Raw genomic sequence first — 72089 nt, 5'->3', positions numbered from 1 at the left:
AAATACTAAATAATAGAAAAAAAATTGTCATAATTAACCCAAATATTTAAAATAAAAAGAAAAATCATAAGATATAGGCAAGGTTTATGTTGAAATGACTTAACCATCCATAATAATTGGATTTAAACAGGTAATATATTACATAGGTCATTATGGTCATATTCACAATTATAATATGTTGAGTTAAATGGGTCATAAACAGGTTACACGGGTTAAACCTCTCAACCCTAACCCGACATGATTAAGTAAACGGGTTAATCGTGTTGACCCTTTTATGATCCAAACCTGTTTATACCAAATCCAAACCCTTTTAACTCGTGTCGTGTTGTCGTGTCGTATCGTAATTTGCCACCCCTAGAACTTATCACTGTTTTGTTCAACCTAAACTCTTCCGAAATGAAAATTAAAACGGCGGTAATTGGCAACATATATTAATGTACTTTTTCTAAAAGTTGTTTCAATGAGTATGTTAATTAATTCATAGATGAACATGTATAATGTGTTATCTATACAATAATTGATGAAAAATCTTTTTGAATTTTATATGCAAGATTGCAAGTGCACTATACATGTTTAACATTAATATTCTATATACAATAGTTAAAGAATAATGTTTCAGTCATGTCCCATTAGGATAGATTGTGTCCTGCACACTAACGTATTTCAATAAGAGATTAACACTTTTTTTAATTTAAAAATATACAAAACATGAGCTATACCCATTTTTTAGATTTAAACCTGACAAATCTATTTTTTTCCCTCTCTTTGCCCCCATATATGTATCTCACTCACATGGTCACCCACATCTTTATTTTTCCTTAGCTTTGGTTGCCAATCATTCCAAATCCTAATATTTCTTACAAGACCTCCACTTTTTAGAATAATAAAAATTCATTTAATTCTGAAATAGTCCCAGGCAGTTTTTTAGAATCATATAAAAAAAAAAAATCTGAAATAGTTTTTGACGAGCAGAGAAGGATTTTTTTCATATATATATTGAATGAATACAACATGTAAATATAGTAGTACAGAGAACCAACTATGGAAGCTATTCTAGGCTATACACTATCTTAGGCTAAGATTATGGTTCACTCTTAAAGAAAGGAAAACTATACAATACGAATTGAGCAAGTAATCAACCCTACAATTTCTCTAATTAAATCTTAATTGACAACTCATGCCAACACTCCCCTTCAACTTGGTGCATAGATATCATTGATGCCTAACTTGTTAAATGAGTTGTTGAAGATCTTGTTAGAAACAGCCTTCGTGAGTATATCCGCCAGTGGGTCTTTAGATTTGACAAATGGGAATTGAACTATCTTGTCATCCAGGTTTTGTTTGATGAAATATCGATCTACCACAATATATTTAGTGCGGTCATGCTGGATTGGGTTATAAGAAATATCGATGGTTGTTTTATTATCACAAAATGTGATACCCCTCGGATCTGAGACACGGGTTGATCAGGCCCAGGCCCAAACCCGAGGGAATATCTAACAATTAATATTTTATAATGAACACGGAATACAAAATTAATTAAGAACTGAAATTAAAGCTGAAAGGAACTAAAAATAGAATCCGCAAAATATTATAATTATTAAAATCCTTCAAACCCAAACTCTAAAACTCCATCAGTTTACAACTCGGGAATCCATCTCTAGTGGACCCCTATTAAACATCCAAACGGAAAATAAAACAACTGTAATAAACATCCAGAAATAAACTATGGAGAGAATCCTACATCGTCGGAAGAGTGAACAGAGACCTCTGCTCAGCACGAACACGTCTAAGCCTGGAACTGTCGTGTACCTGAAAAATAGAAATGGGTCAGGCTCACGCGCAAGTTCTATACTACTACAGTCCAAACAGAAGCCTGATACGCATGTACATCCTAAACAATCCAACAATAGCTAATAGTCCGTAAATATATATATAGTCACACTAAAAGACTCTCATTGGACTAAAGGACTCTCACTGGACTACAGGCCGGTCTCAACCTGAATAGAGGTAACATGCTAAAACGCACACAAAGTGGGCATATGTACCTATAACTAAACAGGTTACACCTCTAACCATCGTATCCAGCTATGCATCCCAATGCATATACGCTCCCTAACCGTCGATCATGAGACTCAAGCTCATATCGAGGTACCATAACAATGTATTTAAAGTCCATCCCAAATCCTAGTAGTGCCGCTCAACTAGTCGTTGCCATGACACTACAATTAATAGGACTTAACTTTTAGTTAATCCAATTCTTAATCCAGAGTAGGTAAGTTTTGGTATTTTAAAACCAAACCATCCCTAGCATACCACCGTCCCATACCGGTGTATACTATCCAATCATCCAGTAGTTTATAATATCAACAATTAAAATAAACATCAGCTAAATCCATATTTCCATTACTGATACTAACAGGCATAGTGTAAGCATCAATAAAAAAAAATCAGATATATACATAAATAGATTCAGTTTTTATATCCAACACTGATACTAACAGACATAATGTAAGCATCAAGAAGTATAGTCACTGTATATACACAAACTTACTCAGTTTAGGTTGTTTCATTCAATCAGATATAATGATAAGATTATTTTAAATTATCATTCAATACTCAGCAGTTGATATTACAGACATTTAAGATAACCATTAACAAAGTCCATTCCTCCAACAGTTGATACTAATATTATTAATGCAAGCATTAAGACAGAACCACAGTAGGTACATATACCTACTTAGTTTAGGTTGTTTTACAAAATCCCATTAGTGTTAATTTAAGAATTATTATTCTTCAACACTACCATATTCTAAACAAGTGTAATTCAGATATATACTCATGATATAGAATTATACATGTTCCAATTATATCATTCGTCTCAAAAGATTTCAGAATTAAACATAGTGTATTCACATAATTTAACACTATGGAACTACTTGTTTAAAACCCTACTGTCCAAACTTTTCTACGCAAGTAGACTTAGTTAACACCACCTCTGAAGCTTTAATTTATCTGTTTACATTACTTAGACCTTCCATATTCAATTCTGCACTCAATTGAAAACACCAAAATCAACCATTGTATGCAAAACTGACTGGAAACGAAGAAAATCACAAAAACTGAGCAAGGAGACGTCTCCAAAAATTGGAGCCGCCTCCTTTAAACCTTGGAGCTGGCTCCAAGGGGAGCCGGCTCCCTCCATCTCTGCTTCATCGTTCCCTCATCCGATGAACTCTGCAGCCTCTACACCTCATTGTTATGACTTCCAAATCCTATAACCTAACCCTAGTGTGTTCCCACTCCATGTTTAAGTCCTTATACCATTATTAATCATGAACTTAAATCAAGAATTATGCACACAACTATCAAGTTTTAACAGTTTAACAACCATGCAACATATACTGGTGTGTATCAAACTTTAGCATGAACAGAGAAACTTTTTAAGTTACAATTAATCCTGGAACAGTTTAGGAATGCAAAGAACACGAAGCCTAAGGGAGAGAGTAAGGATATAATTTGCCTTTGAGATCTTTGTTCAAAATCTCTACGCCGTCTTCTAAGACCTCCGGCGAACACAGTTGTTGTAAACCTCCTCTGTTTCTCTCTCTGCTACTTCCATAGACGTGTGTTGGTTTTCTTTTCTTTGTGTTTTTTATTTGTTTGTATGTAAAACCCTTGGTAGCCTTATTACGTCTATTTATAAGGTTACACAAAACCTAAAGCTCACTGAAGCCCTAATGTGAAACCTATTCGGCCCATAACACCATCTAAGTGAATAAGCATGTCTGGTACTTACCACCAATCCTACAGTAACGTGAATTTAGAAAAAACAAGTAACTTTAATTTATTTTAATTACCAATTAACCAAAAACTAAATAAAATAATTAACAAAGAATTAAAGAACACAATCAAGCAAACAAAATTAAACTAAGTAAAACAATTAAATAATTAAAGTCAATAAACAGGTCAACCAAACTAAGTAAAACAATTAAATAATTAAAGTTAATAAACAGGTCAACCAAACAACTAATTACAATTAAACCAATTAAAACATTAAATAAAATAATTAATGAAAAGAAAACAATTAATCAAAATACCGAGACTATCCTTTTGAAAATTAGGGGTATTACATTCTTCCCCTCTAACAAAAGGAATTCCGTCCTCGGAATTCGCTTTTACCTTCTTCCAAAATTTCAGGAAATTGCAAGCGAATGACATCCTCCCGTTCCCAAGTAGACTCAGCCTCATTGTGATGACTCCACTGTACACGAACCAAACGAATAACCTTATTACGAAGAATTTGATCTCGTCAGTCGACAATACGACACGGTGGCTCTAAATAAGTTGCATCTGGCTGCAACTCAATCTCCCCAACATCGATATACTGATACCAATCCTCATCTTGCAGAAATTTCCGCAACATGGAAACATGAAACACGTTGTGGACGCGATCCAAAGTATCCGGAAGTGTCAACCGATAAGCAACAGCTCCAATGCGATCCGTAATCATGAATGGACCAACAAATCACCGTGACAACTTCCCTTTCTTCCCAAAGCGCATAACACCCTTCATAGGAGACACTTTGAGTAGAACCTGATCCCTAACCTGAAACTCTAATGCCCGAGTACGACGATCAGTATAGCTCTTCTGCCTACTTTGGGCAGTACGCATGCGATCTCGAATAAGAGCTATCTTCTCAGAAGTATCCTTGATAAACTCAGAACCCAAGAATCTGCTCTCACCAACCTCCATCCAACAAACAGGCGATCGACACGGTCGACCGTATAACGCCTCAAATGGTGCCATCCCAATAGTCTTCTGGAAACTATTGTTATAAGCAAACTCTACAAGGGGTAAGTAATCCTCCCAATAGCTTTTGAAATCAAGAACACACGATCGGAGCATATCCTCCACAATCTGATTTACCTTCTCAGTCTGTCCGTCAGTCTAAGGATAATAAGCAGTACTAAGATGTAACTCTGTACCCAAAGCCTGCTGAAAGCTCTTCCAAAATCTAGATATAAAGCTCGAATCCCTGTCCGATATAATAGACAATGGAATGCCATGTAGCTTCACAATCTCTAAAATGTATAGCCTCGCCAACTGCTCCGAAGTGTAGTCAGTGCAAATAGGCAAGAAATGAGCTGACTTGGTCAACCTATCCACAATGACCCATATGGAATTATGCCCCTTGAAAAAATTTGGCAACCCTTCCACAAAATCCATAGATATGCTCTCCCATTTCCACTCCAGAATTGGTAGTGGTTGTAGAGCTCCTGGCGGCCTTTGATGATCAATCTTGACCATCTGACAAGTACTACATCGGGAGACAAAAAGAGCAATGTCCCTTTTCATACCTGCTCACCAAAACTGCCGCTTCATATCCTGATACATCTTATCGCCTCCTGGATGAATAGAGAACTCAGAGTGGTGAGTCTCAGTCATCACATCTTCCTCAAATCATCAGCTGAAGGTACCACTAACCGTCCCTTGTACCTCAAACCTCCGTCAGCCCCAACATAATAGAATGGAACCTCTCCGAAAGCTATCTCGGTGACCTTGTCGACACACTGCTGATCGGTGAGTTGTGCTTATAAAACTTTACGAATGATGGAAGGGGTAACCACCATGGAAGCCATAAAAGCGTCTGCCAATTCATCTACATTCTTTAAAGCATTCCACTCAGTAGTGAATAGAGCAGAAAGACTACCAACAGGTCGGCGACTGAGTCCATCCGCCACTACATTCGTTTTCCCTGGATGATACTGTATAGAAAAATGATAATCTTTCACAAACTCCAACCATCTGCGCTGTCTCATATTCAGCTCCCGCTGAGTGAACAAGTATTGCAGACTCTTGTGATCACGAAATAACCTGAAGGACTCACCTAACAGATAATGTTTCCAAATGCGTAAGGCAAAGACCATAGCTGCCAATTCCAAATCATGTGTTGGATAATTAAGCTCATGAGGCTTAAGCTTCTGAGATCCATAAAAAAATTGGTCACTCCTCCTGCATCAAAACACATCCAAGACCCTGCAACGAAGCATCCGTATAGACAAGATACTCTATCCAGCTCTGTGGAGTAGCCAGAACCGGTGCAGAAGTCAAATTCCTTTTTAGCTCATCAAAAGCTCACTGACAGTGTTCATCCCACATGAACTATACACCCTTCTTGGTCAGATGAGTGAGTGGTCCTGCTATCTTGGAGAACCCCTGGATGAATCTCCTGTAATATCTCACCAGACCGAGAAAACTCCGAATTTCAGTAGGTAATGTAGGCTGTCCCCACTCAACCACCGCTGAAACCTTGGCCGGATCCACTGCTATCCCCTTTTCTGACACCACGTGACCCAGAAATTTCACCTCCCGCTGCCAAAACTCACACTTCTCGAACTTGGCATATAACTAGTGCTCACGAAGTGTTTACAAGATTATGCGAAGATGTCTAGCATGATCGTCCTCAGACCTAGAATAGATCAAGATATCATCAATAAAGACGATGACAAACTGATCCAAATAAGCCCGAAAGACTCTGTTCATTAAATCCATGAACACTGCAGGTGCATTAGTCGTCCCAAATGGCATGACACGAAACTCATAAGAACCATATCTCGTGAGAAATGCTGTCTTAGGAACATCCTGCTCCCTAACCCTTAACTGATGATATCCAGAACGTAGATCAATCTTGGAGAAGTATGTGGCTCCCCTTAACTGATCAAATAGATCATCAATCCTGGGTAAAGGATACTTGTTACGAATCGTAACCTTGTTCAACTCCCTGTAATCTATACATAGGCGAAGCGAACCATCCTTCTTCTTCACAAATAACACTGGTGCTCCCCAGGGTGAAGTACTCCTGCGAATGAAACCCTGGCTGAGTAGCTGCTAAATCTGATCCCTCAGCTCTCACATCTCCACTAGTGCCATCCTGTAGGGTGCCCTAGCAATAGGCGCAGTGCCTGGAGCTAAGTCTATCACAAAATCGATTTCGCGACTAGGTGGCAACCCTGGAATCTCCTGAAATACATCCGGGAAATCCTGTACAATCGGTATGTTATCCAGCGATACAGTAGTCCCCTCTTCCACATGGAATAAATAGGTGCTACCGCTTCCTTTAGAACGTGGCATAGCTACTACATACTTATTCTGACCCGGTATGGTAAATATAATAATCTACCAAAATAATCAACTTGGGCATGGTAGTGAGATAACCAATCCATCCCAAGTATCACATCATAAGTGTGCATGTCCAGGACCAATAGGTTGGCTAGAAATCTGAGTCTGCCAATATCTAGTGTCACAGGCCCATCACTCTCATGTATAATAGCTGTATCGCCCAATGGTGTAGAAATACTCTGAGGTCTAGTACATACCCTCGTCCGCATCCCCGATAAAAGCAACAAAAGTCCTAGCTACAAATGAGTGTGTAACACCCGTATCAAATAAAACATGTCCATGAAAACCATGTATAGGAAACTTACCCTCAACAGCCTGAGGTGCCTGCATATACTGTGGCTTAGGGTTATACACCCTGCCATAATGTAACTGTTGCGATGCCTGTCCCTGAGGCTGCGGCGGTATCGGTAAAGCCAGATGTGTCTGTCCCTGAATCCGTGGAACCTGTGAAATTGGTAAAGGCACTAGCGCCCTCTGTCCCTGCTGCACATGCTGTCCCTATCCCTGTCTCTGTCCTTGTCCCTGTCTGACTGTAGGACACTGCCTGGAAGTGTGACCATACTCCCCACAAGTATAGTAACTACCCTGGAAAGTACCGAATGGCCTCCTCTGTCGGTTAGCCTATGGCTGACCCTATCCTGCCCATGATCCCCCATTCTGCTGTCACTGAACAGGTGCCACATCCCTGGGAGCATCTTATCCACCCTTGTGCTTCTTCCAAGGCTGTTGTCCCTGGAATCTGCCCTTGTCGTTCTGTCGGTGTCCGTTCCCATTCCTTTTCTCAGCTGACTGGTTAGCAGAGTCCCTGTCACCCCGCTTCTCACCCTTGGCCTGTCTGATGTCCACGGTCAACTGATACTGCTTTAGAGCGGCGTCTACCACCTAAGCATAGGTAGTATAGGCTGGACTACCTGTAATAGCTCTCTTGATAGACCACATCAGTCCCTTGACAAAACTGTTGCGTTTCTTCTCTTCTGTATCCACCTCCTCTGGTGCAAAGAGAGATAAACGTGTGAACTGCTGCTCATACTCTGCCACTGTCATGTTCCCCTGCTGCAGATTTAGAAACTCAGTCTTCATAGCTGCCCTGACTGCATAAGGGAAATACTTTTCGTCAAAACGTGCACTGAACTGATCGTAAGTCAATGCCATCCTCTTTTCTACGGTGGTAACTGACTCCCACCACTGTAATGCATCCCCAACTAGCTTGAATGTAGCAAGCATCTGCTTCTGAACCTCCGTGCACTGAACTAAGCGAAGATGTCTCTCGATGTCCTGTTTCCACTGGTGAGCTGCTCTCGCATCGGTGGAGCCTGTGAACTCAGGTGGACTCCCCTTTGTGAAAGAGCTCCTAGCCTTTTCCCAAGAATCCGTCTGAACAACCGGTGCTGGTAGTGGTGCGGCTGTACCTGAGGCTAATTCCGAAGTGCAGCTGTTACCCCTGCCTCTATAGCCCGAGCAATAAGGTCATTGAGGTGAGGAGGAATTTTTGGATCCCTGACCTGGTCCAGAGTTTGCTGAACATTCTCCCGTCCCTCCTGAAACTGACCCATGTCATCCTAAAACCCAATTCTTTGCTGCTCTTCCTCCATTTGCTGACGCCGTAGAAGATATTGTTGCCTACGTGCCGCTCTCCTTTCCTTCCTAATTCATTGCATGTTCTGCCCGTTTCTAGCGTTAACCATCTGTTAACACGAAAAGATAGACATCAATACCATTTCTATACGAACCGTAAGGAATACAATGAATCCTAACTTAAGCTCTAATTAAGAGAACGCTATGCAGAAGACTTAATATGAAACATCCTAAAGACACTTGAACTTGGAGTGCTCTGATACCAACTGTGATACCCCTCGGATCTGAGACACGGGTTGATCAGGCCCAGGCCCAAACCCGAGGGAATATCTAACAATTAATATTTTATAATGAACACGGAATACAAAATGAATTAAGAACTGAAATTAAAGCTGAAAGGAACTAAAAATAGAATCCGTAAAATATTATAATTATTAAAATCCTTCAAACCCAAACTCTAAAACTCCATCAGTTTACAACTCGGGAATCCATCTCTAGTGGACCCCTATTAAACATCCAAACGGAAAATAAAACAACTGTAATAAACATCCAGAAATAAACTATAGAGAGAATCCTACATCGTCGGAAGAGTGAATAGAGACCTCTGCTCAGCACGATCACGTCTATGCCTGGAACTGTCGTGTACCTGAAAAATAGAAGTGGGTCAGGTCCACGCGCAAGTTCTATACTACTACAGTCCAAATAGAAGCCCGATACACATGTACATCCTAAACATTTCAACAATAGCTAATAGTCCGTAAATATATATATAGTCACACTAAAGGACTCTCACTGGACTACAGGCCGGTCTCAACCTGAATAGAGATAACATGCTAAAACGCACACAAAGTGGGCATATATACCTATAACTAAACAGGGTACACCTCTAACCATCGTATCCAGCTATGCATCCCAATGCATATACGCTCCCTAACCGTCGATCCTGAGACTCAAGCTCATATCGAGGTATATTTAAAGTCCATCCCGAATCCTAGTAGTGCCGCTCAACTAGTCGTTGCCATGACACTACAATTAATAGGACTTAACTTTTAGTTAATCCAATTCTTAATCTAGAGTAGGTAGGTTTTGGTATTTTAAAACCAAACCATCCCTAGCATACCACCGTCCCATACCAGTGTATACTATCCAATCATCCAGCAGTTGATAATATTAACAATTAAAGTAAACATCAGCTAAATCCATATTTCCATTACTGATACTAACAGGCATAGTGTAAGCATCAATAAAAAAAAATTAGATATATACATAAACAGATTCAGTTTTTATATCCAACACTGATACTAACAGACATAATGTAAGCATCAAGAAGTATAGTCACTGTATATACACAAACTTAATTAGTTTAGGTTGTTTCATTCAATCAGATATAATGATAAGATTATTTTAAATTATCATTCAATACTCCACAGTTGATATTACAGACATTTAAGATAACCATTAACAAAGTCAATTCCTCCAACAGTTGATACTAATAGTATTAATGCAAGCATCAAGACAGAACCACAGTAGGTACATATACCTACTTAGTTTAGGTTGTTTTACAAAATCCCATTAGTGTTAATTTAAGAATTATTATTCTTCAACACTACTATATTCTAATCAAGTGTAATTCAGATACATACTCATGATATAAAATTATACATGTTCCAATTATATCATTCGTCTCAAAAGATTTCAGAATTAAACATAGTGTATTCACATTATTTAACACTATAGAACTAGTTTAAAACCCTACTATCCAAACTTTTCTACGCAAGTAGACTTAGTTAACACCACCTCTGAAGCTTTAATTTATCTGTTTACATTACTTAGACCTTCCATATTCAATTCTGCACTCAATTGAAAACCCCAAAATCAACCATTGCATGCAAAACTGACTGGAAACGAAGAAAATCACAAAACTGAGCAAGGAGACGTCTCCAAAAATTGGAGCCGCCTCCTTTAAACCTTGGAGCCGGCTCTAAGGGGAGCCGGCTCCCTTCCTCTCTGCTTCGTCGTTCCCTCCTCCGATGAACTCTGCAGCCTTTACACCTCACTGTTATGACTTCCAAATCCTGTAACCTAACCCTAGTGTGTTCCCAGTCCATGTTTAAGTCCTTATACCATTATTAATCATGAACTTAAATCAAGAATTATGCACACAACTATCAAGTTTTAACAGTTTAACAACCATGCAACATATACTGGTGTGTATCAAACTTTAGCACGAACAGAGAAACTTTTTAAGTTACAATTAATCCTGGAACAGTTTAGGAATGCAAAGAACACGAAGCCTAAGGGAGAGAGTAAGGATATAACTTGCCTTTGAGATCTTTGTTCAAAATCTCTACGCCGTCTTCTAAGACCTCCGGCGAACACAGTTGTTGTAAACCTCCTCTGTTTCTCTCTATGTTACTTCCATAGACGTGTGTTGGTTTTCTTTTCTTTGTGTTTTTTATTTATTTGTATGTAAAACCCTAGGTAGCCTTATTACGTCTATTTATAAGGTTACACAAAACATAAAGCTCATTGAAGCCCTAATGTGAAACCTATTCGGCCCATAACACCATCTAAATGAATAAGCATGTTTGGTACTTACCACCAATCCTACAGTAACGTGAATTTAGAAAAAACAAGTAACTTTAATTTATTTTAATTACCAATTAACCAAAAACTAAATAAAACAATTAACAAAGAATTAAAGAACACAATCAAGCAAACAAAATTAAACTAAGGAAAACAATTAAATAATTAAAGTCAATAAACAGGTCAACCAAACTAAGTAAAACAATTAAATAATTAAAGTCAATAAACAGGTCAACCAAACTAAGTAAAACAATTAAATAATTAAAGTCAATAAACAGGTCAACCAAACAACTAATTACAATTAAACCAATTAAAACATTAAATAAAACAATTAATGAAAAGAAAATAATTAATCAAAATACCGAGACTATCCTTTTAAAAATTAGGGGTATTACACAAAATAGGTTCATTTCGGATTTGGGAGCAAAGCCAATCTCCGTCAGCAACCTCTTAAGACAAAAAAGTTCACAAAGTCCTTTGGTTATTCCTCTGAACTCGACTTCAGCACTGGATAATGCCATTACCTTTTACTTCTTGCTCTTCCACGTAACAAGGTTGCCTCTTACAAAGGTGAAGTAACTTGATGTAGACTTCCTATCAAAAACACTCCCCGCCCAGTCTGCATCTGTATAACCATCAATATTAAGATGATTATTCTTGGAGAACAAAAGTTTTTTCCCTATAACGGACTTCAAGTAACGAAGAATTCGAACTACCACATCCATATGATCTTCACTAGGTAAGTGCATAAATTTACTGTCTATGCTTATAGCATAAGCAATATTTGGACGAATATGGGATAAATAGATTAGCTTACCCACTAATCTTTAATACCTCTCTTTGTTAATTGGCATCTGATCTGGGTATTCTCCAAGCTTATGATTCTGAACAATCGGAGTATAGGTTGGCTTGCAGTCTAGTAATCCCACTTCAGACAATAAATCTAGCACATATTTCCTTTGAGAAAAAAATATACCTTTTCTTGATCTGGCTACTTCAATCCATAAGAAATATTTGAGAACCACAAGATTCGCGGGGTAATTGTTTTAGACCGTACAATGAACATTGCAATTTACAGACAACCCCTGTTTTTGAGGTAACAGTGTACCCTGGTGGAATAATCATATAAATCTCCTCTTCAAGATCGCCGTGAATAAAAACGTTCTTTATCTCAAACTAGTGCAATGGCCAGTCTAAATTTGCAGTAAGAGACAACAAGACCCTGATAATATTCAGTTTCGCCATTGGTGAAAAAGTCTCTTGATAGTCTATGCCATATGTTTGTGCATATCCCTTTGCCACAAGTCTCGCCTTATATATCTCAATGGATCCATCTGCCTTATGTTTAATGGAGAAAACCCACTTGCACTCAATTATTTTTTCTTTCTTCTGGCAGTAGAACAAAATTCCATTTTTATTTTTCTGTAGCGCCTCTATTTCTTCTTTTATCACTTAGGTCCACTTCGGATTTGTTAAAGCTTCTTATATTCCGTTGGGAATATGGTATGAAGACAAGTTATGTACAAACGCCTTGAGAGGTTCTGATAATCTTTGAGTTGATACGTAGTTGGCAATTAGGTATTTTGATATTCTTTCCTCAAAATCTGATGAGTTATAACTGATAGAGGTATCCAAGTCATTAAGAGAAGAAGGTGTGGTAGGAGAGCTTACCTCAGGGATATTCTCAAGAGACGGGTCATTGGGTATTCAAAAGTGAGGGGTTATTATGATATCAGTTTCCAATCCAAGTTCAGCTTCCAGTGTACGGTCTTCATTGCCAATCTCTTCTATTTTACCAGTTCTATTCTCCTCACTCCCTACCGCTTCATTTTTTTCACTCACTTGGCTCCTAAGTTATCCAGTTTTGGTTTGTATTAGAGTGTTTTCAGATACAATACAATCCCACCAATTCTGCTCTTCATATCGTATCTCCTTCTGAAGGGAAGAATTAGATACTGGTGAAGAGAAAAAACTTTTGGACTCTACAAAGTAACATCCATGGTGATGTAGGGACGCCTGGTAGTTGGATTGTAACATCGATATCCTTTTTTCTGCGTGCCATACCCTAAAAAATACAACGAACTGTACAAGGGTCAAGTTTAGCACGTTGATTTTTAAAAAGATGAATGTAAGTAACACATCCAAAGACTCGAGGAGGACTCAACAAAACAGAGGGTAGAGAAATATGGTTGGAAAGAACCTATAACGAATTAGTCTTGAAATTCAATACATTTAAAGACATACAGTTCAATAGATGTACTGTTGTGATCACAACATTATTCCAGTACCTATTCGGCACATGTGATCCAATCAATAATGCCCGAGCAGTTTCTAAGATATGTCTATTTTTTCGTTTGGCAACTCCATTATGTTGTGGTGTTAGTACAAGAGGTTTCATAAAGAAGACCATGATTCTGGAAGTAAGCTTGAAATTCCTTATTATCATACTCTCCACCATTGTCAGAACGAAGAATATGAGCTTTAGCTGAAAATTAAGTTTGAATCATAGCATTAAAAGATCGAAACACGCCCAACACATCATTTTTGTGTTTCAGCAAGTACATCCAATTCATTTGAGCACAATCATCAATAAATATCACAAACCAATGAATTCTAAAAACAGTAGTAATTGGAAAAGGTCCCCAAATGTCAGAATGAATTAAGGCATAGGGAATATCACTTTTATTCAAGTTTATTATGAAAGGTACACGATGACTTTTAGCTAAAATGCATGTTTCACATTTAAAATCTGAATCATGTAAATCTGAAAATAAATTTGGAAACAAGTACTTCATATAACTGAATGATAGATGTCCCAAACGACGATGCCATAGCCAAATCTATCTTTCCTTGACACTAGTTAAGTGTTGCATATTATGTGTTTTACCAGGACTAAAATCATCCATGTAGTACAACCTCTCTCTCTTAGTACCAAGCCCAATGATCTCCTTTGTGAGAATATCCTGAAGAAGACAAAAAGTAGGATAGATTAGAGCAACACAATTTAGTTCTTCAGTGGCTTGGCCTACAGACATCAACTTATTTGAGAAGGATGGTGTAATGACCCTAAAATGATACTAATTAAAATAAAAAAAAAATTCGGTATAACCTCTCCTAAAAAGGGTCACACAACAACCTGCTTAAATACATAAAAATGCATAGGGTCTCTCTTGGACCTTCAAAATTTACCTAACCTATCCCAAGACAATGCAAATATAATACCCCTAATTTTAAAGGACAGTTCTGGATTTATTTTAATTATTTATGTGCATTTTTGATATATTTATTTGCTTGTTTTAATTAATTAATTAATTATTTGCTTATTTGATTTACTTTATTTTAATTCAATTAAACTGTGTTTTCTTTAATTAATTGCTTAATTTGTATTTTTTGGTTTGTTACATTAATTTAAATGTATTTCTCAAAGTATAATTAATTACGTGCTTAGGTTTTCACTGTTTTGGTAATTAGGGTTTTATGTTTTTACATCGTGTCTAGGATTAGAGCCGACATATAGTTGGTTTAGGATTTAATCTAGGGTTTCACGTAAAACCTATAAATATAAGCATACGTTTGCCAAGGGTTTGTTAATTCACGTAACAGAGTCATACAGAGAGTTATGAGGGCAGAGAAACAGAGAGGGAGCTTGAGTAATTTACAGAGAGAACCTTAGGATATTAAGAGAGGGATTCAAGGAGGAGTTCTGGATTTAACTAGGAGCGGCAGAGGTTGATAACAACAAGTTGACGTTGCCGGAGTTTATAGAGACGACAGTTAGAGTTTTTAATTCAAACTCTTAAAGGCAAGTCTCTGTTCTTCTTTCTCCCGTTAATTCGTGTTTTGTGCATGCCTAGTTAAGACTCTAGGGATTAATCAAAGATTAAAAATAGATGAAACGAATGTTATGATTCATCTAATATGCATGTTTAAATCAGTTTTTAGTTCCATTGAATTAATCTGTTTTAGTGTTGCTTAAAAGTTTTAACTGAAATCTTGTTGCGGATTGTTTTAAATCTTGTGTCAAATTCTTGTTGTGAATATATGTTTATGCTTGAGGATTAGTCTGAGACATTAAACGAACCCTTGAATAAGTAATTAACACAGTATTTAATTTCACCAAATTAATCTGTTGTGGGTTGCTTAAAGTTTTAGACTAAGGTTCTGTGATCGTTGCTTCTAAACCTATGTTCCATGCATGTTATCATTGAATATCAGTGGTTTAATATGTACCTAGGACTAAGATTGAACCTAGAATAAAAATTAAAACATGTTACAAAGGCTCTGGTAATCACCGGAATTAGAGAAGACGAAGCTGGAACGGACAACGGCTGCTAAGGGAGGGAGAGTAGGCTCCCAAAACCCTTAGAGCCGGCTCCTAAAGAGTTGGAGCTGGCTCTAAGTGATTTAGAGCAGGCTCTAAATGTTTTAGAACAAGCTCCAAATGGTTTTGAGCAGGCTCAAAGTTTTTAAAGAGCCTGCTCCATCTTAAAACGCACAAAATTGAGTTTTAAGGACTTTTTGGCTGAAATTGGATTTTCTAAAATTATTTAAAGGCTACTGGATGTTGTAATTTAATGTTTAAGACTTATAAAAATGTTGGGAAGCATGATTACAAGTAGGAATTGGGAACGGAATTAATCTAAGATTAAACAGTGAACCCGTGGGTGGATGATTTGAAAATTAATTTCTATTGTCTACTATTTTTTGAATTTTATTTCTCTGCAAAATCTTAAATTGTGAGACATGTTTTTAGCTGTGATATAGGCATATAGTAGTTAAATATGCGTATGCTTAGTTGGAATTAACTACTGATGTTTAAAATCTGTCATACAATGCATCAGTTATGGTACTATATGGAGAAGTAAATTGTATAATTTTAATTTATCAATTTAAAGGACTGGAATTTAGATTCTAAATTTTTTATTGAATGCATAATTTAGTTACACACATGTTAAACTGTATTTATGCAAATTTTGGAGTATGGTTGATTAGTATCAAATATTGTTTTCGTCAACTATGTTAACTGGAGGAGCTAAATGTACAGTCTTTTCATTTATATAAAGAACTGTAATGAGATGTCTAAATGTTATATTGGATGCATAAATTGGTTGTATACATGCTAAACTATATTGATGCTTATTCTGGGATGTGGTTAATAAATAATTATACTGTATTATTAACTACGTAAATTGGAGGATGGTATGCACCGGTATGGGATGGTGTTATACTAGGTATGGATTAGTTCAGACATTAAGCCCTACCTAAGTTTGGATTAAGGTATGGATTAATCATAAAGGTTAAGTCCATCACCTACTTGTGTCATATCAATTGAGAATTGAACGACCTACTATGGTTTCAGGATAGATTTGTTATACATATATCAGACCACTACACAGATGGATGGTATTTTGTATTAGGAGGAGTACAGACTTTATATATATATATTATATGGTGCCACGGTATGAGCTTGAGTCTCATGACCATGGTTAGGGCGCGTATATTGCCTAGGATGGATAACTGGACATAGGTGTTATTCTCTGGTAGGTCTAGGTACTCATGCCCACCTTAAGGTGCGTATTTGCATGTTGCCTTCTATTCAGGCTGAGACAGACCTATTGGACTAGCGAACGTCCTATAGTGTGTACTATATACATATATGGACTACTCTAGCTATTGTTGAGTCTTCTTAGGATGTATCTGCGTATCGGATTACTGTTGGATTGTAGTAGATCAGGACTTGCATGTGGGCTTGACCCACTCCTTTATTTTTCAGGCGTTCGTCAGTTCCAGGGTTAGAGCTTAGACATGCAGAGCAGATACAGATATTCATTCCTTCGATTATGTAGGACTCTTCTCTATGATAGTTTTGATTCAGTTTTGGTTTGAGAATTTTAATAAGGGGTCCAATGGATGGATTCCCGAGTTGTAAACTTATGGAGTTTTGGATTATCGGATTTGATTAATTATAATTCGAGGATTTCCTTTTAGTTTCTTTCAGCTCTTAAATTTTAATTCTTGTTTCATTTAGTAATTTGTGTTCATTATAACATATTAATTGTTTGATATCCCTCGGGTTTGGGTCTGGACCTAATCAACCCGTGTCTCGGATCTGAGGGGTATCACAATTGGAATCAGAGCACTCCAGGTTCAAGTGTCTCTATCGGATCTGAGATGTTTCGTATCAAGTCTTCCGTGTAACGTTTTCTCTTGATTAGAGCTTAAGGTTAGGATTCATTGTATTCCTTTACGGTCCGTTTAGAAATCATACTGATGTCTGTCTTTCCATGTTAACAGATGGTTAACGATAGGAGAGGAGGACAGAACAGCAGGCAAAGGAGAGCGGCACGTAGGCAACAATAGTTTCTCCTATGGCGTCAGCAGATTGTGGAACAGCAGTAAATACTTGCATTTCAGAATGGTGATGGTCAGTTGCATATCGACCAGGAGAATGTACAACTGACTCAAAAGTCTCAGGATCGGGGCTACAATCAAGATAGGAAACCAGAGTTTTCTCCTCAGTTAGTTTACATCATTGTTCAAGCTGTAGCAGAGGGCATAACAACTACACTTCAGAATTAGCTACACGTTCAGCAAACACTAGAAGCGGTACCAGTGGTGCAGAATGTGTTTAAAGGACATTGTTATGCCTGCGGAGATTATGGGCATACAGCCAGACAATGTCCTAGGTTCGCTCAGCGACAGCATAACGAGGGACCACAGGCAGGATGGGATTAGTCAAAGGCTAACCAGCAGAGTAGACCGTTTGGTACTTTTAGGGGTACTTGCTATACTTGTGGGGAGATTGGCCACACTTTCAAACAGTGCCCTAAACAAGGAGATACCGGGCCGACCAAGCAGGAGGGTACCGAATCTTAAGGAGGATGGTTCTTTTAGGAGTAATTTTAATTACTAGTAGTAAAAGAGGTATTAATAAAAGTATTGTATGGATTTAATCACGTACACTGAGTATTTTGTTAAAGAATATCTTACGATTATTCGTTTGACAGTTTATGGTTTGGAAAAGTACTTAATAAAGTGAACTAGCGGTTTTGGCTATCTTTATTGTGTTTTGTGATAACATTTTGTGATTTATACACATTTGGTTTATTTAAACTATGTTGGATTGTGTATGATGTGATGATAAAGGAATATCACAGTAGAGTGATTTGTATTTGGGTAAGCACACAAAGCTTTGCTTATAGGTTCGTTGTGTTAAAACGGAACGATTACCAAGGAGTTTATAAAAGAATTTGTGTAATCAATATGGTAGGTTTGGTTTCAAAGGCGAAATTTCTAGGATAGAACAATAATCTAAAAGTGGGTAGATTTTGGGGTATTTTGTATGCTTCCCGTGTATTGCTCTACGAAAATTTTTAGCATTTTGATTTGGGTAGTTTAGTTGGTGACACTAGATATTTGCAGGCTCAGATTCTTAGCCAATCTAGTAGTTTTGGACATGTACGCTTGTATAGTGATACTTGGGATGGATGGGTTATCGGACTACCATGCCTAAGTTAATGGTTGTGATAAGTTTGTTGTTTTCACCATACCTGGTCAGGATATGTACGTCGTTGCTATGCCACGTTTTAACGGGGTCATTAGCACTTAATTGAATCATACGGAGGAAGAAACGGAGTAAGGGATTACTATATCTTTGGATCGTATGCCAATCGTACTTTTCAGATGTATTTCAGGAGATTCCAGGGTTGTTACCTAGTCGCGAGATCGATTTTGTAATTGACATAGCTCCGGGCACTACGCTTATTGCTAGGGTACCCTGTAGGATGGCACAAGTGGAGATGAGAGAGCTGAGGGATCAGATTCTGCAGTTACTCAGCCAGGGTTTTATTTGTAGGAGTACATCACCTTGGGGAGCACCGGTTCTATTTGTGAAGAAGAAGGATGGTTCGCTTCGCCTGCGTATAGATTACAGGGAGTTGAACAAGGTTACTATTCATAATAAATACCCTCTACCCAGGATCGATGATTTGTTTGATCAGTTACGGGGAGCCACATACTTCTCCAAGATTGATCTGCGTTCTGGGTATCATCAACTGAGGGTTAGGGAGCAGGATGTTCCTAAGACAGCGTTTCTCACAAGATATGGTTCTTATGAGTTTCGTGTCATGCCATTTGGGACAACTAATGCACCTTCTGTGTTTATAGATTTAATGAACAGAGTCTTTCGGGCTTATTTGGATCAGTTTGTCATTGTCTTTATTGATGATATCTTGATCTATTCTAGGTCTGAGGACAACCATGCTAGACATCTTCGCATAGTCTTGCAGATGCTTCGTGAGCACTACTTATATGCCAAGTTCGAGAAGTGTGAATTTTGGCAGCGGGAAGTGAAATTTCTGGGTCACGTGGTGTTAGAAAGGGGGATAGCGGTTGATCCAACCAAGGTTTCAGCTGTGGTAGAGTGGGGACAACCTACTTCACCTACCGAGATTGGGAGTTTTCTCGGTTTGGCAGGATATTATCGTCGGTTCATCCAGGGGTTCTCCAAGATAGCAGGACCACTCACTCATCTGACCAAGAAGGATGTACAGTTCGTGTGGGATGAGCACTGTCGGCGAGCTTTTAATGAGCTGAAAAGGAAGTTGACTTTTGCACCAATTCTGGCTACTCCACAAAGCGGGATAGAGTATCTTGTCTACACGGATGCTTCGTTGCAGGGTCTTGGATGTGTTTTGATGCAGGAGGAGTGACCGATTTCTTATGGATCTTGGAAGCTTAAGCCTCATGAGCTTAATTATCCAACGTATGATTTGGAGTTGGCAGCTGTGGTCTTTGCTTTACGTATTTGGAAGCATTATCTGTTGGGTGAGTCCTTTAGGTTATTTAGTGATCACAAGAGTCTGCAGTACTTGTTCACTTAGTAGGAGCTGAATATGAGACAGTGCTGGTGGTTGGAGTTTGTGAAAGATTATTATTTTTCTATACAGTACCATCCAGGGAAAGCGAATGTGGTGGCGGATGCATTCAGTCGCTGACTTGTTGGTAGTCTTTCTGCCTTATTCACCACTGGGTGGAATACTTTGAAGAATGTAAATGAGTTGTCAGATGCTTTTATGGCTTGCATAGTGGTTACACTTTCCATCATTCGCAAGGTTTTACAAACACAACTCATCGATTAGCAGTGTATCGACAAAGTTGCAGAGATAGCTTCTGGGGAGGTTCCATTTTATCATGTTGGGACTGACGGAGGTTTGAGGTACAAGGGACGTTGGGTGGTACCTTCTACTGATGATTTGAGGAAGGATGTGATGATTGAGACTCACCACTTTGAGTTCTCTGTTCATCCAGGCGGAGATAAGATGTATCAGGATATGAAGCGGCAGTTTTGGTAGGCAGGTATGAAGAGGGACATTGCTCTATTTGTTTCTCAGTGCAGTACTTGTCAGATGGTTAAAATTGATCATCAGAAGCCGCCAAGAACTCTACAACCACTACCGATACCGGAGTGGAAATGGGAGAGCATTTTTATGGACTTTGTGGAGGGATTGCCTACTTCTTTCAAGGGTCACAATTCTATTTGGGTCATTGTGGATAGGTTGACCAAATCAGGTTATTTCCTACCTATTCGCACTGACTTCACTTCGGAGCAGTTGGCAAGGCTTTACATTGCAGAGATTGTAAAGCTACATGGTATTCCGTTGTCTATTATATCAGACAGGGATTCGAGCTTTGTGTCAGGATTCTGGAAGAGTTTTCAGCAGGCTTTGGGTACAGAGTTGCATCTTAGCACTGCTTATCATCCTCAGACTGATGGACAGACTGAACGGGTGAATCAGATTATGGAGGATATGATTCGGTCGTGTGTTCTTGATTTCAAGGGCCACTAGGAGGATTACTGTGATACCCCTCGGATCCGAGACACGGGTTGATCAGGCCCAGGCCCCAAACTCGAGGGAATATCTAACAATTAATATTTTATAATGAACACGGAATACAAAATGAATTAAGAAATGAAATTAAAGCTGAAAAGAACTAAAAATAGAATCCGCAAAATATTATAATTATTAAAATCCATCAAACCCAAATTCCAAAACTCCATCAGTTTACAACTCGGGAATCCATCTCTAGTGGACCCCTAATAAAAATCTCACATTGAATGAAAGTAAAATGGAAGATAAAATCCAAATCCAAGATCTGGAAAGAAATCCTACATCGTCGGTAGAATGGAAGATCGTCTCTGCTCAGCACGAACAAGCTCAAGCCTGGAACTGACGTACACCTGAAAAATAGGAGTGGGTCAGGCCCACGAACAAGTTTTATCCTACTACAATCCAAGCAGAGACTCGATACGCATATACATTCTAACCAACTCATCAATAGCTAATAGTCCGTATGTATACATAATCACACTAAAGGACTCTCACTGGACTACAGGCCGGTCTCAACCTGAATAGAGGCAACATGCAAAACGCGCACAAAGTGGGCATGTATACCTAAGCCTAATAGGGTACACCTCCAACCATCATAGCCAGCTATGCATCCCAATGCATATACGCTCCCTAACCGTCGATCCTGAGACTTAAGCCCATATCGAGGTACCATAAAAATATATTTAAAATCCATCCAGAATCTATAGTAGTGCCGCTCAACTATATGTTGCCTTGACACTACAAATCCATAGGATTTAACCTTTAGTCAATCCATTTCCTTAATCCCAGAATATGTAAGACTTAGCGGTTTTTGAGCTAATCCCCCTTGTATGCCACCGTCCCATACCGGTGCATACATTTCATCCATCCAGTAGTTGATAACACAGACCATGCATGTAAATATCAACTGATCCATAAGTCCAACAATTTAAAATAAAAATATTAAACTAGACATTCAATTGTTCCATAAAGAGCATACAAAAATTATGTAATTTAATATGCTGCTTTTAAACTACGTAACCATAATCCAGCAATTGGCAATACAACAGTATATGTAATTATCAATTTATCCCAGAATCCATATAATTGAGAAAACATGAATAAATGTCTACCTCAATTAATTCCATAGCAAGTATAATAAACATTGACAAATTATCATACTTATATCACCAGTCCAACAATTGATGCGATAAATGTTGAAATTTAAACATCAATTACTCCTTAACAAGTATAGTAAAAATACATAGATTTTAACAATGCTTATTTTATACCATTAATACATGATTAGAATTTGATAATCATTTACAGAAAGTTTCTACAACAAATTAAGCAACTTAAACCACTTGCATTCCCTAACAGTTTACAACTTTGTTTAGAATTGATTATTGTTCAACCTATAAACCCCAAGTGGTTTATTAACCATTCCCACACCCTCTGGAGCTTTAATATAACCTTAAAACTCATTAAGGTTCCCATGTACAGTCCTTGAATGTTCTAAACAGATCAAAAACTCAGCCCAGAAGCAAAATTCGGCAAAAATTGCATCAAAGGGGGAAGGAGCCGCCTCCCCTACATGGGGAGCCGCCTCCCCCTTGTGTGGAGCCGGCTCCACTCCATGTGGAGCCGCCTCCACGCACCCTAGAGCCGGCTCCACCTTGTGTAGAGCCGCCTCTTCCTCCTGTTCCCTTCTCTGCTTGCGAACCTTCTTCAGTTTCATCTCTGGCGACCCCTAGTTTGATCTGTCCTTAACTCTAAAGGTTTCTCTTGACTAAAACTAGGTTTCCAATGCTCCAGATAATTTAAAACTCCTTAATCTTCAATCCACTTGAATCAGAACAGGAATAAGCAAAGATGAGTTATAACAAGAAATTTTAAAACATGTAAACACATGCAGTTCCAAATGAACCTACCATACAAACCAGATCTTTGTTATTACTTCCCAGTGTGTTACAGACTAACTCAACTCTGTTCACATTAATTTACATGAATTAATTCAGGAGTTACGCAAGAAAGAATCCGAAACAACCAATACGTAACATGTAACCACGACCAGTTTTGTTTTTTCATTCAGACAAGCCATCTGGTTTAATATTAATCTTTATTAGTCCTGGAGTTGCATTAAACATGTAAAGAACACAAGTCCAAGGGAGAGAGTTAGGAATAGAACTTGCCTTTTGCCTTTAGCCTTGCACAGTCGTCTTCCTACGTTCTCCGGCAACGTCCTACTGAAATCCTCCTCCGTTCTCTCTCTGCCTCCATTGTCGTGAATAGTTTTTTTTCTAAAACCCTAAGCAGACTTAATACTTATATTTATAGGTTTATGCAGAACCTAAAAGCAAGCCAAACCCTACAATGAATCCTAACCGTCCTATAGAGAATTCTAATTAAAATCTACGTCGGCTACCAAGACTTAACTTTTAAAACAAAACCCTAAATTAAACCAATTAAGCATTTAAAAGAATTAAAATACCAAAAATACAATTAACTAAACAATTAAATAAACGAACATACAATTAACTAAATAACAAGCAAATAAATTAATAATTTCAAATAAATTCAAACATTCAAATACACAAGCAAAATAAACAATTCGATCAGGTAATTAAATCAAATAATACAATTTAAAGAAAATTAAAGCCAAATGGAGAATTAAAACAATTAACTCAAATAATCACAATTAATGTAAATAAACCAAATATTTAATTCAAATAAGTCAAGTAAGTCAAACAATTAAAAAGTCAATTAAAACATAAATTAAATACCAGGACTATCCTTTTGAAATTAGGGGTATTACAATTACTTACCGCTTGTGGAGTTTGCTTATAACAATAGTTTCTAAAAGACTATTGGGATGGCACAATTTGAGGCGTTATACGGCCGACCGTGTTGATCGCCTATTTGTTGAATGGAGGTTGGCGAGAGCCGATTCTTGGGTCCTGAGTTCATCAAGGAAACTTCTGAGAAGATAGCTATTATTAAGGATCGCATGCGTACTGCTCAGAGTAGGCAGAAGAGTTATGCTGATCGGCGTACTCGTGCTTTGGAGTTTAAGGTTGGAGATCAGGTTCTACTCAAAGTGTCACCTATGAAAGGTGTCGTGCGCTTTGGCAAGAAAGGCAAATTGTCACCGCGGTTTGTCGACCCATTCATGATTACGGATCATGTTGGAGCTATTGCTTATCGGTTGACACTTCTGGATAACTTGGATCGTGTCCATAATGTGTTCCATGTTTCCATATTGCAGAAATTTTTGCGAGATGAGGATCAGTATCAGCAAATCGACGTTGGGGAGATTGAGTTACAGCTGGATGCAACTTATTTGGAGTTACCATATCGTATTGTAGACCGACGGGATCAGATTCTTCGTAACAAGGTTATTTCTTTGGTATGTGTTCAGTGGAGTCATCACAATGAGGCTGAGTCCACTTGGGAACGGGAGGATGTCATTCGTTCGCAGTTTCCTGAATTATGGGATGAAGGTAAGAGCGAATTCCGAGGACGGAATTCCTTTTGTTAGGGGGGAAGAATATAATACCCCTAATTTTAAAGGACAGTTCTGGATTTATTTTAATTATTTATGTGCATTTTTGATATATTTATTTGCTTGTTTTAATTAATTAATTAATTATTTGCTTATTTGATTTACTTTATTTTAATTCAATTAAACTGTGTTTTCTTTAATTAATTGCTTAATTTGTATTTTTTGGTTTGTTACATTAATTTAAATGTATTTCTCAAAGTATAATTAATTACGTGCTTAGGTTTTCACTGTTTTGGTAATTAGGGTTTTATGTTTTTACATCGTGTCTAGGATTAGAGCCGACATATAGTTGGTTTAGGATTTAATCTAGGGTTTCACGTAAAACCTATAAATATAAGCATACGTTTGCCAAGGGTTTGTTAATTCACGTAACAGAGTCATACAGAGAGTTATGAGGGCAGAGAAACAGAGAGGGAGCTTGAGTAATTTACAGAGAGAACCTTAGGATATTAAGAGAGGGATTCAAGGAGGAGTTCTGGATTTAACTAGGAGCGGCAGAGGTTGATAACAACAAGTTGACGTTGCCGGAGTTTATAGAGACGACAGTTAGAGTTTTTAATTCAAACTCTTAAAGGCAAGTCTCTGTTCTTCTTTCTCCCGTTAATTCGTGTTCTGTGCATGCCTAGTTAAGACTCTAGGGATTAATCAAAGATTAAAAATAGATGAAACGAATGTTATGATTCATCTAATATGCATGTTTAAATCAGTTTTTAGTTCCATTGAATTAATCTGTTTTAGTGTTGCTTAAAAGTTTTAACTGAAATCTTGTTGCGGATTGTTTTAAATCTTGTGTCAAATTCTTGTTGTGAATATATGTTTATGCTTGAGGATTAGTCTGAGACATTAAACGAACCCTTGAATAAGTAATTAACACAGTATTTAATTTCACCAAATTAATCTGTTGTGGGTTGCTTAAAGTTTTAGACTAAGGTTCTGTGATCGTTGCTTCTAAACCTATGTTCCATGCATGTTATCATTGAATATCAGTGGTTTAATATGTACCTAGGACTAAGATTGAACCTAGAATAAAAATTAAAACATGTTACAAAGGCTCTGGTAATCACCGGAATTAGAGAAGACGAAGCTGGAACGGACAACGGCTGCTAAGGGAGGGAGAGTAGGCTCCCAAAACCCTTAGAGCCGGCTCCTAAAGAGTTGGAGCTGGCTCTAAGTGATTTAGAGCAGGCTCTAAATGTTTTAGAACAAGCTCCAAATGGTTTTGAGCAGGCTCAAAGTTTTTAAAGAGCCTGCTCCATCTTAAAACGCACAAAATTGAGTTTTAAGGACTTTTTGGCTGAAATTGGATTTTCTAAAATTATTTAAAGGCTACTGGATGTTGTAATTTAATGTTTAAGACTTATAAAAATGTTGGGAAGCATGATTACAAGTAGGAATTGGGAACGGAATTAATCTAAGATTAAACAGTGAACCCGTGGGTGGATGATTTGAAAATTAATTTCTATTGTCTACTATTTTTTGAATTTTATTTCTCTGCAAAATCTTAAATTGCGAGACATGTTTTTAGCTGTGATATAGGCATATAGTAGTTAAATATGCGTATGCTTAGTTGGAATTAACTACTGATGTTTAAAATCTGTCATACAATGCATCAGTTATGGTACTATATGGAGAAGTAAATTGTATAATTTTAATTTATCAATTTAAAGGACTGGAATTTAGATTCTAAATTTTTTATTGAATGCATAATTTAGTTACACACATGTTAAACTGTATTTATGCAAATTTTGGAGTATGGTTGATTAGTATCAAATATTGTTTTCGTCAACTATGTTAACTGGAGGAGCTAAATGTACAGTCTTTTCATTTATATAAAGAATTGTAATGAGATGTCTAAATGTTATATTGGATGCATAAATTGGTTGTATACATGCTAAACTATATTGATGCTTATTCTGGGATGTGGTTAATAAATAATTATACTGTATTATTAACTACGTAAATTGGAGGATGGTATGCACCGGTATGGGATGGTGTTATACTAGGTATGGATTAGTTCAGACATTAAGCCCTACCTAAGTTTGGATTAAGGTATGGATTAATCATAAAGGTTAAGTCCATCACCTACTTGTGTCATATCAATTGAGAATTGAACGACCTACTATGGTTTCAGGATAGATTTGTTATACATATATCAGACCACTACACAGATGGATGGTATTTTGTATTAGGAGGAGTACAGACTTTATATATATATTATATGGTGTCGTGGTATGAGCTTGAGTCTCATGACCATGGTTAGGGCGCGTATATTGCCTAGGATGGATAACTGGACATATGTGTTGTTCCTTGGTAGGTTTAGGTACTCATGCCCACCTTAGGGTGCGTATTTGCATGTTGCCTTCTATTCCGACTAAGACAGACCTACTGGACTAGCGAGCGTCCTATAGTGTGTACTATATACATATATGGACTACTCTAGCTATTGTTGAGTCTTCTTAGGATGTATTTGCTTATCAGATTACTATTGGATTGTAGTAGATCAGGACTTGCATGTGGGCCTGGCCCACTCCTTTATTTTTCAGGTGTTCGTTAGTTCCAGGGTTAGAGCTTGGACGTGCAGAGCAGATACAGATATTAATTCCTCCGATTGTGTAGGAATCTTCTCTATGATAGTTTTGATTCAGTTTTGGTTTGAGAATTTTAATAAGGGGTCCAATGGATGGATTCCCGAGTTATAAACTTATGGAGTTTTGGATTATCGGATTTGATTAATTATGATTCAAGGATTTCCTTTTAGTTTATTTCAGCTCTTAAATTTTAATTCTTATTTCATTTAGTAATTTGTGTTCGTTATAACATATTAATTATTCGATATCCCTCGGGTTTGGGTCTGGACCTGATCAACCCGTGTCTCGGATCTGAAGGGTTTCACAACAAATAATACATTTCAACATTTCTTTCATCCATTCATTATGTCTCAACATAGTTCAGTTTATGGTGGAATAACTACGAGCTATTTAATCCAAATATCATAATTACAGTCCCAAAAATATAATTGAGATCAAAAGTCCATGTCTTACAACGTTTAGACAACTTATAATAAAATTACAGCCCATAAATATAACTACACTTGCAAGAGTCCATAAGTCTCAGTACAGAATACAATATGCTAAGTTTTACGAAAATAGTGGGACTTAGATACGAAAATAGCAAAATGATCATCTAATCCATGTTAGGCCTGTAGTGGAATGTCATCCGCCACTTCATTCCCATTTTCTGAAAAATGTTAAAATGAAGGGGTGAACATAAGCTCAATAGGAAGTGCCTAAGGTACACCTCTTGAGACCCTGTGAATCCACATAATGAATAGGAATAAGGAAATTGAGATCATACCATGCCGGAAAAAAATATAACCCCAATACCACATCATTAATCCGATACACAAATGAATATGCCATGCCATGCAATGTTACTCCCCATTTTTTAAAACCATTTCCATCATCATTTTCAAATCGTTAGTGAACCCATCCCATTGCAATTCCATGGCGGCACGAGAGGAAGATTGACCACTGTCCCTAACCTATGGCAACTCCATGGCGTCATTTTGGGCCCAGGTAACTAAACCACACTAGGGCGATCTCCCTAATCCCCTCTAGGCCTCACTAACGCCGCGGTTCCTAAGTAACTCCTAGGCGGCCAGGTTTTTCACAAAATCCTTTTTTAAAATTCTTTGCCAAAAATACACACACACACACACACACACACACACATATATATATATATATATATATTTTTTTTTTTTTTTCCTTTCAAAACAACATTCCCCATTTCTTCCCAATGAAGTGCATGTATGTTTCATATTTTCATGCCATGCCAATATTTATCAACACATGTAATTTCAAATTCATGCCATTTTACATGCTTTACAAGAATTTCAAAAGAAATTATCACATTACTTACATTCAATAATAAGCTAGCAGAATTAAGTATGTAAGACATGAATTCTATATCATTCAAGCATGCTATTACACATAATGTCAATTAAAACACAGTCATGTATTTCATTTAGAACAATTTAGTCATTTACAAAAAAATCAACATAAAATAGCATGCTAAGTAGCAAAATCAATAAGGAAATTCACTAAGGTGCAATAAATTATACATCAAAAACCCCAACCTCAAAGGAGGAGAAAACCCCCAAATTTATGTCCTAGATTTCAAATTTCCTATAGTGCACCAACCAAGGAATTGCTTCTATCAACTTGTAGACCTCGTCGTGAGTTTCAATTTGCTGCAAACAGTATTCAAATATACCACGTATTGAAGGAGGAATCAAGGATTGAAGCCTTGAAGTGAAAAAAAGAAAAAAAAAAAAAAAAAAAAAAAGAAAGTTGAGAGGAAGAGAGAAACAGACCAGCGGGGGAGAGAAAAATTGAGGAAACAGAGACCAAAATGTGATCTTATAACCACTTAAAAAAAAATTTAGTGGGTCCCACAGCTAAAATTAAAAAAAAAAAACCTGTTAACTCATGAAAAATTACTCAACTTTGAATCTATCTTTTTTTGATTATGTTTCTCGAGAACAACTCATGAAAAATTGTCTTTCCTACATTTTTCTGTTATTTTTAATTTTCTTAAGATGGAAAACTATCCTTAAAAAAACTGAACTAACCATTTCTATTTCTCCTTCTTCAAAATCTACCTCGACTATTTTTTATGCATGCTATATATGAAAGTTATTCTTTTATTTTTTTCACTAAATTCTACGGTGTAATGATTGGTGGTCGGAGCTAATGGGAGCAAAGAAGGAAAAAAAAAATAGATCTGTCGGGTTTAACTCTAAAAAATGGGTATAGCCTATGCTTTGTATCTTTTTAAGTTTAAAAGAAGTGTCATGCAATCTTTTATTCGGACACTTTAGTATGTTAGGCACAATTTGTCCGGATAAGGCTGGACTGAAGTATTGTCCATACTTAAATATAACAAAATAAAAAAGTGTTATGTTCACATGAAATGAATTTTTTTTTTTTTACATTGTTTTACCATTAATTATTATATTCCGAAATTATTCTGAAAAATCGCTTTCACATTAACTTGGTCCTTCACCAATAGATCCAGTCCCTCTCGTTCCAGCAACTGAGCTGATAGACATGCCAAAAAAATAGAGAGATTTCAAATTAAATTAATCCTAGATAGGATTATACATATATATATATATATATAGTTTACGTCCGACGTTGAGAATCACTCCCCAAAGGCCGTCCACTTCCACATCTCTTTGTTATTATCTCAACTCACACAAAAAGGGCAACGGCCATTTTGGCGGGTAGGTATAGCGTGTGCCGGGTACCACCTCAATAATATGCCCCCTCAATAAAAACTTAACAAATTAGTTTGGGAAGAGCTGTTTTTTCGAATGGTAAGACTAATTTCATTTGTATAATAATTTTTCACTCTCCATTTTACGCACTTGGCGTTCATTAGTGGATTGTTTATCAAAAAGAGTATTAGCTCCCTCAACTCTCACTCTCTCTCTTCTACAAATCCATATTTCTATATATATATATACATACATACCTACAGAAAGAAATGTAGAGAGAGAAAACGGGTTATGGAGAGAGAAAGAAGGAGAAGTTTCTCGTGTGTTTGAGAATCGCAACACGTAATACTATATCATGCAGTAGGAGAGATGAAAACCTCCCAAACAAAACTACTCGTAACCAAATGCCTTCTCTTCTCTCTCCTCCTCTCTGCAACTTTCTTCTTGCTTTTCTCTCTCCAAACAACAGCCGGCCCACCACCCTCCGCCGGAGCTGATCTCCGAATCCGGCCCGGCTACTCCTCCTACGAAGCCTACATACAGAAACAGCTCAACAAAACTTTAAACCCGAAGCTCCGCAAGGTATGGACCACCCGAGACTGGGACCGGAAGATCCAAGTCTTCGCTAACTTCTTCGACGGATTGAAACAGAAACAGCTATTGTTCAACGATTCGAAGGCGCTCTGTATCGGGGCCCGAGTCGGGCAGGAGGTGGAAGCGCTGAGACGGGTCGGAGTGTCGGACTCGGTGGGTATTGATCTTGTGCCGTACCCACCGCTTGTTCTGAAGGGGGACTTCCATCACCAGCCGTTCGATAACGAGACTTTTGATTTCGAGTTCTCGAACGTGTTCGACCATGCGCTGTATCCGAACCATTTCGTCGGGGAGATCGAACGGACGTTGAAGCCCAGCGGGGTGTGTGTATTACACGTGGCGTTGTCTAGACGGGGTGATAAGTATTCGGCTAATGATTTGTATAGTGTTACGCCGTTGAAGGCGTTGTTTAGCCGGTCGGAGTTGGTTCATGTCCGGACTGTGGATGGATTCGGTTTGGACACCGAAGTAGTTTTCCGGAAACGAATTTGATCCAACGGTCTTGATTGTTCTTCTTTGAAAATTCCTTCTGTTTGTAATTGTTGTGATGGTTAGGTGTAAATACTTACATACTTGTGTTGGGTAGAAAATTTATATCCACCGCGTATACAGTGTAATGTTAAATTGACCCATGTCTTTACATTTAAAATAATAAAAAATAAATAATTTGATAATTGGCACATTGTTAAACTGACTTAGTCCCTACATTTAAAATAATAAAAAATAAATAATTTGATAGTTGGCGCAATGTTAAGCTAACATGTGTCTTTACATTTAAACTAATAAAAAATAAATAATTGGATATCTATCCAAGATAAATCCGAATCAAATTCTAATTCTCTCTCCTCTCCTATAGCCTATTTTACATATACAAAACTAAATAAAAAGCATACTTTTGCTAAATAGATGTACAAAACTAAATAAAAAGTAATTTTACAATACTAAACTGAGTTAGAATTGATTCGAATTCATTTGGGTTTACCTAAATAACTTAAATTTTTTTTTTTTTATATTATTTTAAATGTAAGGACACTTGTCAATTTTGATGAGTATAAATTTTCTATTCACCGATAAATAGACAAATATTATCCGCTGCAATTTTTACTGCTCATACGTAAATAAAAAGTCAATTACATATTTTAGTAGGTGGGTTGCAGAATGATACAACTCTCATCTTGTTTGTTCCTGTTTGGTGTATTTGCTTCAAGGTGGCATTTCCAAGTTTCCAATGATACGGTTCTTATCTAATATATATATATATATATATATATATATATATATATATTAAATCATCTTTTGTCCTTGCAAATACAAAGACAAATGTATATAAATGTATAAATGGTCATGGATCATGTAATTCAATCTAATAAAAAAATTTAAATTGAGATAAAAAAGAAACTCCCAAAAAAAAATCTTTTAGTTTAAAATTTGATTAAACTGACCATGAGGAGCATTTAATAAATTTTAATATTAGTATAGTGTATATATATTAGGATCAATCCGTGAATCATGACACAGTCAGCTGCAATCGGCAAGTTGTTGGAAGATTGGGCCGTTGGAATAACGAGCTAGCGTCAGCATCGCCTTCCATCAGTGTGAAGCACCTAACAAATATTCCAAGATCAAATATTAAATATTATACCATAACTTATTAAATCATCATACTGCAATAAAATTGTTAACTAGTAGTTCAGGTAATTTAATTTTATAATTGGCACGACTTATTATAACAAATTGTAACACCACGTGATTTCGACCTTAATTTTTTAAAAAAATTTGGATGCACAAGGCCTACTATATTTTTGGTATGACCACCCCAATAATGTATAATTTTTTTTTTTCTTTTTTTCCTATCCAATCTTTGTTGAGTAAGAACAAGTCTATCATGAAAACAATCTTCCTCTATTTATGGAACAGTTTGGTATGATATGCTAAAGTTTTTCAATGCAACAACTATTAAGAGATTTAATTTATATCAAAGGTGGTGATGCCATCAATTTAGTAAAGAGATTGACATACATGAAGAATAAAAGGAATATAGGATACCCAAACAGACAAGTAAAAGACATTAGCTTTCTTTTGGAGACCAAAAGCAGATCTTATGATACACAATTAAATTATGATTAATCCCACTATATATGTATGTTCCATCAAGATTGCAAAATAAGCAACCGTTCTATCCTTGGGTCAAAAAGTCACCATGTAATTAGATTGACTTTTAAAATGCATAGAAATAAATTCAATAATTTAATATTAGTATGCAACCATATAGGGTGGAGTTGGGAGTTGTATGTTTTGGGGGGAGGGGGGACTAAAAAATTTAACTATTGATTATATTCATACAAAATTTTATCTATCCAAAATTTTACCATTTTTTTTTTAAAAAAAAAAAAAAAAAATTAGTAATTTAAAGAAGTTTTTTATAAAACTTCTCGCAAATTAAGCAAAAATTAGAACTCTCAATTAAATAAACAATTTTGAAGGCCTTATATGCTATGGCTCAAGCAAATTTTCAGAAAATAACCTTTCAAAATAAAATTTTCAAAAAATATTAGGATCTCAAAAATCTATTGGCAAGGGAAAAAAAAAAAAAAAAAAAAAGAATTTGAAGAAATCAAACATGATTTTAGCTATAAATAAGTCTTAAAAAAAAAGTAAAATGACTTAGAATTGATGAAAATGAAGAACCCACAAAAATTGAAGTAAGATATATTTTTAAGATATCTCAACAGATTTACATCTGAAATTCAAATAAAAAAAACAAACAATATAATTAAGGGTTAATTTCACTGACACCCTCTTAGATTTGACCAAATATCATATTGAAATATCTTTCGAAAATTATTATCACTCCTTTTACAAAAATTTGTTTCGTTTTTCACTCACACTCCAAAAGTTACTTTTTCGGTTGTGTCAAATCACTTTTTGCATGTAAAAAGACATTGTTAACCTTTTGATTTTGGGTTAATTTATTAAAAAATTATTTAATGTATAAAATGACCAAAATATCCATTGCCACCTGTCATACTTATACAGACACTCATCAACACGATCACCGCCAATAGGTTAGGCTAATTTTCTTACAAATAAAAAAAAAATTACTTTTAAACCAACTCATAGAAGGAAAGGGATGATACCAAATAAAGGAACAACTAAACTTCACGATCAGATTAAACTCGCTCTCACCAATTCAAGCGTCATTATATTTGCAAAATTACAGAGCTCCAAAGTTGGTTCAGGAGCAACTCATTAACGGCAACGAGGGTGGGCAATAAAACATGACTCGACTTTACTAATAAACCCATTTTAGTATGTACCTATAGATAAAAATTGTATAGGATGTAATGCCAAGGGAATCTGTTCAATGAGTGCATTAAAAAGATGAAACATATAGATAAAGAATTGAAAAAGTTCTCTAAAAAAAACTTCACCCAAAAAAAAAAAAAAAAAAAAAAAAAAAAAAACTACTGTAATCTAATCAAATTTAAGAGGAACTTTAATTTGCCATCATTGATAAATGCAGTTTCTTAGGCAGAGGACTATTCCGGCAAGTTCAAGTCGAAATCCTGGTGGCTATGAGTGGAGTCCTCGCTCTCAAACGACGACATGGCGCTGCCGGATCCGGCGTTCCCGCTGCAACAAAGTGATAGAATCGAACAAAAAAACCAAGTTTGGATGCGAACAGAAAAACCAAAGCAGAGGTGTGATTCGAATAGAAAACGAAGAAAAACCGCGATATAATTTTGTCTATTGTTCTGATGTTGCGACACCAAGCGATGAATAGAGAGGTCAATCGATACCAACAGAGAAACAAAATGATGTTGCGAAGACAAATTGGTTTTGCGATCCAATCCAGACCCGAGCTCCGAATTGAGCTTCTCATACCCACCTTCCCAACCATGCCCAGATCCATATTCCGCTCTGGGTTCGTCCAACTCACTTTTTCGTCCACACCAAGAGCCATATTCTGAGGTGGGTACATTCGACTCCGGCCTCCGACGTATCGATCTTTTCGAGAACGCAAAAAAATCAATCGATTTCTTGAATGTATATGTATATGTGTGTGTATGTATATATATATATATATTTGTCCCGCTAGCAACCATCCCCAGTTTCTTCCCAGCTTCGGCAACTGTTTCGTCATCGATTACCTGAACATCACTTTGTTCCGATCGTAAAATTGAGCGGCTCTCCCATCCAGTGAGTGACAGACTATGAGAGAGGAGTGGATAGGTGAGATAATTAATAAGGGCAAAATAGTCTTTTAAATTATTGATATTTTAGAATAAAAAATATTAAAAGAACTAGGGGGGAAATTGTCTTTTCATACTTTTCTATTAGTGTTAGTGACGGAAAAATAAAATTCAACCTAAGTGATAATAATTTTCAAAAAGTGTTTCAATATAATATTTGATCAAATCTCAAGGATATTAGTAAAATTAACCTATGATTAAAATTGCAAAAGGAAGATCCAAGAGCTTAAATTTTCTCTCTTTAAACTCTCTTTATCCACTCACCTTAATTAGTGTAAAAATCAAAGCAAAATGAGGGAAGAAAAGGAAGTGGGAAACTTATAGATATATATATATATATATTTTTTTTTTGAACATTCCGAAAAACAGAAGAAGTGGGAACCATGCTTTAGAAAAAATCAAAGACAAACAAGAAAAAGTGGAGCACAAAAAAAAAATGAAGGAAGAAATTTTTTTTTTAAGAAAGGGAGAGAGGGCCTCAAAAGGAGAGAGAGAGAATATATATATATATATATATAATAAACGAGAGAAAGTATTGGAGTAATAGATGGATAGATACATATATATAGATAGATACGTAGTATATTATATATATATTTTTGTTAAAGGCCCATTAAAGAAAATTTTATAACGGGGCCACTAAGTATAAACTTACCTTAGTTACTTACATACTATTTTTTTTTTTTTTTTTTTTTTTGAAGAATATAATAAATAAAATAAAAAATTTGGGGGGGGAGGGGGCCATGGCCACCCCCAGCCCCCCTCTCCCTCCGCCCACATTATGCTATAAAAAAATAATAAATAAATAAATAAAAAGAAGACATCAATCCATGCTTTCAAATACAACATAAGTGTCTTCACTTAATGCATTAAAGGACCGTAATGTATTGGGACTTTGTTAGGAATATGCTTTAAAATGAGACCATTTAATTAGGTATGCATGTTACATGTTTAATTAACTTTGTATTTCGGCTAATAGCACACATCATTTTGTTTCGAGTAAAAGAACACAAATATACCTTGGTGAGCCTTCTCCAAACTTTCTACATAAACCAGATGCATTAGGTTGGATATCTCCAAACTTTCTCTGAATTAACTTCAATCCTATAGCAATTTAGTTGCAACCCTTTTGATTTCATGAACCATACAAATAATCTCAATTACAGAAATAGTTTTATAAATAGGCTTTTTATTGGCACATATTATAGCCCTTCTTCTTCTTCTTCTTCTTCTTCCTCCGAGCATTCTGGTCTTATAACTCGATTTCTTATAAAGTACCCATACTCGAAATTTTGTACAGGACGGGAAAAATAGAAGTGCTAATATCATACAAGTCAATTTCATCAAGCACACAACCTATGAGGCTCTATCATGATGTACCAAATTCCAAAATTTCGAATTTCCAACAGTACTGCTTGGAAACAGTTGTGTTACTTGTAGATGCTCATTGATATTTAAATTATCCAAATAAAGCAAGAACAACACATTAATACAGCATTATAACAAAGCCAAATAACCATCAACGAGTTCTTATTAAATATAGAATCAGCAGCATTGCTGAATTGACCGTCAACCAAACTGCTTATCCTAGTCCGCGTCCCTAACTAGCTGATTGAACAGAGTACTTACCATTCCTTCTTCCTGGCATCCTTGCGTTGTCCCCTTTTTCGAATTCAAGACAGGATTGTAGACGCCACGCATCAATGACTACTTCTGGCAATTTGTATGCCAAACTCCAGATAATAGAATGGGTCCAGAAGGGAGTGCAGCGAGGTTCGTGGCCTATCCAGCGCACAGCTGCCTGTGCATAACCATTTGCTGATGGAACAAAAAATGAAGATCTCCTGATTGATGTCATCTTTGTAGCCACATATAACGGCACCTGCACCCAGCAACCCATTTAATTTAAAATGGACATTCCAACTTGCACAGCTTTCCTACTAGACATTTCTAAATGCTATTTAGAAATACAGGATTGGCATATACTGTAATAATTCAAAGATCAGAATTATATGGTACGAGAATTTATAATTCAATGGAAAGGGCCACCGGTTAGTTTTTGGGTATTTCTTGTTCGGCTATTATGTAAAATTGTAGTCTCTATTTTCTTCGGGTAGGCAAATGTGAAACCGTAGACGCTTAAGTGGGAATAAAGATCAGCAACAAGGACAGGGTGTTTCATAGTGTATCAGTTAGTTAAGCAAATGAAGCTGATGAGTAAAGCTCAAACCTGATCAAGCCTCGCCCCAACAATTTGGGACTGGTTACATGAATTGCACTACTTTATTTCATACCAGATCATTTGCTAAATCATAATTTAGCAGGATTTTTCACTATTTTAACTTTTGCAGTATCATTTTGGGCCTTTTGGGCATCCTTTGTACTTATAGAACCTTCGATTTTGACCGGTGCTGCCAATGGTTGTCCTTGGTAAACCACTAAGCCATCTCAACCAACTCTTTCTCATCTTGTCACCCACTGAAGCTATCTCAAAATTCATGTTTATGTATTCATTTTTGTATGCATGAATGACACAATTTGAAAATCCATTAATTTATCCTTATAATTAAGGCATTAATTAACATACAAGAAGGCACAAAATATCTGAATTATATGCAGAATACCTGACACTGCACATCGATCCCACTCTTCTTGTATTCAACATAGAGGCTTTTAGAGAATTGATCAATATACCTGAAAGAAAACAAAACACTTATCAGCTCTAACAAGAAATCTATAGTCGGAGCATCGAACAGGCGTCTTATAACTAGATTGGAATTGGAGAAAAATTAGTCGAAACTTTGAACTAAATCTTTTTCAATTCCAATTTCAAGTGCTCCCAAACATACCAATTCTGAATTCTTACGCTTTTGTGCCCGCATAAACTGCGTAAAGAGGATCAGACGGAATGATTATGGCGCCACCAGAACCAATGTTGATGATTGCACCTTTATTTCTCTTGAGCATTCCAGGCAACACAGCTTGTGTAACCTTTGTAGTGCCTTCAACATTCACTTGTATCAAATTCTTCAGCAATTCATCATCAACTTGGTGAAAGAACTTGGGATAAGGGTATGAAACCCCTACATTGTTGATCAGAATTCCAACATCCAATCCGTCAATCGCTTCACAGATCTTCTTAATACCCTGGCCTAAATCACCACTGAAATCAACAACAACGTTCTTGATCTGGGTCTCTCTGTGTTTAAATTGAATCTCAGTTGAAACATCGTGTAGCTTGTTAGGGTTCCGACCCACCAAGATCAGATGAAGCCCTTGTCGGGCCAATTCGACGGCGAAAGCCTTTCCAATACCGTCAGTGGATCCAGTGACAAGCGCCCAAGAGCCGTAATTCTTTAGATTCTTTGAAGGTCTAAGAAAATAGACGTAGACCCATTTGAGAAAAGCCATGGGAAATTTCAGAAAGGATACACAACCCAATACCAAGATCAAAACAACCCATAATGGTTGAGTTTCGAAAGTGTTCAAGTAGCAGAGCAACATTGTTTGCAGAGTGGGTTAATTTCTTCCGAAATGGGTCGAAAGAGTTGGATTTGAGAAAGAAGCAATTGTACCAAAGAAGAGGGTAGGCAATGAAGGTTCATGAAGCTGTTGAAATGCCTGTAGGATTGGGCAGTTAGGTGATTGGTGTGACCTTCTGAAGGTTCAATGCTCAAAAAGCATATGGACATGGAGGGAACGAGGACTCACATTTAGGTGGGTCCCAATTTGGACCGCAATGCACCTTCGGGCCAAATTCATGTAAGTGCCAATCTTGCCATGTTTAAGTCTGATCAAATCCGATAAATAAAATAAATAAATAAATAAAAAGAAAATTAAATCACCCCCAAAAATAAATAAATATGTTATGTTAATTTACTTTTACAAAACGAAGGCATGTCAATGTATAGATGAGAGTGGATAACAGTAGGGTGATTTTGTTACTTTTCCAACACTTTCTCATCACTTGTTGGAAGGTTTGGGAAGGTTTACTGTTCAAATTATGAGAAAGAGTGAACAACTCTTTAACCTTGTTGGAATAGATGAGATTGAATAAAGTAGGGTGATTTTCTAATTATTTTTTTTGAAAAATATAAATGATTTAAAATATATTATGAATTAATTAAAAAATAACATGAATTTAAGAAAATAAAAATAACAGTAACTTTAAATTTCATGTTCTTGATTTATTTATAATTATATGAATAAAATGGCAAAATATTATATTATTTATATATAAATAATATATTATACTATTATTTTTTAACGTATCCATATCATACTCGTATACATTTTCGTATCGTAACTGTTTCCTAGCCAAACTCACATGCACTAAGAATATTCTTGAAGGAATTATTTTTATTTTTTTTTGAAAAAATATATTAAAATTTTACAAAAATAATTCATTTATTAATTTTTGATAAATTATTTTATACGTCTCACCCGACGGCTTAGAACTTTGCCAAATACAGAAAAGTACAAATAAAAAAACATTTTACCCAAAAAATAAAAATATTTTTTGAAAAAAATTATTTTACCAGCCTTAAACATAAAGTAAAGTTGGTAAATTGGTGTTGGCGCAATAATTGACATATTCGTACTCAGGTTCTCACCCTTAATAGTTCAAACTTTTAACATCACAACAAAAAATGATGTTAATCTTTTTACTGTAAGCAGCTAACTGGGAAAGGCATGGAACACTGTTACATGCTTAATATACACACAATTTTCTATTAAGCACAATGTCAGCACTATGAAATTAGATCAATTCACCAACACAACAACTAATTCTTCCCAGTATGATTGATTAATGGCATTAAACCATCACCTGAATTAAAACAAGTGGTCAAATATGGCTACCATTTCAACAACTCTGAATAGGAGAGAGACCAATTTAGATGTCCTCTATGAACTATTTTAACTATAAACATACATTATATATAGGTCTAAACAGCAATTCAGAAAAATAAAGTAGTAAAATGAAGCACTATTAGGACTTCTTACCCTCATAAAAAGGAATTTAGTACTAAACATAGAAAAAGATGGCTTCATTTGAACCTAAGAAATACAACAATCATACAAATGTGAGTTTGGAGAACACCAAGTCATTGTTTCTTCTGCTGCTTCACCTTAGTGTTCATGGAATCCTTTTGCAGCCCTCTCTTTCGCATCCCGAGAAAGTAACGAAAGAGACACCAGTCCAATAATGCATCTGGCAGTGCCTGCATCAAGCTCCACTGCAAAGAATGTGGCCAGTATGGCATACAAAGATGCTGATCGCTACCAATTACGTGTAAGCTTGCTTTACTGTATGTCTCCGGTGATGGAATGAAGAAGGAAGATCTTTTAATGGACGCCATCTTTGTTGCTACAAGTAATGGGATCTGAAGCAAAAATTATGTCGATCAGTTTAACACAGTTTGGCGAAATCTGCTAGCATATGCAGATGCAATATTCGCCTGCTCCATCAAGAGTAGGGTTATTTTCCAAGTTGATTTGGTTTATTTACTGTCTTCAGTGACAACATTAACAATCTCAATGTGACATCCTATAATAGGAACCAAGAACAAGCACCAAGTTGCACATCGTTCTCTACAAAATGTCTTCCCAGTTAAAACATTAATATAACTGTCCAACCTCATCCGTTGAATGAGTTGGGTCTTACTGTGGGAGGCACATGAGGTCCTATCATTTGAGATTCAATGTTGGACAACTGCAACTGTGCCAAATCATTTTTCTGAAGTAAAATGTTAGTATATATGTCATGTTATTTTGCAAGGTACATACTTAGTTTGCATTTTTGTTGTTAGTGTCACTCCATCTACACACTTGATGGACAAAAATTTATAATGAAACAAACATATAATGGTGTACTGACACAAGGTTGTGGTCATATGTACTGCAAATGCACATTCATGGTAAATAATGACCGTTATGTCTCTCATTAAAATTAATGTAGCACCCTAAAATCAATCGTGCATGTATTTGTCCCTGTCAATGTGGATTTTGGTAGAAGAATATCGAACCTGGCACTGTATATCAATTCCATGTTTCTTGTACTCCAAGCTGATGCATTTTGAGAACATTGCAACATACCTGTGATAGGAGGTAGAAATATTAATTTCACAGCCTGTGATAACTTCCATACCTAGGCCTCAAGCAAAAGTGTTCCAACTTCCAACTAATATAACAATAACAAATTAAGTGCAAATCAATCAATGGGAAATTAAGACCAAGGGCCGTAGTCTAGTAGTTCAAGTCCGCACATGGGCATTTTTACATACAGGTGGGCTGTGGTTAAGGCCATTGGCAAACCAACTCATCTTGAGTCAGATTCACCTAAAAATATTAAGCCCCCAACTGTAAAGAATTGAATTGATAGGCATTACCTCCCCCTTCGTGTTTTTACACAGCCGGTCTATGTTTAGTAGCTTGGCAGCCAACTTAAAACTTTGTCATGAACAATATGAACATGAATTCTATGAATATATGAGTAAGTTGACCGAGACTGTCGCCTTAAATAAAGCGGAATGAAAAGATAAGATAAAGCATGTAATGCGATGTAAGATTGAGAGAAACTAACGCTTTGGTGGCGGCGTACACGGTGTAAAGAGGGTAGGACGATACAGCAACAGAGGAACCAGAACCAATGTTGACAATTGCACCTCTTTTCTTCTTGAGCATACATGGAAGCACAGCTCTGGTGACCCAAGTGGTCCCTTCTATGTTCACCCTTATAACACTCTCAATCATCTCCAAATCAACTTCATGAAAAAACCTTGCATAAGGGTATGCCAAACCCACATTATTAATCAATATTCCCAAATCTAACCCTTCTATACCTTCTTGTATACTCCTAGCTACCTCCTCACCCCTCAATTTAGCAAAATCTATGACTATGGTTTTGATTGAAATTTGGGTACCATATTTTTCTATTATCTCATTGGATGTGGTTTCGAGTTTGGAGGGGTTTCGACCTACCAAGACCAAATTGAGACCCTTTGAAGCTAACTCGAAAGAGACGGATTTGCCAATTCCATCAGTAGAGCCAGTGACCAGAGCCCAAGATCCATATTGCTTGAGATTCTTTGGTGGTCTCAAGAAAATGACCCATACCCAAATGAAAATGTTGACGATTGATTTGCAGAGAGAGATTAAACCCAGTGTAGCTGTTGCTAACAGGATGAGATAGTGGAACTCCATTGTCACGTACTAAAAAAAAGGCTCTCTGTGTCGTTTATTTGTGTATTTTAAAGGAAAAGTTTTTCTGTGTTGATGTTGAAGCTGGCATGTTGTAGCATTAAAAGCATTGCTGGATTTTTTTGGTAGCGCCACACGGTTGGATTACTCCCTTTGTCTGTTTCATATTCAAAGACATAATGAAGTTATTTAATTAGGTTAATGTGGTGGTTGTGGAACGACATGGTAAACATACAGATGGTCAAATTTGTCATTTTGTCTGCTTAAATTTTTTTTTTTTCAAATTGGAATATATTGGTCCTTCAGGGTAAGCATGCACATTAATTAAATATTGATTAATAATGTGGGCATTTTTTTTTTTCAATAGAGCCAAAAAAATTATGTTTAATAAGAGAAATGATTTCCTCTTTGACTAAATCTATAGGTTCACTTACTAACGTAGTATATTTTAGGTTCATTTCTATTAATTGATTGATTTGATCGATATACACTTATATTCGACTGGATCTGATATACCGCGATCATAAATTACAACTTGAAAATACAGAATTTACATCATAAAAAAACACCCAATTAAAATCTCAATAGCCATCTAATACACTTCACTTCTTTCAAGTTTCATGCATTGGTTTATAGTGGTTTTTAAATTCCAAACTTTGCCGTCCTCTTCTTCTTCGGATTTTCTTCTCCTTCATTTAAAAATAAGATTATTTAATTAGGATTAATGTGCCTGTTGTAGTCAAATTTGTCATTTTGTCTGCTTAAAAAATATTATTTCAATTTGAAATATATTGGTCCTTCAGGTAAGCGTGCACATTAATTAAATATTGATTAATAATGTGGGTTTTTTTTTTCAATAGAGGCAGAAGATTTATGTTTCATAAGAGAAATGATTTTCTTTAAATTATATATATATATACACATGTGATGTGAAGTTCTGTGTTACCAAGCTGCATGTATATATATATATATGCAGCTTTCATTTATTTTTATTTTTATACGATACGGGAACCATGAGCTGCATGGTTCTTTCAACAAACACAACCCTTCACTTCTTTCAAGTTTATAGAGGTTTTTAAATTCCAAAAATTGCCTTCCTCTTCTTCATTTAAAATAAATAAATAAATAAACGAATACTGTGTGGGCGATCCCCACATGCAGCTGCTTAGGTTCGGTGGACAAATTACCTGATAAAGTATCAGATACAGTATTTGCCAAGCTCATTATTTCTGTTGGGAACAAAATGATACAAATATATTGAACGTTCTACATTAACATGAAGCCTTCCATTCTCTGAAACCCTAAAATGCGATTTCAGAGATACAAAATAGGGTTTAATGACATGAACATAAAGATAGCAGATACATTCAGAAAATGAAAAGAAAAGAATGGATAAGATGACTTTATCTATGATACAATTGCAAACAAAAAATGAAGTTGGTGTGGTTTAGAGAGAATGAACAAAAGGCTCGTTACAAAATGGTGCCCAGTAGCCACATATGCAAGAGGAGCCAATAGGCAATAAGGCCTAGCCTTGCGACCGGACGACTCATCAGAGCTCGACCACCAGAAACCCTGAACAGATTCAGAAAAAAGAAGTGTCAAATCAGTACATGTACCCTAGTCCACCGATCTTAACTCATTCAACTTGTAAATATTCATTAAATTAAGGTCTTAATGTGGAAAAGAAATTCAATATACCATTTAAGTCAATAATTGCAAGTGGAAACCAATTAAAAGAATTCCTCTTAGGCTTTCTAATTTTAAAATTTATCAGTTCCAATCTTCCCAGAATATGTTTCCTGGGAGTTTTTTCAAAAGAAGCTAAAATGCAGGAGCAGAGTTAAAATAACCGGTTAAAGCAGTATTCTATAGCTCTTTACCAGATTCCATCAATTCGATCTGCAACCATCTTCCCTTGTCTTGGAATTAGACCCGATGTATTAAGAGATTTGAATACATGACCTGCAAGATGAGAGTTAATTATCAGTTGAAATGAACCTTACTGTGCAGGAAATCAGCAGTCCTCAGAAACCATACCTTTATCTTCATCAGTTTCCTCACTGTTGATCAAGCGGTCAGATTCTGAATCGATATTAAGTGCAAGGTGGTCACTAGATCCCTTTCGCAAAGTCCGTACATGGGCGGCAGACGCGGCAGGGGAAATTGCTTTTTTTCCAATCGGTCCCTGCAAAAGCATTAGAATGGAACAACTTTATGCATGCACCCTTTATCTTTTGCATTGTAAAGGAAAATTGGGTTCCGCTCCCCTTGAGCGCTTTTATATGATTCTACTTTTTCAAAAAAAAAAAAAGGAAAATTGTGAATCAGTTGAGTGCAAATTTTGGAATGCAAGATATACAGAAATATGCAAGAACGATGTATTCAAAATCGTCATGATAATGCACATAGCACGACTCCTAAACTGATAAAACAAATGGGTGTGTGAGTTTTTTGCCAAGGAAAAAAAAAGAAAAACTCAGTTTCAAAACTTCGGCCATAAACATGGGAACGAGTAATAGATATCACATCAACGAAGGCAATGAAATGGAGAAAAAAGAAAAGAAGAAGAAGATTACTTACCACATCTTCAATTTCAGATATCTCCGACCGAGGAGGCAACGAAGGTGCTTCGAAGATGCTTCTTTCCTGGAGAGTCTCTGGTGAAACAAACCTACCTTGACTAGAGTCTTCAAGTAATTTAACCTTGGTCGAAAGGTCATCTACCACCTTTTGGTTCCCGAGCAACTTCGCACCAAGTTCCTGAGCTTTGGATTTTGAATTTTCAGATTCCAGAACAATGGCCGTAACCAACTTTTCTAATACTGGCAAGAGTTCTCTCGCACCAGCAGATTTCTGGTCTACAACTAACTCATTACCTCCCAACTTCTGAATAATATTCTCCAAACCTAATGCCAGTTCAAACAACTCACTTTTCATCATCTTGTAGTCTTCATCATTTTTATTCTGTTCTTCGCATTTCTCCTTCAAATGTTCAATTTCAAGAATCTGCTTTGCAAGGTCTGACTGCAGCTCTTCTTTATCATGAGATAATACGTTCACCTTCTTATGCAATGGAGCAATAGTATCAATTATGTAAAAGAGTTTTTTTACATTGGCAGAATCACAGGGCTCAGGGTCGCTTCTGAATTCTGCAAAAGGGATTTCAATCCCACTTATCTTATCAAAGAGAGATTTCACTTGGGATGCTGATAGAACAGGACCTTCAGCTTCTGAAATAACAAGTATGAACAAAAAAATTAGCATATGGCTAAGAGTAAATAATAACTGATCTTATCACGCTCAACATTGGAAAAGTTACCTTGTTCTTTCATCAATGAAGAATTGTATAATGATGAAAGTTCTGCTTCTCTTTCCTTCAACTTATCCTCTATTGCCTCATAGCTTTCAAGCTTGAGTCTCATCTCACTGCATGAGTTTTGTAATGCTTCTACATCATTCTCCAACTCGGAAACCCGATTTTGAATTACAGCCCTTTCATCTATGGCATTTTCCAAAGTTTTTCTGGTCTCTTTCAAATTATTCTGTAAGTCTTCAGTTGCATTGGCCGATACATTCCTTGTGTTCTCAAACTGTTTAATAATAGCTCGAACTTTTGTAGCACTGAATAACAGCTTCTCTGCAGTCTGGACATACTTGCTTCTGTTAGGACTCTGCTGATGCTCTGCTACTGCATCTCCAACAACTTTTCTCACTTCTGTGATCGAACACTGATTCAACTTTTCCAGCTCGGAGGCAGAGCTAAGCTCCAGTGGGTGGTTCTGAGTTTCATTCTCCAGATCTTGAGTGGCATTGGAACAAGCAGATAGTAAAATGGTAATATCATTTTCCAGCATGGCTATTGTATTCTCCTGTTCGTGTCTATCCAATTCCATATTTTTCACTTTTTCGTTCAAAGATTTCATGTGCTTGAACGTATTTATTACTTTATCTCTTGTTGCCTGTAATTTTGTCAAAAGAGCTACAATAAGTTCATCCAAGGTAGTAGAGAAACCTTCAACTTTATCAGCAAGAATCCTATTTCTCAAATGAAACCCATCCACTGCCTTCCTAAAATATGATGGGATGTCATCACCATCTGCTGCATCCACTACGCCATTGTCCATTTCAAATTTCCCAATATCATCAAGGCCAGCTGAGATGAGCTTTGACACAAAGGAATCTTCCTAGAGAGATGCACAGACAGATAGAGAGAGGAGGAGGGAAGGGAGGGGGGGTGTAAAGAGCTGATCAGTTAAAAAATACGATAATATTTAAAACCTGAAAAGCATAGACAATAATAGGGCAGATTTGACATAATATGGAATACCAATAGTATCATTTTCTTAATGGTTAGCAAGAAAATGGAAAAAACGATGTAGATACAAAAAAGATTTGTTATATATGTTTGTGCTTGTGATATGTCACACAACTGATATATGTGTGCTTGTGTCATGGAATAAAGTCATTCTTTATTAATCTATCATAAGGAAAATGGGGGGTTATGTTGCATGGATGTTTGACCGGGTCCAAGTTTGACACAATTGCCATTAATATGTCTCACTGGTCCAAGTGTGATAACCCTTGTTATATTTTTTCTTACAATTATAGTTTAATGCTGCACTAAAAATGCTGCATTTCAATGTTCAAGGCATCCCATGCTCGAGTCCAAGAGTATCGGAAGTATAAGATATGCTTTCACAATTAAAACATTATTTAATACATATAAAATTTCTGCACACATATCTAACAGTGTGTGAGGTGACCAGGTCCGTGAGGAGCATGCGTATCAAATATGGACTTGACTACTCTCTAAATTAGCTACTTAGATCTGTCTTTTTGACACAAAACATGTTCCAGAAAATATTCACCTTTTTTGCTGCCGCTTGTAAAATATTTACCTTTTTTTTTTAATAGAATGAAAGTAATAGCTCAACTCAACAAAGCCTTTTCCCCAACTACTTGGGATTGGCTGCATGAATCCTATTTTTTCATTTTTGCCAAAATAATTTTTATAATATACCAAGCCTAAAACTGACTTACGGGGTTTTTTCCCATGTCATTTTCCAAATATACAATTGGAACTCACATGCACCTACATAGATTATATACGAGTACATAGAAGTGCATGCATGTAGACACTTGCATACATATTTTCATATGTCCTTCCTTGTACACATGCCTATATAGCAACTTACAGATATGCTAATATATTATGCCTATATTCTCCTTCATACACATTGTTTAGATAAGTGTCTATCATACATTTCTAATTGCTAAGTAATTTTCAATGTTTCAACAAAACACTGAAAATTAATAAATAATTTCACATAAATATTTTCGAGAGAAAAATATTTTACGCCAAAAAAATTGGAGCATCGGTTCAGAATTGAAATCAATTTTCTTACTATATAGTGTGTACATATATATATATATGTATGTATCATACATAAAGCACACATCCACAAGAAATGCGAAAGGTGAGAAGGTGAGGGATTTGTAACAAATAAGGACAATTAAAAAGTTGAAACCAGTAGTGGTTAATAGAAATAAACGCTTGATAAATATTTTCCAATTGCAAAATGTGCTCCAAATTTAAGAGCCACCATTCATGATCCAATCAGAAACAAGCCTATAATGCTGCCAACAAAACTCGTGAAGATCTTGGGCTACTTATGGAACGATTCGTCGAATATGCTTGTCATTCAAAAAATTCCCCAGCAAAAGAAGAAAAACAAGACATCAATCCTAAAAAAAAGGAGTCGGAATCTAAATTGAAAGACATGCTTATCAGAATCTAAATGCAAATACATGCATATCACATGAAATTTCCTGGAAAAACAGTTACATGACCATGCATTCGACAGAATAGTTTAAACGATACCTCATGATTTGGCAGCACTTCCAAACCCATCTCAACAAAATGATCCTTTAAGTCTTTAAGAAGGAGGTCCATATTTTTCAGGCTTGCAGAAGTTCTTTCAAAGCTTTGTCTCAGTAAGATCAACAGGGTATCATCTTTTAAGAACAATTGAAGGCTGTTAACATGACCAGAGAGCTCCAGAGACCTACTCTCTACACTGCCACGGGTTCCAGTCAACTCTTCAATACATGCATCTAATCTGGACTCTAGTGTTGATATTTCCTGCTCAGCATTTTTCTTTTCACGAACAAGTTCAGAAATATTAATCTCTGCCTTCAACAGTGCATCTTCCAGTGACTTATTAGTTGAGTAGGCATCTGCAAGCTTGCTGGCCTGGGAATCAGCTTCTTCTCTCAGCTTCTTTATTTCAATCTCCAAAATATTTCTACCAACTTGTACATTATTATTTTCTTCAGCAAGCAAAGAAACATTTGTCTCCACCTGAGACAGTGCATCTTCAAGTGATTTTATAGTTCTGTAGGCCTCCGCAAGTTTGCTAGTTTTAAAAGAAACTTCCTCCTTCACTTTCTCTAGCTCCTTTTCTGAACCAGCTCTACTAATTTGCGCATCTTCTTTCTCATTGATAAGCACAGAGATGTTATTTTCTGCAAGCGATAATGCATCTTCAAGTGACTGTCTAGTTGCAGAAACAGCAGCAAACTTGGCAGCTTGGGAAGAAGCTTCCTCCATTGCTTTCTGCAACTCCTGTTGTGCAGCTTCGAGTGATTTTATAGTTCCATAGGCCTCCGCAAGTTCACTAGTTTTAAATGAAACTTCCTCCTTCATTTTCTCTAGCTCCTTTTCTGAAGCAGCTCTACTAATCTGCGCTTCTTCTTTCTCATTGATAAGCACTGAGATGTTATTTTCTGCAAGCGATAATGCATCTTCAAGTGACTTTCTAGTTGCAGAAACATCAGCAAACTTGACAGCTTGAGAAGAAGCTTCCTCCATTGTTTTCTGCAACTCCTGTTGTGCAGATGCCTTTCCTGCTTCTAGTTCCTTCTTTTCAATAGCAAGCTGAGAAATATTATTTTCTGCAACCGACAATGCATCTTCCAGTGATTTCATAGTTGTGTAGGCTCCAGTTAATTTGTCGGCCAGAGAATTAGTTTCCAGTTCTATTTTCCCCAACTCCTGCTCTGCACGTGTCTTTGCAACCTCACATTCAATCAGATACTGTGCAATCCATTGCACCTTCTCTACAGGCTCTTCAAAAATTGAATCAACAGGGAGAACAATACCCTCAATGGACTCAATCACTCTCTGCAACATGTTATTGCTCTCCACTAGGAACTGCTCAAGTTGATCCCTTTGCTCTTTCATAGCAACAATATCAGATTCCAACCTTGGTATGCATTCAACATCAGAAGACAATTTATCAAGCTGATCCCGGCAATCACCAAATGCAGATCCTTGCTGCTGTAACTCAAGCTTTAACTTCTCAATTTCAGCATTCTTGCCATCCAGAAGTTGTTTCATGTTTTCCCTCTCTTGAACCAATCCCTTGCCTTTCTTAACAGCCAGAGATAATTTGTCTCTCAGTAGAGCAGATTTATCCTCAGCTCGCACAAAATCTTTCTGCAGAGAGTCTTTCTCAACTTTTAGTGCTTGAAGCTCTTCAGACACCACTCTTAACTCATTCGATAGATTGTTGACCTCTGATCTATCCATCATTTCTTCTAATATTAACTCATATAGTATCAAATCCTGATCCCTTACATACAAGAGAGATTGAATTCTTTCAAATATTTCTGCCTCAACAGAAGATGATGATTCAACAGAGACATGGCTTTGTTCTTTTACCTTCGCTAAGCATCTGTCTATAAGAATGGCCATGTCAGAGGGAGGCTGATAGACCTCGTCTTGACTGTCCATTGTAATTCCAGATGCCTCCAGCAACATATTAACCATATGGTCCTTCTCCAGTGAAACTTTACGCCCCTTTTCAATAATTTCTTCATACTTGTGCTTTAGACCTTCCAACTCCTCTTGTAGGTAACACTTTTCCTGAATTTCTGCCAAAAGCGAAGTGGTTAAGCGGTCAACATCCTCATGTGCAGCTTCAATTGTTACAGTAAATTCATCTTGCAACTTATTAGCTTCAACTTGGGTCCGGGAAAATGATTCCACAAGCCAAACAATTCTAGATTCCAGGTTGGAAGATGAAACATTTTCCTGTGAATCAATCAAAGATAACACATCCTTCAGTTTGTTGAATTCCACAGAGACACCCTTCAGTACATTACTCTCATCCACAAGCCATCTAATTCTCTCTATAATATTTACTGACTGAAGCTCCTCGGGGACACCAATCTCAGACAATATTTCTTCACATTTCTCAATAACAGCATCCCTTTGTGAGAGTGTTTCCTGCAATGAAGTGGCCAAATTTTCACTATTGACCATACTTAGTTCAGCAGCCTGTAGGGCACTTGACTTCTCATGCAATTCGATCAAACATTTCTCAACTTCACTTGTTTTCTCAGTAAGAGAATACTTCAAAGCGTCACGCTGCTGAACCAATGCCTTCCCTTTTGTCACAGCCATGCTGAGCTTTTCTTTGGTGTTGGCACACCTTGTCTTCTCCTGTTCAAGTTCCACTTTGAGTTTTCCAATTTCTGCATTTGCCATTTCTTTGTATTTGTCAATTTGTTTCACTAGTTTCATATTTTCAGCCTCTAAATGGCTTATTTTCTGTGCCAAGTCTACTTCTTTTCGTTTAAACCCAAGCAACTCATCACGTGCAGCAACAAAAATTAACTGAAATTCGTCTTGCAGACTAAGATCTGACCTTTCCTGAGTCAAACATTGCCTAAGTAGTTCAATTTCAGAAAGGAACAGATTATACTTCTCAATTAAGAGGGAGGAGCTTTTCTCAACATGAGATATTTTTGCTATAACAGATCCATCCAACAATTCTTCTTGATGAACAGCTGTGGCAAGAGAAGCTAACAACCTGCTTGCAATAGCCTCAATATACTGGTCCTCCCCATGCTGAGCTTTGGAAAATTCTGAAAGTTCAGAAATCTTTGCATGAAGATATCCAATTTCTTCATCCTTCGAAAAGAGATTTGATTGGAGTTCTCTGAAAGTGGCCTCAGTCTGTAACCGTTCTTTCACGAATGCCTCTCTTTCTTCCTGCAAGTGACAATTGATGAGCAAGATACACAGTGGGGAAAATTTATTCACAGAATAGAAAATACTAACAAAGATAGACACTCGACCTCATGCTCCCTTGATAAGCTCTCTTTCTCAGAGACAGTTTTCTCAAGCGTAGCCCGCAAGTGCTCCAGCTCTTCCATCAAGTCATCAACTTGGCCTCGACTGTCCGATTCAAGAAAATGAGTCTCCTGCTTATCATCCTTTTCTTCCATCCTCGGTTGGGTTTCAGGAATTACCGCTGGTTCCCTATTATCAGAATTTCTCCCATCATATCCAACTAACTCATCAGGGCAATCCACAAACATGTCGTCTCTAATTCCATCCTCTGGTATCGAATCAGCCCTAGTCACCAAAACCCCATCACGCTGGTTGACATGCTCCACCTGCAGAGAGCTGGGCTCCTGCAGTTGGCATTACTTAGAAACATGATATATGTATAGTGGCAAAATCAGAATTAAGGAACTATTCAGTATCCAGATAACATGGAGCTTGAGATTTTTCCAGGGAACAATATTAACGAAATAAAAATTGTATAAAATACAAAATGAAACATAAGTAAGAAACAAAATAAACATAATTGAAGTGGAAAAAAAAATAGATGAATCCACATTCTGCAACTATATGGAATATTGGTACTGCTTCACAAATGGCTTAGCAATTTTTCAAAAAACCCGTTATTCAATAAGATCTACTAGATAAATTTGGCTACTCGCAAGTTCAGTTACTATTGATATGACAATTGCTCATTATTTTAAAAATCAAATTGAGTTATTGTTCGTTGCATACCTGAATAACTGAATCAGGCATGTCAGCTACATCAGCTGGAACTGTAAAAACTGAAACTTCTTCCTCATTGGAACTTCCAGCTGCACCGAGTGGTCGGGAGGGATCGACGGAGGAATCCACATAGACAAACCCATTCGAAAACCCTTCACCTTCATTTTCCTGAGCTCCAGAACCTCCTAAGACCTGCTCTTGATTATGATTATCCGACATTCCAATCCAGAATTATTTGCCAACTGCGAAATGCAGCTGCAATCCCTTATTCAACAATATACAGATCTGAAAAAACAAAAAAGAGTTCAATTCACACCCACTCTAAAATCACAAACTCGTTCAAATTTGTCCAACCGCATTTCAATCAGTTTAGTACAGCATCATAATTTTTCTATGAATAAAATCTAATTCAATACAGCATCGCTGTGTGTGAGTGCACATATATGTATATGTGTGTGTGTATATATATATATATCAAAAAGGAAAAAATAAATGATAAACCGAAAACAAAGAAAAAGAAACCCTAGAATCGACTTGGAATGACGGGGAGACATAGATGTCACTAAAAATCGTACCTGAATGTGAAATATTGTTGTGTGTTTGAGACTATATACAGTGTTGATCGTCCTTCGAATTGGCATAAGCTTCGATTTGTCGGGTTGAAGAAGACGACCTTTTACAAGATGGATCTACAATTGCAGTACGGAATGCCCCCAATGTTTTAACGTCATGACTTATGCATGAGTCCAGTACAGAATGCGAACGATGTCGTTGCATCAATGAACGATGTTGTAGTCCTCACGTGATTGCTTGACGTGTCGCACGTTAAAAATTATTAAATGCTCTCTGACGAAATGTAACGCCGCGACCATCACCACTATTAATTCCGATAAATGAATTCTGAAATCCACCAAAAAAAAAAATCCAAAACTACCAAAAGCAACTGTGAGAACCGTGGGAGAGGAATCGACTAATAGAGAAATAGATGCTTCTGCTCTGCCAGATCGTTATCGACACAGGGGACAACTCCAATGACCTGCAAGAGATCCGATTCCGGCCAAATAAAGAACCAACAGCGTGCTTCAGTCCGGCGAAGCTACAAGCGTCGTCGACGAAACCCAGTTCAAAATGGTCGTGGACTCACCGGAGCTCTGTACAAGAATCAGGCGGGCCAGCCCTGACCCAAGGCGACCAAGGCGGTCGACTAGGGCCTCAGAATTGATGAATTTATTGGCCCATCGATGATGGGCCAACAGAAAGAAGAAAAAAAAAAAATTTAGGGCAAATCATTTCAGCCTCCCCAATCGCCTCCATCTCTATTCTCGCTCTGAACTTGCCTTCTCTGTGTCTCTCCAACTGTAAACTACAAAATCTACAAGAATCAGAAGTTCAAAACGCATATACTTCAGTTTATCTGTCTGCAGTTCAAAACCTATTACCTATATCAAAACCCATATCGACATATTATTTCAGATTGTTCAAAAAATCAAAACCCATATCTTTCTGTTTCCGTCGACCGCTGTTCCAGTTCGGGTTCGCCGTTCGCAAGCTTCAGCCGCTGGCCCGCTGTCTCTCAACTCTCAAGCGTGTCTCTCAACTCTCAAAATTGTATGCATGGGTTTTGTTTTAATTTTTTTTTTTTTTTTTTCTAAATCAATTAATCAAGGTCTTGTAATTCTTGTTTTGCAAACTAAATCGTATTTGTTGAAAATTTTTATGATCTTTTTTATATAATTTTTTTAATTATTTTATGAATTTTAGTTATAAATATTTGTGAAGATAATGACTGAAACTGGATCTTCCTTTGCAGGTTTTGAAAGACTAATTGGTAAATTTGGGTTGAACTTGATTCTTGAACAAGCTGAAGGCCTACTGTCCTATCATCTTTTAGAGTGCTTTTATCAGTGGTAAGTCATTTCTTTAATTATTCAATATATATATTTTTTTTATCCGAATTTTTTTCCTGTTAATAATAAATTGGAAGGCCTACGGTCCTATCATCTTTTAGAGTGCTTTTATCACGTCTGATAAGTCATTTCTTCAATTATTCCATATATATATATTTTTTTATCCCAATTTTTTCCCTGCTAATAATAAATTGGAGGCATAAAGCATAAATATGTCAATTAATATGGGCACCCAATTGTATATGAACTAAAGTACAATATAAAGTAACAATTTATTAATATATAAATAACAAAATTTTCATTTTTTTGTTGACTTTGTGCTCTGAGCAACTTGGAGTAGCTCGATTTGAGTGTTAGTGTGAAAGAACTGATTACAGTAAAAGGTATTATAGTGTCATATTCATTACATTGCATTGCATTTAGAGGTAATCTATATTTTATTTCAACAAAACAAATATATATATATATATATATATATATATATATTAATTCTATAACTTCTATTTTTTCTTTTTTCTTTTTTCATTTATGTCTACAAGAAAATTTAAATCTAGGTGTAAAAAAAAAAAAAGACACAAACAGAGAGTTTAGTTGAAGATTTGGTGAATGAAGAAAATCTTAATGAACATGGAGAGGTCCTCCAGGAGATGCTAAATTTGAAAATTTTGACATGGGAATGGAATGAAATAAAGTGGAATGGAATGCTTTAATTTCATTCTTTTGTTTAGAAAGTAATTTTAAAGATGGAATTTCTATTCTCTACCTTTCTAAGAGAATGGTCATTCCATTAAGATAATTCTACTTTCTAACAAGAGAATGGACATTCCATTCCTCACTTAAAAAAAATACTGAGTAAAAATAATATTAAAAATCACTTTACTAAAATCATTCCACTTTTCAACAAGAGAAATGGGCATTCCATTCCCCACTTAAAAAACAAGTGAGTAAAAATAATATTAAAAATCACTTTACTTGAACGATGTGAACACACTTTCCTCCAACCATGCGATCCAATAAAAGTCAACTTTTTCTTGATATTTCCTCCTCAATTTTTAAATATATATGGAAAATATATATATATATATATATATATATATATATATATATATATATATATATATTTGGTTTATTATCCTTTTAAGCCATGCATAACCAAATGAGAGAATGAGAATGGTCATTTCATTATCTGGTTCATTCCATTCCTACTTTATTTCATTCCTCCATACCAAACTAGCCTTTTATGTATAAAGGGCCTCACTAGATTTTTTCAATCTCAGGACTACTCAAGTGGAGTGACTTTCTCACCCTTTTCACTCTATTTTATTTATAATGTTTTTTGAGAGCTTTTTTCAACCTCAGGGCTGGGCCGGCCCTGCGTGCTTCATCACTAGGTTGGTTTAAGGATGAAGTGTAACTTAATTAGTTAAGATTGGACGATCTGAGCAATTTTTTTACGCTTGGGCAGAAGAAAAAGAGGGGAAATAAAGAAATTAAAACAAACAAACAAAATCCTTAAGTGGAGTGACTTTCAAGAATTTCAGAAGTTATAAATGTTCGTACTCAAAAAAAAATAAAAAAATGGTTTCTGATACTTTCATCGCGGATCGCCCAACTAAGCCAACATAAATAAATCGTATCCGAATTAATTTATTAAAATAATTAAGGTGGTATGTCTATGAAATGCAGATATTTCCACGGGTGAACCAATTTTCAGTTTTGAAAACAAACTCAAAATTACAAAAAAATGTGAAGACAGACAAGGGTTAAGCTTGCAAGTACTGTTTACTAGACACAGGGAAATACTTGACAAGATATATATACATATATATGGAGATTGACATGCAACCAACCCGGCCCAGATTGTGCAATCTAGCCGGCCGGCGATCATGTATGTGTTTGGTGGCGTATATTATATTATATTATATTATATTATATTATATATATCCCATGCATGCATATATCAATATATATATATAGACATGAGATTTTGAGTAGTGTTGAACTGACCTTTGTGAGCCGATATCGTCTGCCATCTTCTTAATTGCTGCTAATTGTATGCTTCATAAAACTAGCTAGAAGAGAAAATTCGGAATCAGAAGAGACTTCTAGCACTGGTTGATTGAACAGTGCTACCTTCTCATCTTACTCAGTTGATTTATATTGCAAAAATAAAATTAATAATAATAGTTATCGATATTTTATCGACCATTCAGGGATATTGACGAAACTTCATATGGTATATCTGACTTTTGTATTCCTACTTATGAAAAAGAAAGGGTACATTTCTAGACAAGTCCCTTGTCCTGTATTTAAAAACTTCCATTATAAACTTTCAAAATTTTATTGATACTGAGATATATGGTAGTTATTACCATCAGAATTTTAAATTTTTTATTAATACTGAGATATATAGTAGTTATTACCACCAAAATTTATAAATTTTTATTACTACTGAAATATTTTAAAATCTTATATCTTGATTTATGACCATTCAAGGGATATTGAGGAAACCTCATATGGTCAAGATATCTGACTTTTGTATTCCCATTTGTGAAAAAAGAAAGGGTACATTTCTAAACAAGTCCCTTGTCCCTGCATTTAAAAACTTCCATTATAAACTTTCAAATTTTTATTAATACTGAGATATTGGTAGTTATTATCATCAAAAAATTTAAATTTTTATTAATATTGAGATATAAAATACTAAGATATAAAATTTTAAAATATCTCAGTAAAATATCTCAGTATTAATACTGAGATATAAGATTTTAAAATATCTCAATATTAATACTGAGATATCTTGAGATATAAAATACTGAGATAGCTCAGTAGTAATAAAAAATTTAAAATTTCTCCATATTTATTAATAGATATCTCATTCTAATATTGAGATATAAAATACTAAGATATAAATTTAAAATTTCTCCATATTTATTAATAGATATCTCATTCTAATATAAAATACTAAGATATAAAATTTTAAAATATCTAAGTATTTATTAATACTGAGATATCTCAGTATTTTATATCTCAGTATTAATAAAAATTTTGGTGTAATAACTACCATATATCAAAAAGATTCAAAATTAGCATAGCTGAGCATGTATGTCCTAAGTCACACAGAGCGAGAGCGTCAAAGCATCAAAGTCTAAAAATTTTGAGAGCGGGAGTAGCATCAAAGTCTAAATTTTTTGAGAGCGGGAGTGTCTTGAAAGCGTCTGTATATTAGGTTTAAATAAAATTATATCATGATATATATATTTTTATTTATTTAAATCCATATGCAAATATATTCATGATTATTTATTTTATTAACGATATATATAATAAATAAGCTAATTCTCAATACGTGATTTATTTGTAATATTCTCTAATTGGTAAGTTTTTTAATAGTATATTTTCAAACATGTATAATTAACATATATATATATATATATATATATATATATATATATATATATATATAAAGGGATAATTTCATTAAAATGGGATTTTTGGTATTAAAGGACAAAAGAATGGAGTCAAAATCAAATTTTCCAAATTAATGTAATTTTGTGAAAGTCAAACGTGGACGCAAAAAATGAGTGTACATCATTTTTTTTATTTCCAAAATAACATTTTATTGTTGTTATGAAATTATGTTACTAACCCTCTCATATCTAGACAGAGAAACTTATCTACAGCAACCCTTCTTCCCAAACGAACGACCCATTAACAAATTATAGATTGGATGGATATCCGCAATCACAAAGTTCTCTTTCAAAGATTGGATGCCAGGAGTGGCGTCCGGATGCGGGAGCTCCAGGAGTTTGCGTCCGGACATATTTTTTGCTTTTTGTGGAAGCTGTGGCTCTTTTTTTTTTTTGATAGATAATGGAAGCTATGGCTTTTATTTTTACTTTTTGGACACTGTTCACTTTTTGTCCTTTTCCCTATTTTGTCTTTCCCCCGTTTGTCACTTTGTTGACATAACCTTACAGAGTTGCATCTTAGCACTGTTTATCATACTCACACTGATGGACAGACCGAGAGGGTTAATCAGATCATGGAGGATATGCTTCATTCTTGATGACACATGATTCTAATCATTATGTGAGTGTAAAGGAACAAGGATAAAAATATAACAATTTTAAGAAAGAATTAGTTCCTTTATCTTAAACATATAAAATGTGGCTGAGTATGTTGAACGGGTTCTGAAAAGGTTCAATATGAATAATGCTAAGGCGGTCAGTACTTGCAAACTTGGTAAACATCGTCAGGCTATTTTTAAGTCTTATTTTGATAAAAGTTTACATTAAAACACCTTTTGGGACGTCAAAGGGAACTCGAATAAGTTTAACTCAAAACTCTCATTTTCTTTCACAGATTCATTCTTTATATAATAAAAAGGTCTAGCCCATGGGTAACCTTCCTATATGCGCACTAGACTTGTAAAGTGACAATCTCCGTACTAGAACCATGTCCTAGCATTGCTAAGGATTAACAATATTTAAGTTTGGGGTGTGATAAGTGTTGAAAAGTGCGCATTTAAACCCTTAATTTTGAGTATACTAGGACCTACAATCCCATCTGACATCTCTCTTTCACCCACCTAACCAGCAAACCAATTTAAAAAAAAAATAGCAAACCTTTGTTCTCTCCCTCTCACGTTCCCTCCAAAACATCTTTTCCTCCAAACCAAACTTAGGGTTTGGTTGGACTTGGCGACGTCGACGAGGGCTTGGGCACTCTAGACTTTATCAGGAAAATGGCAAAAAAAGGACGAAAAAGATAAAGAAGAAAGAGCCATTATCCATCACAAACTGAGTCCTACCCATCGGCCACGGCAGTGAGTGCAGAAGTTGTGAAAGTTGGTTTAGGAAATTAACAGATAAATCAAATTTATCTACGTGAAACCACGTTTTAGAATGAAACTGTTCGACTAATTTCGAAGAAATTAAATCTTAAAAATATGAAAAATATAGTTATTCTATATATATTGGAATTGTAGTACTAAAAAAAAGATTTGGGAATCAGGATTCCGGCTCAATTTGTTTCGACGGATAATATTTTTTCCTGAAAGAATTTATTTATTTTTAAAGTAAAATATTTTAGTACTACAATTATTTAGGATTTCAGTTTGGCCCTAACTACAGTCATCTTGAACCCCACCCAGTTCAGGCAATCCCAAATGTCCGATTGCTAACTGTAAAGTGGTACATGCAATGCAGGCGAGGGCTTGGGCGTAGCTTCCGCCAGTGCTGTCGGCCATCTTGGCTCCGTCGTGTCATTTCCCGGGGAATTTGACGATGTGTTTCGGGAGTTTGAGGAAAGAGGAGCTGCCGGAGAAGGAGAGTTTGAGAGGATTGATATAGATGTGTTTCTCTTCAATCTCTAAATATGAGAGGGGTAATAGCATAATTTCATAACAATAATAGAAGGGTATTTTGGGAATAAAAAGATGATGTACAATAATTTTTCATGTTCAGACTTTCATAAAATTTCATTAATTTGAAAAACTTGATTTTGACTTCATTCTTTTGTCCTTTGACCTCCCAAAACCCCATTTTTATGGAATTATCCCTATATATGTATATGGTAGTATAACAACGCCATAAAGTTGGGACATATTGAAATTTAAGTAATTAATGTATATATATTTTTTTGATAAATAAGTAATTACTGTATATATTGAGTAATTAATGTATATATTGAGTAATAATGTAAGTAATAAATGCATATATGGTAATATAGGTGTTCCATATCACTGGAACTCTAACAAATTTAGCTATATAAAGTAAATTCGTATGAAAATCGAAAATTAGGAAAACAAATTCACGAAATTGCAAAAATTAAATTCGCCAAATTTTGTGTGAATTAGCTCCCATCTCAAAGAGCTTAAGAGCGGGCCTCTTTGAACGAATTATATGACTTGGTTTATGTCAATGATATGAAAATCAGGACTCTTTTATCTATTACTGTTATATGTACTGATACTAAGAGCTTCAGGATAATGCTTGCTTGTAATTCTAGACTTCTATGCAGCAAAGGAAGCAAATGACTCGAAGTATAATCATTTGGGGGAAGGGAAGGAAGAGTAAACAGAGATAACCACCAAATTTCAAATCAATCCGAATTTGTTTAGACCTCCAATAAAAAAATTTTAAAATCTAAAAAAATAAGGAAGCAATAATTTTTGGGGCAAAAATAAAAAATAAAAATTAGGGGCCTTCCTATTGGTTAGAAAATTTAGATAGTCGAATATGAAGACATAATAATTTCAGGGGCCTAACTTCCGGGGAAAAAAATTAGGAACGATTACTTGGAGTCTAATAAAAAAAAAAATCTAAAAAATTAGGAATGATTTATATTGCAAAAATAAATAATAATATAAAAATTTTAAAATATCTCAATATTTATTAATACTGAGATATAAAATACTGAGATATCTAGTATTAATAAAAAATTTAATTTTTTATTTATTTATTAGTACATATATATTGATGACATTTAATATTTTGAAACAATTCTCACTCTTAATCTCTCTTTTTCTTTGGCTGTGCTAGTGAAGGACCGCAAATATTTCCCTCCAATACTGCATACCTCTTGCATTTCTAATTATAATATTGTGTATCACAATCGAGAGCATGTATCAGGGAATGAAGAAATCGCCATTTGAGACACATCATGTTGAAGCAGTGACTTTCATTGTCGTTGTCTCTCTCTATGCTTTAACATTGGTGGTTGAAATTATAATGAGAGATCGTACTACAAATTGTACAGCAATTTTCAACCACTTGAGTCTCGTATTTGGATCACTTGCCACATTCTTGCTCTGGTTAATCGTCATCCCAGTTGTCGGGTGGATTGCTTTTTTCATATGGTGCATTCTTTTAACAACGGTGGCATGAAAGATTTATCAAAAGCATTATCAGTTGCTTAAAGGACGCAACTCTCCATATCAAAAACATATTTAATAAACCAATGAATTGCAATACCTACGACCTACAATCTGAACCTCCGGTGTAGAGAAGTACGTATTTAGATAATAGGGGGACTTACCAAAATTGCCATTTCTTTGGGAAATCAGTATTATTTGTTTGATAAATTACACACTATATACATCATTAGTAAGTCAAAGATAAATTTTAAGTAGGAAAACAAAATGAGAACTTTGAAAGGAAAAAAAAAATTAGACTTTGATTGAAGAAGAAAATTTAAACTTTTTTTTTAAGGAAATCAAAGAAATTTTAAGAGCAAAAGAGAAAAGAAAGAAAGTTTCTGGAGATAATTTTAGAAATTAAAATTTTAGGAGAGCATTATATAGAAATTTTCTTATAAATATACCAATAAAATTATAAATAAAAAAAAAAAACCAAATTTTATACTTTGCAGCGCCCCCTGGACACACACTGGCTCTGTCTTGCCCTAATATGATTAGAAAAATAATACTGAAGTCCATGAGTTTGACCTAAAATATTGACCAAAGTATTCCATCCGTCCCAATTTAAGTGTGGCTTAGTAGTAATTTTTAAGGGGACATGTATTGTTTATCTGGAAAGTTACTAAATTGCCCTTTTAAGTTTTGAATATTATTTAAAACTCAAATAATATATATGGAAAGATGTGAAATATATTATTTGAAAAGGAAAATGAACAATTATTTTGGAACATGAGTTTGACCTAAAATATTGACCAAAGTACTTCATCCGTCCCAATTTAAGTGTCGCTTTTGGGAAGTAGTAATTTTTAAGGAACATGTATTGTTTATCTGGAAAGTTACTAAATTGCCCTTTTAAGTTTTGAATATTCAAATTTGAAATTTAAAACTCAAATAACATATATGGGAAGATGTGAAATATATTGTTTAAAAAAGGAAATTGAACAATTATTTTGGAACGGACAAAAAAGAAAAGTATGATACTTATTTTGGGAAGGAGGGAATATTATTTATTTTAGATATCTTTCAACTGAACTATGTTTCAAATAGACCCATATTTATTCGAAATAAATGTCACTTACTTTGAGTTGGTAACAAACCCGAACCATAAACAGATGGGTAAACTAAATCCAGCCCCATTTCGTCAAACAACATTTAATAATTTGGGTAAAGTAAAGGCAACACCCCTTCAAGCTTGCCAAAAGGACACACAGGTGAAACTTATCTATTTTTTGGACAAATACACCTCTTAAAAGTTCAAAAATGGATAAAGACACCCCTGACATGACAAATTGACCAAATTACCCTTTGATAATAAATTGGATCAATCTACCCTCATGAACAATTTATGCATAAAAAAAATAAAAAATAAAAAACAGTCTTTTCTCTGCCACCGCCACCACCCATCTTTCCCTCCACCGCCACCGCACAAAGCCACACATACATATTTATATATCTATATATATACATGTACAAATACAGAAGGATTTAAATTACACACATATACCCACAAATTTTTGTTTAGCAAAATCCAACAACTCAAAATCCAAACAATATGAAATTGGGTCTTTTGATTAGGTGCTCAATTGGATACCCCTGCAATTTCTGACAACCACCCACCCAGCTCTGTCACCCAACCGTGAATACAAATTCATCATTGAGTTATGTATAAAAATATCATCACAAAATCCAAATTCAACAACATGGGCATGAATGTTTTCACCTATAACACCATTAAGCCTCCCCACGTGGAAAGTAAGGATTTGAACAGCGGTAAAATCAACAAGTAAGGACAGTCAAAATAGAACGGTAAACACAGACTCTAAGACTGAAATTGTCGACGAGGACCAAGCTTCGATGACGATGCGGCCACGGACTGAACAGTGAGGCGAGGTTTAGAAGGTTCAGATGAGCATAGTCCGCACGAGTGTCACCTGCAAGGCCGAGGAGGCTGAAGTGGCCGTAGCCTCTGCTGTCCGAAGAGCGGCGATGACGACGGCAAACTGCTTCTCCTCCACCTTCAGTGTCATCATCATCATCCGCCTCTACATCTGCAGCCCACCTTCGATTCCATTGGCCCATAAAGCCCCAGATCCGTTTTCACTGTAAAAAACAGTAAACTTGCCACCGCCCCTCCAACGAGATCGTCTGCGCTCTCGAACACCTCCATACCGTGGGCATTGTCTACCGTGACCTCAAACCCAAGAACGACAGCTCGCCGCCGCCCATCGCCGCCTTTTGTGTGTGTGTGTGCGCGCGCATATATAAAAAAGAAAAAATGGAAGGATGAAGGAGGAGAGAAGGGTGCTGAGGGTAATTGGTCATTTAAATATTTTGATATTTTATAATTAAATTTAATAAAATAGTGAAGGGTAAAATGAACTTTTCACACGTTTTAAGACTTTGTTTGGATGACAAATTTCACAAAGGATGTGATTGTTCAAAAATAGACAAATTTTCACCTGTGTCCTTTTAGCGAACAAAGGGTGTCTCTGTACTTTATCTAATAATTTTTAACGTGCCACACGTCGCGATTGCATTAAAGAAACGTCACGTGAGGACAACAATATCATTCATTGACGCAAACGACATCGTTCGCACTCTGCACTGGACTCATGCATAAGTCATGAGTCCATGACGTTAAAACATTGGGGGAATTTTTTACTCTGTTTCGCGTACTGCAGTTGTAGATTCATCTTGTAAAAGGTCGTCTTCTTCAACCCAACAAATCGAAGCTTCTGCCAATTCAAAGAACGATCAACACTGTATATAGTCTCAAACACAAAACAATATTTCACATTCAGGTACGATTTTTAGTGTCATCTATGTCTCCCAGTCATTCCAAGTCGATTCTAGGGTTTCTTTTTATTTGTTTTAGGTTTATCATTTATTTTTTCCTTTTTGATATATATATATATATATATATATATATATATATGTGCACTCACACACAGCTATGCTGTATTGAATTAGATTTTATTCATAGAAAAATTATGATGCTGTACTAAACTGATTGGAATGCGGTTGGACAAATTTGAACGAGTTTGTGATTTTAGAGTGAGTGTGAATTGAACCCTTTTTTGTTTTTTCAGATCTGTATATTGTTGAATAAGGGATTGCAGCTGCATTTCGCAGTTAGCAAATAATTCTGGATTGGAATGTCGTATAATCATAATCAAGAGCAGGTCTTGGGAGGTTCTGGAGCTCAGGAAAATTAAGGTGAAGGGTTTTCGAATGGGTTTGTCTATGTGGATTCCTCCGTCGATACCTCCCGACCACTCTGTGCTGCTGGAAGTTCCAATGAAGAAGAAGTTTCAGTTTTTACAGTTCCAGCTGATGTAGCTGACATGCCTGATTCAGTAATTCAGGTATGCAACGAACAATAACTCAATTTGATTTTTAAAATAATGGGCAATTGTCATATCAATAGTAACCGAACTTGCGAGTGGCCAAATTTATCTAGTAGATCTTATTGAGTAACGGGTTTTTTGAAAAATTGCTAAGCCATTTGTGAAGCAGTACCAATATTCCAAATAGTTGCAGAATGTGGATTCATCTATTTTTCTTTTTTTTCCACTTCAATTATGTTTATTTTGTTTCTTACTTATGTTTCATTTAGTATTTTATACAATTTTTATTTCGTTAATATTGTTCCCTGGAAAAATCTCAAGCTCCATGTTATCTTGATGCTGAATAGTTCCTTAATTCTGATTTTGACACTATACATGTATCATGTTATTAAGTAATACCAACTGCAGGAGCCCAGTTCTCTGCAGGTGGAGCGTGTCAACCAGCGCGATGGGGTTTTGGTGACTAGGGCTGATTCGATACCAGAGGATGGAATTAGAGATGACATGTTTGTGGATTGCCCTGATGAGTTAGTTGGATATGATGGGAGAAATTCTGAAAACATAGTTAGAGTGTGTGTGTGTGTGTGTTTTGGAGAGAGAGAGAGATGGAAGTGATGTATTACCAGCTTCGGAGGTCTTCTTACCAGGACTCCCTAAGTTTTGGAGGCTGATATACAGCACGCGAATGCTTTGTGAGCTCTCTTTCACCTCAGTTTCTTCCTCTATATGGGTTTGATCAGTTCCTGTTTGCCTATTTTTTAATTCATCTGAATATGAATATAATTTATGCATGTATATATAATTACAAGTATACTCATATGTACTGCATATACATGTTATTTGACTATCTGGGGTTTTGATCATCAATCACCATCATCGCAATTATAGGGACTATTCAAATTGAGGAAATACAACCCCCTAATTGGGCTTCTGTGCTATGCTTTCTGTATATGGTGGTTTCTATTTTGAACTAAAATACCCATTTGGGATTTTCCTTTTTGTGCCTAGTTTGACAACATATCTCGGCTGTTTCAATCAATCTCTCGTGAGGATTTTCTTTATTTTAATTTTTCCGTTTGGGGAAAGACAAGCTTGGATTGGGATGAAGTTGTTCAGTCAATTTGGAGACTCAAAAGCAATTATGTGGTTTGATTACCTGTGTGCTTTATTAGCTAAATGTATCCTGTTTGTTTGTTTGTTTTTTTTTTTTTTTTTTCCTACAAATAATTAGATTGTTCTGACTGCCTAGCTCGTGGGAATTTTTGGTTTGAATGCACCTATACATGCTAAAAGTTGTAAAGCTAAGACCTGTACAGACCACACTCACTCTAGAATCGCATAATTTTTCCTGTTGTATATGTGCACTTGTTTTTTAAAGACATGTTAAGGGTGTTTTACTGATGAAACAGGAACAAAGATGGTGAAAAGGTGTAGCCATTTCTAATAGAAATTCAAAATTAAATTCAAAGTGCAGAACTTATCAGAGGCTTGTACTTTGGAGCAACGGAGTGCCCCTCGGCCCCCACCTTGATTAATTTTGAAATGTAGAGATATATGCTATCGTTGTAGTTTTATTTTGTTGAGTGTGATCAAATTGAAAATGCAATGATTGTAAATATTGCTTTGATTGGCTAGCGTAATTCTTATTCTTTTGATTTTTGATTTTTGGTTGCAGGGCTGTTGCAATTCCAAGAGCAAAGGGAGGTTCACACCTTCAAATGAAATTGGTTTACAATCACTTGGCGCCCCCCTTCTTGTTTTTGATCCAATGGATGGATTGCTCCTGTACATGTCTGTTCCCCAAATATTTAAACCTTTTCCACATACTTGTATATAAGGTTTGGTTCCACACTTTTCCCTGTCTATCCCTTTTTTATTATTATTATTATAAAATAAAATAAATATATAAAAATTGAACTTGAGTTCTATATGCTTCTTTAGAAGAACAATGGAAAAGGACACTCTTTCAATAAATGGCTTTTTTTTACTGATAACTTATTAGAATATTCCTTCACCAAATTAATTGTTAAAACTTAGAAATAATTGTTAAATAAAATTTGGGAATGTTTCCTTCTGAATTACCCTAAACCCTAATACCTTTACTGAGTAATGAAACCACATGTCCCTAAATTTAGTGACCTATATTCTGTTTACAGGTGTTCACTGATGGAAGACCAAACATATCTACAAATAGAAGGCAGGCAACTATTAGTGACTTCTATGGTTTGTGGATTATCTACTTATTAAATGATTTTGAGGGAAAAGTTCCGGTGTTATGCATGTACTTACGCGTTTGCTTTTACAAAAACCAAATTTGCAGCTGTTATATTGCCATCTCTTCGGCGGCTCCATGGGGACTTAGTTGCGATGTGAATGATGGGAATCCCGGCATGGAGATTATAAGCAAAATGAGACTGAAAAGAGATAATGAGTTTTCCAACATTGATTTGGAGAGAGAAGATGAATGTGGAATTTGCTTAGAACCTTGCACGAAAATGGTGTTGCCTAATTGCTGTCATGCAATGTGCATCAACTACTATCGTGATTGGTAGCCCTATGCCTCATATTTCTCTTTTTATCTTTACACTTATTCCATCCTGAATGCCTGATATTTGAAGAAGGGTTTTTATTCTTAATGCTCTTAAAACTCTTTCCAACTTACAGGAACACACGATCTGAGTCCTGTCCCTTTTGTCGTGGTAGCTTAAAAAGAGTGAAGTTGAGAGACTTATTGGTTACTTGTAGTGATGATGTGGTTGACACTAAAACCGTTTCCAAGGAGGACTTGCTGCGTTTCTATCTCTACATCAACAGCCTACCGAAAGAATCCCCAGATGCCATTTTCTTAATGTATTATGAGTACTTAATTTGATCCCAAGTAAATGAGAATAATGTTGTACAGATACAAAATGCTAACCTTCAAATGGAAATAAAGTCTGCGACCGTAAGTAAAATTCGCCAATTGTTCTGCAAAAATAATTGTTTCTGCATTCTATTCGTGAGAAGTTTATATATAAATTATCAGTGTAGGATGCCTTGATAATAAATATAAAATCCTCATTTTTGTAACTCGAGCTGTTATTTATGATGTTTGCTTGTCGAAAATGCATGAGAATGGTACAATGAGCTGAGTTATGGATTGATCGAATTGGACTCAGTTGTTAAATGAGCTCAACCCCAATTGTTTTGTTTGACAGAGGAGATTGGGCAGAACTTTAATCCAGAGACACAGATCCTTTATAGATGTTCTTTTCTTTTTTCTTTTTTCTTTTTAAAAGAACTTCTGGTATAAGCTGTTCACGGTTGTTTTTGGTGCATTACAACATTATTATTTCGAGTTAGCAACATCCTTGTTTGAAAATCAATAACCCTTATTTCAACTGAAACTTCTGGATAGGTGAAAATAGTTTGAGGGTATGATGAGCGCTGAATATTGCATATTCGAGCCCTCTAAATATATATATGTTAAGACTTTAAGTAATACTTTTATCCAGTTTTAGACTGATTTATATTTATTTCGTATTTGTAGGTACTTTCCTAAAGAAATGGTGAAAACCGAGACTTTAAGATGAAAAAACTAATATCGAAGCTTACAGAGTTGTTGCCGATCATCCTAAGCAAGCCAAGAGTTAAAATGGTGAAAATTGGAAGAATTCACGTGCCAAGGCTCGAGCCGCAGTTCCATGGCTCGAGCACAACAGAAAGAAGCAAGAAAATCGACGAAGGTAGAAAAGCTCGAGCCCTAATCTCAAAAGCTCGAGCCCAACCTCAGGGTGCTCGAACCTTTGCCTAAAATTATAAGGGTTGTTGATGTGAATGTACCAAATGGATAGGTGAAAGTAGTTTTCTCTTGATCCTTAGGATCAATGACCACCTGATTATAGCCAGAATATCTATCTAAGAAACAGTAATAACTCTGGCTAGCTAACCGCTATAGGATCTGATCAATGAATGGTAATGAAAAATGATCATTTCTAGTAGCAGAATTGAGTTTCCGATAATCAATACATACACAACATCCAGTGGTGGTACGCTGTGGACTAATTCTCCCTCAGAATTCTTAACTACTGTAATACCTGACTATTTAGGTACTACCTGAGTAGGACTCACCCACTTGCTATCTGAGATGGGATAGATTATTCCCGCATCTAACAACTTCACAACTTCCCTTATAACCACCTCCTTCATATTGGGATTCAATCTTCTTTGTAGTTCCCGAGATGTACGGGAATCCTTCTCCAAATGAATCTGATGCATGCAAATTGTGGGGCTAATTCCTTTTAAATTAGCCACACTCCACCCAATTGCCTCTTTATTTTGCCCAAGAAAGCATACTTGAGCTTATCCGGTAGTGGCTCAAGCTCAAGCTTAAGTGGAGATTGTAAGGAAAGAATAGGCGGAATACTAGAAAGTGGAGGTAAAGGCTCAAGTCTAGATTTCCATGGAGGAAAATATGTGATATGAGTGGAGTTGAGCAATGAATTCACTTTAGAAATTGAGGATTCAATATCAAAATCCTCATAATTGAAGTGGTTTAAACAAGCTTTTAAAGGATCATTGGATAAAATAGTTGGGAGTGATTCCTCAACCAACTCATCGATAACATCAAGGAAGAAGCATTCACTATCATCGTGCGGATGATGAATATCATTGAAGATGTTTAGTTTGACTTTCATATTCCCAAAAGATAAATCCATGGCTCCAGTCCTACAGTTAATGTAAGCATTTGTTGTGGCAAGGAAAGGACGCCTAAGAATAACTGGAATATACTTTTTGGAATCATGGACCGGTTCTGTATAAAAAACTAAGAAATTAACCGGAAAGTATAACTTGTACACTTTTATGAGTATATCTTTAGCAATACCTCTCAGTTGCTTGACATAACGGTCAACAAGCTGTAAAACAACCGACGTAGGTCTTAACTCTCCCAAACCTAGATTCTCATACACCGAGTAAGGAATAAGATTTACACTCGCTCCTAGATCAAGAAGTGCTCGCTCTATCACATTGTTTCCAATTATGCAAGAAATTTGAGAAGCACCAGGATCTTTATCCTTAGGAGGAATGTTGTATTGAAGAATATCACTTACTTGCTCGGTGAGACAAATTTTCTTAGAAACTTGGCTTTTTGATTTTCTCTTTTGAGTGCATAAGTCCTTTAGAAATTTAGAGTAGGTAGGAATTTGCTTTATAGCATCAAGAAAAGGAAGACTGATTTTGACCTATTTAAAGACCTCTATCATAACTTGAATTTTCTCCTATTACTTGCCAAAGTAGGAGGGTTCCTTGAGACGTTCAGAATAAGGCGCTCTTGGCTCATAAGCTGTCTTAAGATTCAAAGCAAATGAAGAAGTGATTTCGCCTTCAATTCTTTTGATATTTTGTGGAATAGGATTTGATGGAACATCCTTGGGATTTGAATTATGAATGATAGGATCAATGGGAATCCTAAACCTTTCTTTTTCTTCCTGACCTTTTTTAACTTGGTTATCAACCACTTTACCACTTCTCAATGTAGTAATAGCCTGTACTTGCTCATAATGAATACCTGAAGAATTGGTTTTATCAATCATGTAAGACTGCCCTTTCGGGTTGGCTATGTAACGACCCGAACCCAAGGGTCCGAATCACTAATCGGGTCTTTACCCGAACCCGAGGTCATCTAAGGCATTATTGTTCTTTCTTATGTCAATGCATAAAATATATACGTCATCCCAAGACTCATAGTACATCATATCACTAACATCACAAAAAACTCACAAATGCAGGTAGAATGACAGCGGCGTTTAAGTCCGTGGATACAAGTCATACGTCCATATTCCTCCGGTTTTTTGAAAATGTTAAGATAAAAGGGTGAGCTCAACAGCTCAGTAGGTAATGTCTAAAACACCGGTTTTGGACTCCCTTGAGCCAACAACCAAAGAACGTGAAAAAGATGTCGGGATCATACACGGAAAATTATTAAAGTCATAATCCACATCATTTAATTTAAAAGATTATCATCGCATAATCAGTTATAATCATAGGTGCCAAAATGCCATGAAATGCAATGCATTGCGTAACCGTCCCGAGCTTGGTCTCAAACTAACCCCAAATCCCCACCTATGCTAACTGATTTTACCGAGCTGGGATTGACACTCTTAGTGTCAACTTTTTCACGCCCTACACCGGGTTGCGCCCACTCTAGGTCACGTTAGCCACTAACGGACTTTACCAAGTTGGGATTGACACTCTTAGTGTCAACTTTTTCACACCCTATACCTAGACGCACCCACTCTAGGTCAAGTTAGCCCTGGGCTCGCGATATCTGATTCGTTTCTAAATCATTTTCTCACAATTCCCTTTCAATCATATTTCTTTACAAAGAAGCATGCTAAATAAATATTTTCAAATGATTGTCCCATCATAGGGCAAGTATCAGAAAGATGTGAAGAATTAGCACAGATTGAACATACTTCCTTTGGCAAAGAAGCATGCTAAATAGCAACAGAAACATAGCTAGATGATAAGACTTGGTCAAACCTACGATTCAACACTTCTATTTGAGTGGTTAACTCGCTAGACTTTTCAATCTTATGGATTCCAGGAGTAGACCTAGACCTAGAGGAAGAAGCGTGCTGCATTAAATTTTCATTTAAGGCCTCAAACAGTTCCAATCGTCAGCTACACTCTTATGAAGGAAAACTCCATTACTAGACGCATCAACCATGTTCCTATGTGAATCAGAAAGATCATCATAGAAAATTTGCACTGAGTGCCATTTAGTAATATCATGGGGTGGACACTTTCTTAGAAGATCGTTATACCTTTTCCCATGAATCATGGAGTTGTTCACCTGGGATTTAGGAGAATGTCATGATCTCTCTTTTCATTTGTGTGGTTTTACCCATAATATAATACTTTTTCAAGAATTTCTATTGCAACATGTCCTAAGTAGATATGGAATTAGGTGGTAGGGAATGCAACCAAGTTCTTGCTTTGTTCTCACAATTCCAAAAACATATCCAATTGCTTATAAAGATCCTCTGTTGCAAACCCATAGAATATAGGAAGCATTTGGATCATATCAGGCTTGACCTCAAAGTGAGTTGCATTCACTACGAGAAACATCATTTTCACCGGCGATTTTTATCCGTATGCCGTTGTTAGTATATTTTTTCAGGCCTTCAGAAAAAACTGCCGCTATTGCCGAAAATAATTAATTATATCCGGCGGGTATACAAAATGTGCCGGTAATAATTTAATTATAATTATTTTATTTATTACGGTATTATTTTTTCCTAAAAGCAGGTTTTGGGTAGCTTATTATTGCATATACTAACACATAAACGCTCTAATTTCTCTGCCTCCATTCTACTCCCTCACTGACCCACGACTTCACGACTTGGTGGTGCCCTTGGTGTGGCGCAGGGAGGATCACGGCGGCGGTGGTCGATTGGTGGCATATTGAAGATCTGAACAGTGGTGGTTGTTGAGTGGGGCTACTGTAACTTGTAAGAACTTTAAACCCTAATTTCCCCTTCTTCTCAAGAGCTCCACTTCTATCTCTCTTGTTTTCTCAATGAATGAATCAGCTTCTATTTTTGTTAATTTCTTAGGTAAAAATGAACAATTGCATATATATATTATGGGTCTTTCTTGTATGTTGTCCGGTATGGTTGTTGCTGATTTGTATGTTGTCCGGTATGGCTTCTGATTTTTGGAGGAACAAGGTTTTTATGTTGGTTTAGTTTAGTTGGGAGGCTTTCTTGGGTTCAACATGTTAAAAGCTACAAAAATATAAAAAACTATACAAGGCTTCCACATCTTTTTTTGATTTGTTTGTTTGGTTGCGGCATTTTCCAGCCCACTTTGCCTTTTTTCGATTGCCCCTTCTCTTCCTTCCTTTTTATTTTATATATATATATATATATATATAGATTCGCGTTTTAGGATATATACATATACT

General features: G+C 36.0%; 3 protein-coding genes, 2 long non-coding RNA genes and 2 pseudogenes across 7 annotated transcripts in view; 4 read left to right on the top strand and 3 right to left on the bottom strand.

Annotated features, from left to right (window-relative positions):
* The first annotated feature begins 30425 nt into the window (after positions 1-30425).
* On the top strand, positions 30426-31478 carry LOC132278221 (uncharacterized). The gene has a single exon (XM_059780030.1). The coding sequence runs from the start codon at positions 30426-30428 to the stop codon at positions 31140-31142; it is 717 nt and encodes a 238-aa protein (XP_059636013.1). The 3' UTR covers positions 31143-31478.
* A 4794-nt stretch (positions 31479-36272) lies between these two features.
* LOC132279399 (very-long-chain 3-oxoacyl-CoA reductase 1-like) lies at positions 36273-38759 on the bottom strand (annotated as a pseudogene).
* A 977-nt stretch (positions 38760-39736) lies between these two features.
* On the bottom strand, positions 39737-42326 carry LOC132276272 (very-long-chain 3-oxoacyl-CoA reductase 1-like). Its single transcript, XM_059777624.1, has 3 exons — positions 41487-42326; positions 40930-40999; positions 39737-40287 (listed from the first exon to the last, which is right to left on the bottom strand). The coding sequence occupies exons 1-3, from the start codon at positions 42104-42106 to the stop codon at positions 40009-40011; spliced, it is 969 nt and encodes a 322-aa protein (XP_059633607.1). The 5' UTR covers positions 42107-42326; the 3' UTR covers positions 39737-40008.
* A 1021-nt stretch (positions 42327-43347) lies between these two features.
* On the bottom strand, positions 43348-52830 carry LOC132276270 (trans-Golgi network-localized SYP41-interacting protein 1). Of its 2 annotated transcripts, XM_059777622.1 has the most exons (9): positions 52541-52830; positions 51975-52250; positions 51251-51589; positions 47988-51164; positions 45426-46290; positions 44687-45336; positions 44144-44291; positions 43987-44068; positions 43348-43678 (listed from the first exon to the last, which is right to left on the bottom strand). In XM_059777622.1, exons 2-9 carry the CDS (start codon positions 52182-52184, stop codon positions 43576-43578), a joined length of 5574 nt encoding a protein of 1857 aa, XP_059633605.1. In that variant the 5' UTR covers positions 52185-52250; positions 52541-52830; the 3' UTR covers positions 43348-43575. The 2 variants fall into 2 exon arrangements, with proteins under 2 accessions (XP_059633605.1, XP_059633606.1); XM_059777623.1 differs by lacking the exon at positions 52541-52830 and having other exon boundaries at positions 51251-51581; positions 51975-52025.
* Positions 52831-52857: 27 nt separating this feature from the next.
* Positions 52858-59073, top strand: LOC132276271 (uncharacterized). Its single transcript, XR_009470859.1, has 3 exons — positions 52858-53573; positions 53776-53872; positions 57536-59073. It is a non-coding gene; the product is annotated as an uncharacterized LOC132276271 (long non-coding RNA).
* A 4354-nt stretch (positions 59074-63427) lies between these two features.
* Positions 63428-67214, top strand: LOC132276268 (E3 ubiquitin-protein ligase AIRP2-like; annotated as a pseudogene).
* A 4240-nt stretch (positions 67215-71454) lies between these two features.
* The window catches only part of LOC132276267 (uncharacterized), a 3655-nt gene continuing 3020 nt past the window's right edge, over positions 71455-72089 (top strand). For both annotated transcript variants that reach the window (XR_009470858.1, XR_009470857.1), the window contains exon 1: positions 71455-71634. This is a non-coding gene — a long non-coding RNA (uncharacterized LOC132276267). The remainder of the gene's footprint in view (positions 71635-72089) is intronic.

This window comes from Cornus florida, unplaced genomic scaffold (assembly GCF_030987335.1).
Source record: "Cornus florida cultivar Cherokee Brave unplaced genomic scaffold, ASM3098733v1 CherokeeBrave_3.0.0_Hap2_Chr10, whole genome shotgun sequence".
NCBI classification, from domain to species: domain Eukaryota; kingdom Viridiplantae; phylum Streptophyta; class Magnoliopsida; order Cornales; family Cornaceae; genus Cornus; species Cornus florida.
This window is presented reverse-complemented; position numbering and strand designations above follow the sequence as displayed.

Coding starts and splice junctions, on each gene's coding strand:
- LOC132276272 (XM_059777624.1), bottom strand. CDS start 42,106: ATGGAGTTCCACTATCTCATCCTGTTAGCAACAGCTACACTGGGTTTA. Junction 41,000..41,486: donor GTGTACGCCGCCACCAAAGC/GTTAGTTTCTCT, acceptor CTCCTATCACAG/GTATGTTGCAATGTTCTCAA. Junction 40,288..40,929: donor GAATTGATATACAGTGCCAG/GTTCGATATTCT, acceptor TTTTTGCTTCAG/ATCCCATTACTTGTAGCAAC.
- LOC132276270 (XM_059777622.1), bottom strand. CDS start 52,184: ATGTCGGATAATCATAATCAAGAGCAGGTCTTAGGAGGTTCTGGAGCT. Junction 51,590..51,974: donor TGCCTGATTCAGTTATTCAG/GTATGCAACGAA, acceptor TGCCAACTGCAG/GAGCCCAGCTCTCTGCAGGT. Junction 43,679..43,986: donor GATCGAATTGATGGAATCTG/GTAAAGAGCTAT, acceptor GAATCTGTTCAG/GGTTTCTGGTGGTCGAGCTC.
- LOC132278221 (XM_059780030.1), top strand. CDS start 30,426: ATGAAAACCTCCCAAACAAAACTACTCGTAACCAAATGCCTTCTCTTC.